Consider the following 72,089-nt stretch of genomic DNA (forward strand, 5'->3'; position numbering starts at 1 on the left):
ACATAAACAGTAAAAGGATAAAAGAGGAGAATGTAGGCCCATTAAAAGATGAACTGGGAGCCTTGATAAATGATGACAAAATAAAAGCGGATATACTGAACAAGTTTATTTCATCCTTATTCACCAGGATCAGAAGGTGATAGTAGTCCATAACGACAGTGAAGGTAAAGACTCTTGGCTAGATGCTTTTTTAAGTGAACAAGTAGCCCTGGAGAGGCTAAGCAACATAAAGATTAATAAATCACCAGGTCCAGATGGTTTTTACCCGAGAGTTATTATGGAGCTTGGGGCACAGCTAACAAAACCCTTATACTTGATTTTCTAGAGCTCAATTAGATCAGGTATGGTACTGAGGGATTGGCGTATAGCGGAAGTAGTGCCCTTATTTAAAAAGGGATCTAAAAATCATCCTGGGAACTTTAGACCAATTAGTATAACCTCTATAGTGGGTAAAATATTGGAAGGAATTTTGAGGGATAGCATACAGGATTATCTGTAGGTTAATATGTTTATTAGCAAGAGTCAGCACGGGTTTGTAAGGGACTGATCATGTCAAACTAACTTAATTAGCTTCTACGAGGAAATGAGCGATAATCTCGACCAAGGCAATGCAGTGGATGTTGTCTTTTTAGATTTTGCAAAAGCCTTCGATACAGTGCCTCACAGGAGACTGATCATCAAATTAAGGGAATTTGGCATAGGATATACTATTTGTACATGGATAGGTAATTGGATGTATAACAGAGTACAAAGAGTAGTGGTCAATGGGACGTTCTCCAGCTGGGCACCAGTAGTCAGCGGAATACCACAAGGGTCCGTACTTGGCCGGCTACTGTTCAATATATTTATTAATGATCTAGGAATAGGTCTGGGTAGCACAGTGTCAATCTTTGCAGATGATACCAAACTGTGTAAGGTAATTAATTCAGAAAGTGATGTGAGTCTCTACAAAATGACTTACTTAAACTTGAAACCTGGGCATCTAAATGGGGAATGAGGCTCAATATTGAAAAATGCAAATTTATGCACTTTGGGATTAAAAACAAACTTGCATCCTACACACTTAATGGGGAAAATATAGGTGTAGCAGTAGTGGAAAAATATTTGGGGGAGCTCATAGATAATAGGCTTAATGACAGTCAACAATGTCAAAATGCAGCAAAGAAGGCAAGTAAAGTGCTTACATGCATAAAACGGGGTATTGAAACAAGAGACGAGGATGTAATACTGCCATTGTACAAATCATTGGTTCGTCCACACCTGGAATATTGTGTTCAGTTTTGGGCACCATATTATAAAAAAGAATATCGGGGAACTCGAAAGAGGGCAAAGGCGAGCTACTAAGCTGATAACAGGGTTAGAGACATTGGAGTATGAGGAAAGGCTCACTAGGTTAAATATGTATTCCCTTGAAAAGAGGAGACTAAGAGGAGACATTATTAATATCTTCAAATATGTAAAGGGTCAATACAAAGAGTTAGCAGGGGATTTGTTTATTAATAGAAGTCTGTATAGGACACGTGGCCACTCACTGAGGCTGGAGGAGAGAAAATTCCGTACAAATCGTAGGAAGGGGTTCTTCACCGTAAGGGCAATACGGATTTGGAACTCCCTGCCGGAGAAGATAATAATGGCGGACTCTGTAAATGCATTTAAAAACAGATTGGACAGTTTTCTTGCTGAGAAAAGTATCCAAGGCTATAGCATTTGATATATTGTCATTAAGTATATGGGTGTGATACGACATATAGTTGTCAATAGGTACGAAACCATTATTTTGGCTGGTGCATTATAATGTGCACTGCTTAATACAAGAATACAGGTTGAACCCGATGGGCTTTTTGCCTCTTTTCAACCTCATTAACTATGTTACTATGTTTATTTGTCAGGTATTGGCATGGACATATGTAATATACGTAATTTACGTATGCAAGATTCAGTGGAGGGGGTCATTGAGTGGATTTTGTACTAAGGCTATGGTTTTAGGGTTATATGACCTATTTTTGGATTGTCGCGAAGATTTAGCTTTGGGTTTCATGTTATTTTAGTCAATATAAATGTGACCCTTGGCTGTTGGATTATCTGTTATAATACTGTATTTATCTATAGATGCCATTACTCAGTAGAAGCCTATGGGTTTCATTTTGCTGCCTTCTGAGAGGGATCCAATTGGATCCCTCCCTGCACCCCCTGCATCAGCACCAGGGGTGAATTTAAGGGTCAGTGCGTACCTAATCACAACAGCATTGGCTACCCCTGCCATCCAATTTTATTATTTGCTTTTTTTTATAACTTTTTATTGATTAAAGCAATAATAAAGTATAGTGTACAATCAAAGTTATCTTCTTATTTCACAAAATTTCCCAAGAAAAGGGACATAGATATATAACTTTATGTGAAACTGAACCATTGAATAATCAAGTAATCAAATAAGGGAGTAGATATGAGGACCAAACAAAGACAAACAGGGGTAGACAAGGGGACAATCATAAGTAGTACAGAGATGCATAACTAAGGGGGGGTCGAGCAGAGCATGTGCCCTGGGTGCCTTGGCTGGCCCAGCAGAGGGGTACACCGCTGGCGTCCAGGGCATCATGACCACTCGTCCCCGCTATTGCTCTGCATACCCCCGGGCCGCCCCCCATCCCGCTGCTATGTGAGGGGAGGCGAGCGCATCGCCTCTCCTGCCACTCAATGTGCTGTGTCTGGTCTCTGTTTGATTTGGTTTGTTAGCCAATCAGAGCTCACGGCCAGCTCCTCATTGGCTGCCGGTCTGCGAGCTCTGATTGGCTAATTAACCAGCACCAAGATACGCGCCGCTGGAGACTGGACTTCATGAAGCAGCATTGAGGGGCAGGAGAGGCACTGCGCCCTCCTCCCCACTTACATAGCAGAGGCAGCAGTGAGCGGGGTGGGGTGTGGTGGTAATGTGTATTTTGGGGCTTTGTGTATCATTCACTGTTTGGGGCAATGCGTATCTGTCACTGTGTGAGGCAATGTGTATTTCACTGTGTGGGGCAATGTGTATCTGACTGTCACTGTGTGGGGCGATGTGTATCTTTCACTGTGTGGGACAATATGTATCTGGCACTGTGGGTCAACGTGTATCTGGCACTGTGGGGTAATATGTATCTGGCACTGTGGGGCAATGTGTATCTGGCACTGTGGGTCAATATGTATCTGGCACTGTGGGGCAATGTGTATCTGGCACTGTGGGGAAATGTGTATATGGCACTGTGGGACAATGTGTATCTGGCACTGTGGGGCAATGTGTATCTGGCACTCTGAGGCAATGTGTATCTGGCACTCTGCAGTAATGTGTATCTGGCACTGTGGTTCAATGTGTATCTGGCACTGTGGGGCAGTGTGTATCTGCCACTGTGTCTACTGTGTAAAAAGGGGACTCTTCCTGCATATTGTGTAAAAAAGGGGACTCTGCCTGCGTACTGTGTAAATAGGGTACTTTACTGCCATAATGTGCAAAAATTGAATGAAGGTGTGCTCAGAGGTGATACAGTGGGTAGGTGATAGTCATGTTGGCATGCTCCATTTTCAGTAGCCATGCCGCTTCTAGTATGTGGCCATGCCTCTTCTGGAGCGTGGTCACGCCTATTTTTTCGGCGCGCGCACACACAGTTGATTTTATGTGGGAATTTTTTTTGGGGGGTCGGGGAGAGCGCCACTCTCCATCTTGCCCTGGGCTCCGAAAACCCTAGTTACGCCTGGTAGTACATCGTGCATGTCTACTATGAATTGTTAAATGGAACGAATTCAGACTATGGGGGACATTTACTAAGCAGTGATAAAAGTGGAGAAGTGAGCCAGTGGAGAAGTTGCCCATGGCCACCAATCAGCTGCTCTGTATACTTTTATAGTATGCAAGTTATAATTGTTACATCAATGCTGATTGAATGCCATGGGCAACCTCTCCACTGGCTCACTTCTCCACTTTTATCACTGCTTAGTAAAAGTACCCCTTAATCACGGGTCTGTATTGTCTCCCAGGGAATATAAAACTGTTAAGTCTACAGGATCACTATATATATATATATATATATATATAGTAGACTGTCCCTGACTTTCCCGGTATTCGCTTTACTTGAGAACCACTTCATGTGTTTTGAAGAGGCTGATGAAGTATATTTACAATTGGCTGTTTCAAATAGATAATATTTGTGAATTTTATTCACAATGCATTGTATACAAGGCACGGAAGCTAATTTTCATCATTGTGCTATGGCAGCTTTAGTAGATATTAGAATGTGTCCTAACAGATAATAATAATAACCGCTAAGAAGTTGCTGTGAAGAATGATGAAATAGTGCAACTACAGGGTCGGCAGGGACAGTCACTTTCAACACATCTTCTATAAGAGAAAACACCTCAGACCAGAGCAAATGTAGTACTAGACATTCCCAAAAGATATGATAGACATTCCCTACGCAACCGCAGTTCCTCCAGAAGTAGCGGGAAGTGGAGGGCCATATACTGTGTTGCTGCTCCGGTGTGAAATACACCCTCTGCCACAGTTTGTAGAACATCTCAGAGTGGCTCAAACATTTGGACATTTTAAATCAGGTGTAATATATAGAATCCGATTAATCTTCGTGAAGTGTATTAGATAAATATTTTTCCCATTTGATATGGGATGTTAATTTCCCTTTTTTTAAATTCATCACTATGTATTGATACCATTTCATTTCATTATACCTCCTCTGTGTTGAGAAGTCAGTCTAGAAAACAATAGTTTGGGAATAGGGGGATATCATGCTCCCTTCGAAGGTAGGTATTCAACCAGTGGAGCAACTGAAGGTATTTGTAAAAATCTTGTTTAGGAATATTAAATTGCATTTGAATTTGGGAAAAGGACGCAGAACTTTCTTCTGGAAAAACATTTTTTAAGCTTAAGATGCCTGCTGTATGCTACGAGTCCAAGGACCAAGGTATTTATGACAGCTTGTGGGGGGAGCAAAATTAGATCTGTAGAGTTAATGGATTCACAAAGGAACGATCTATCAGCACCCAAGGATTTGGTTCCTGTAATGCAAACCAATATTGGACCTGGCTAAGTATACAGTACAGGCTGCATAATAGCTGTCTAGATCAGGTTAGGCCACACCTACAATTGTTTTAGGTAGAACAAGTGTCTGGCTGTGTGGGGCGTAGTACCTTTCCAAACATATTAAGATAAGATCCTGTTAAATGTATTACTAAGGGATTTGGGGAGAGGTCTGGGGATAGCACGGAAGAGATACATGAGTTTTGGGAGTAGGATCATCTTGGCAGCTGCAATACACCCCAACCAAGATATCTCATGTATTAACCAATCTTTGACCAGTTACTCACAAGCGCACAACAATAGGCTATAGTTCCATTCAAATAAGTTGCTATATCTAGATAAATGAACACCCAGATATTTAATAGATTTACTTTGCACACGTACCTATATCTGTCTTTGAATAATTTAACTACCGCTTCTGGAATATTAAAAGGGAGAGCCTCAGTTGGATGTATTCAATTTGTAGAAATAAATTTTCATATACTTATCTAATACTTTGTGGAAATGCGGGAGAGATATTTTTGAATGTAGTAAACAAAAGAGAATATCATCAGCGAATAAATTCATTTTGTGGGCTAGTCCTCCTATCACAGGTTTTCTGATCTAATTTTTTCAGCCAAAGGCTCAATGGCCAGAGCAAAAATAATGGGAGACAGTGGGCATCCCTGTCTGGTGCCATTGGTAATGTCAATGTCATACCCTGAGAAGAGACATCCATTTACAAAGACCTTTGTGGAGGGAGCAGAATATAAGGCTAATAAAGAGTCTAAAATCCGTCCTTGAAAGCCAAATTGTCAATGCAGTTTATTGAACGCCTTTTCAGCATCCAGAGACAAAACAAATAAAGGTTCCTTTTTAGAATCACAGTATTCTATGATGTTAAACACTCTTCGAGTATTATCTGGACCCTGCCTACCTAGAACGAATCCAACCTGGTCTGCTGCAATCAGCGAGGGGAGAAGTGAACCAAGGCAAGAGGAAATTAGTTGAGTGAATACTTTGATGTCCATATTTAGCAGGGCTATCAATCAGTAATTTTGTACTGAAGAGGGGGTCTTACCTGTCTTTGGAATTGCTACAATTTGGGCTTCCAGCATTTCTTTAGGAAGTTTCTTGGTTTCATACGCCTCATTAAAGACTGCTAAGAATGTTGGAGCTAAACTGTTTTTATAACACTTACAAAAATTAGCTGTATAGCCATCTGAGTCCTGGGGCTTTATCAGCTGTCATAGTATCAATAGCTGCTTCTACTTCAGAAAGAGACCAGGGAGCACAGACAGCCAGGCAGGTTTCTGAGTCCAGGACAGGCAGGTTCAAATCGCTCATAAAAGCATTTACATCAGAGTCTAATGATTGGGGGAATTTGGGTCGGTACGTAGATTTTATAACTGGGAATAATACTCATCAAATGTATTTGCTATATCATACAGGTACTTTAGTACCTTTGGAATTATATACATGGTGGATCCAAGCTTTCACATAGCGGCATCTTAACTTCCTGGTAAGAAGACTGCCAGCTTTATTGCCAAATACATAAAATCACTGATTAAGTCAAGATAAATTTCATTGAACTTCTTGAAGAGAGAAAGTATTAACCTTCTCTCGTGCCAGTAGAAGTTTAAAAAGACATTTATTAGAGGGATCCACTTTATGTGCAGCTTCTGACCGAGCTGCCTCTTTTTCAGCCAGTTCAAAACTAAGTCTATGGGCTTTCTTAAGTCTGGCTGCAGTTTGAATGGCTGATCCATGCAATACTGCCTTAAGGGAACACCAGTGGGTAAAAGTATCCGTCACTCAGGGTGGTTAGATTATAGGTACAGGGATATGGATTTTTGAATGGCCTGTTGTGCCTCTGGCTGAGACAGAATAAAGGGGGTCATTCCGAGTTGTTCGCTTGTTGCCAATTTTCGCAACGGAGCAATTAAGGCGAAAATGCGCATGCGCATGGTACGCAGTGCGCATGCGCTAAGTATTTTAGCTCAAAATTTTGTAGATTTACTCACGTCCGAATGTAGAAATTTCATCGTTGAAGTGATCGTAGAGTGATTGACAGGAAGTGGGTGTTTCTGGGCGGAAACTGTCCGTTTTCTGGGAGTGTGCGGAAAAAGGCAGGCGTGCCAGGATAAAACGCGGGAGTGTCTGCAGAAATGGAGGAGTGGCTGGCCGAACGCAGGGCGTTTGTGACATCAAACCAGGAACGAAACGGGCTGAGCTGATCGCAGTGTAGGAGTAAGTGTCGAGCTACTCAGAAACTGCTAAGAATTTTCTGTTCGCAATTCTGCTAATCTTTCGTTCGCAATTCTGCTAAGCTAAGATACACTCCCAGAGGGTGGCGGCCTAGCATGTGCAATGCTGCTAAAAGCAGCTAGCGAGCGAACAACTCGGAATGACCCCCATAGTTACCAAGTCTCCATGGGCCTGGAGTGGGTCTACAGTCTCCTGATTCCCAGTTAACAAACAAGGGGGAATGATCAGACCATGTCAAGAGCAATATGTCAATATGACGTATAGATGGCAGGGTCCATCTAACCATCAGTACTAAGTCTATTCTCGAGAAGGAGCGATGAACGTGAGAATAATATATGTAATTCTGAACTGTTGGGTGTTTAGAACACCATGCATCATAAATGTCATATTCATCTAACAGATTATGGAATCCGGTGGCAGATTCCAGGGGTGTGCCAGTTTTCAAAGCAGTTGAGTGGAATCTATCCACATGGAGGTCCAAAACCATTTTAAAATCTCTGAGCATCATCATGGCCCCCCTAGCATATTTCTGAAGGACTGCGCAAAATTTGTCTGGAGTTGGAGGCATAATATGAGACTAAGGTAATGTCAGTGTCTTCAAGTCGCCCGACCAGAATGAGATATCTTTCCTTGGGATCCACATATTGAGAGACTGAAACAAAGGGGCAATGTTGTAAAATAAGGATGGCAACTCCTGACTTTTTGGCAGTCCTGTTGGCTATATAGCAGTAAGGGTATCGACCATCAAAATAATGAGGGGGGTCAGGTTTTTTAAAAGTGTGCTTCTTGGACCGCGACAGTTTGAGCTTTGATCTTGTGAAAGGAGTACAGAGATAATTTCCGCTTCTGTGTTCTGTGGGGAGTTTAGTAGCATACGTCCAATGTGTGTGGGGGAAGGGGAAGACAAGACACAATCAGAGTAACACATAAAAAAATAAACAAACAAGAGGATTCATAGTAAGGCACCAAAATGCAAATGCCCCACCCATTAAGTAAAGGGAGGGGGTAGTTGCCAACCTCCCCACACCCGTCCAGGAAACAGTAAAACCAAACTCAATCCAATTTCTGTTAAGAGCCATATATAACTAACTCTGTAGAACAGGGGCCAACATCTAATAATAGAGGTTTCAAATATACTTACCAAAACTTTATGTGATGCCAGGTTAATAGCATTCATATGGGCAGGTAGATTTTTAAAGCAAATGAAACATGACAATATTATCAATAGGTCATAACAATAGCTTGCTAAATACCATAAACAATAGGGAACTCAGAGGTCAGTATGAATGATAAGCATCAGATAGTGGAGAAGTCTATTATATTATTACCAACCGTCGTCCAGTCCTGCTGAAGGCGACAGTCCTGGGAAAAGGCACCCGAATCACTGGATAAGTTCCATCTAGCAAGGAGTTTCATAGCATCTTCCACTGTAGCAATGGATACTGTAGATCCCTCATGAGAGATCAGTAGCCTGGTCGGAAAACCCGAACTATGTTTTCCTTTGGAAGAACGGCTGCATTAGGTTGGAATCAGTGTCTTTTAATTAGTGTAGCCTGAGATCAGTCTCCAAAAAGTTCTATAGGTCCCAAGATGTCTGCAGAGTTAGATGAAGGTCTGGCAGCTTTACAGTAAGTAAGGATTCTTTAATATGAAAAAGTGTATTCTCATTAAGACGTCACGAGGGACTCCATCCAGGGCATTCTTAGCATTTGCCAATCTGTTAATACGATCTATTAGTAGATCCAATGTGGAAGCTGATGGTATCAGTTTCCTAAATAATTCAAGAGCTACCTCATGTAGACTACTATTAGATACAGTTTCAGGAACGCCCTGAAGCTTAAGATTGTTCCTACGTGATCTATCCTCCAGGTCAGCGAGTTTATCGCATAGAAATGATACTAATCTCGAGGGTTTTGTGTGAAACAATTAGGTCATTATGGAAACCCACTACTTCTCCCATGTTAGATTTTAAATGGTCAGAATGTTCACCAAGGTCAACTATGGATTCTTGGTGAACTTGTAGCGTAGTACGGAAATCTGCAGCGACTTCTTTGAGCTGATTCAGAAGGTGTTTCATGGTGCCTACTGTCAAGGCATCATTATCTCCCAACTGTAATGAAGCAGCATTACTATGGGTTGGAGATGATGTTGCTGTGGCAGTAGGGCAAAGGGGAAGGTTTTGTGCTAACGACTGATTTAGTGGTCATCTGAGTGGTAGTACATTGAGGTGAGGGTTTGAAGAAAGCCACTTGTGACACTGATTTTGAGACCTTATGTTTCTTTGGAGGCATGGTGAGTTAAAGAGATATCAGGTGTATTGAAGGAGAACTAAGAAGACGCAGTATTAAGACTCTCTCCAGGCTACTCTATTGAGTTATTTCAGAGCAAGGATGGGTGCAGGGGGGGTAAAGGGTGATCCATTAATGTAGACAGCAACATCTGGCAATGAAGAGACCTCCACAAATCCTCCTTATGATACTGCTGGTAAGCAGTTATGCCCCTTACACTGCAATTATGCCAGGTAGCAAGGTATGCAGGTGGATCTTTCTGCAAATTGCCACTAGGCTTCTAAATTGACAGAAGGGAATTGCGTAAAATTAGCACCCAGCTCTTGTATGAGGGGAGAGTCAAAGCCTGCAGAGAAGCCAAAGCCTCTCCCAGTTCAGTGGCCAGCTTCCTTCCTTTAGATAAACACCACAAGGTCTGAAAAGGGCTTGGTGATGGTGTGTATATTTAGTGGTTGTATGCAATAAATTGGTCAGGATCAGCCATAATCAAGTTCACTCACCCCCTCTTGGTCAGTTTGGTAGCCACTATGAGACCCACAGCCTTATATCTCCAATTTGGCGGACCTGCGAGGAGAAGCAGGCTTCAGGGATCATCCACTTGCCTTTGAGTGGGACCTTCAAGAAGCCTCCTCAGGTTATCAGAGTGCCGCTTTAAAAAGCTGGCCCCTTCCAGCGGCTTTTAGCAGTGCTACACTATCAGCTGTGGCAGCATCTCGGGCACTCACAGCATCAAGTCATGGCAGGGGAGGTCAGCCAGCACCAGGAGACACACCGCTGGGGCTCCAGCTGGAGTGGATCCCACTGAGCCATGCTGCAGGCTGGAGAGAAGGCCAGCTGTAAGAGGGTGTGATTAACAGGGTACTGTTTATGGGGTGGGTATCAGCCTACTCCTCCAGACACCAGACTTAAGGGACCTGCTTACAGCGCAACAGAAGGTCACAACCTGCAGAGAGGCTGCAGGCCTCTCCAGGCTCTACAACCTAAACCATCCACACTGTACAAGTGCTAGGGTTATAGGAGGGCTTTAGCTGGAAGGCTCTTGTTGGGTAGAAAGGAAATATTTTAGGGCATCAGGCAGGAGCTGAAGATCTCTGCTTCCTCTATCCTCGGCAGACAGGCCACGATCCTCCCCCCGCCCTATTTTAGTTTAGTATAATATAACCTAATAATAATAAAACAAGCCATTTTTTTTATTAAGTATACATATTTTCTAAGTAGGACAGCTGACAGGGCAGTCTGCATATGTCCTATCCATTCAAACACAACTAAAAATGGTGTACAGTAGATTAGAGTGGAATTATTTTGTAGTTATTGGTAATTTCAGATTGACAGCTATGAAATATGCGCCCAACTGCTGCCTCCTAAGAAGTGTCTCCCCTAGGCACATGCCTCAAGAGCCTAATGGGATTTTGCCACTGATTGCCACCCATAGGCATGCACACGGGGGGTGCCTGGTGTACACAGGCACCCCCTCACACATGTGGCATACCTACAGCAACAGTGTTGCTTGTCCTCCTCTCCCTCCCCTCACCCATGCACTGCAGCCGGAGCGTCTGGGTGGGAGGTCCTCTAAAGGAATGGGATGTAGTGTCGCTACGAAGGCTGGAGCTCAGCCTTCTGTTTTCCAGCTCCAGCAGTGTGTGAAGAGAAAGATGTCACAACGTCATGGCACCTCTCCCTCACTACCAAGTGCGGACGGCACTGGAGCGGGTCTCAAGTGAGTATTGTGCTGCACTGCAGAGTTGGTACTTTGACTGTGGGCATGTTTAAAGGGCTGGGGCACTATTACTATTTGGTGATTGTGTAACTGGCACTACTACTATGGGCATGTGTAACTGCCACTACCACTATGGACATGTGTAACTGGCACTACTACTATGGGCATGTGTAACTGGCACTACTATGGGGATTGTGTAACTGGCACAACTACTATGGGCATGTGTAACTGACACTACTACTATTGGGGATTGTTTTACTGGCACTACTACTATTTGGGATTGTGTAACTGACATGAGTCTGGTTGAACCTCTGTTGCATGATGATGATATTGGTTATATTCCTACACAAACAGGCATCTTCTAGACATTGTGATATCCTACATGAATAGTGATTATCGACTGAAGATGCTGTAAGCTCAAGGAGGACATTTCTTCAGAGGTTCCACGTTGTGAGAAACTACCATATAGGTAAGGTGCATATGGAATGGAAAGGAATGCTCCCAGAGTGATTAAAAAAAGTTGGCATGTCATGTTGACATGCCCCTGTTTGCAGTGGCCATGCCCCTTGTGGTATGTAATTTATATTACATTAAGTGCCAATAGGCGGTGCTAGACACGCCCAATGGGCGGTGCTAGACACGCCCAATGGGCGGTGCTAGATACGCCCAACAGACAATGCTAGACAAGCCCAGTGGGTGGTGCTAAACACCCCTCCGATGGTGCACCCCCTATTAAAATGTTCTGCACACATCTATGTCAGCACCCATCATGCAGAAGGATTCCCAGGTCCCAAACCCGGAAGTCTTTCTATCACACAGGACAGCTCTTATTGGGAGAGCTGTCCTTTACAATTTTAATTGCATTTCTAGATACATACTGCCATTATAAATGCCGATATGTAAATGGCAGTATATATCGCATTACCGATGTGTGCATAATACATCCCACCCTGTATATGATGTGTTGCTTGACAAGGTACAGTGTATATTTACATATTTTGTACTAATAACATAGTTTCTACTTAAAATTGAGTGAATCCCTTTTTAGAACGAGTTGTTTGTGTTATGATTCCAGCACTCTGGTCTGAGGAGATCTTTTTGCGAGGACCGGAGCACTGGAACGAAATGCTGGGGAAGGGAGCAGGAATGGAAAATAGCCCCTGGCGCCCTAACTCCGTTGTCTCACCCGTGCTGTCGGAAATCCCCTGCGAGACTATGGTTGCTTGAGCCCATGGCAGCCGCGTTTGAAGGGCGGATTATGTCTGCCCAACTCCGATGCCCCCCCAGGTTTTAATGAGAGACAAAGGGAAATCCGAGACAGGGTGATAACAAGGGGCCCTCTGACTAAACAACCAGGCCAGGGGCTACAAGCTAACTTAAAACTAGAATATGTGCGGAAACACCGCCAGGGAAAAGGACAACCAAAATATCCACTTGTCCACTTCTCCTACCCAGCACCACCGAGTTCCAGAGAGGACTTGTGGAAGCGGAACCCTCCGCAAATGCTCCAAAAACAGAATATATAAAGATAAAGCGGCTGAACCGCAACTCACGGAACACCACTCGATATACAAAGGTGATCAGTCAGGACAACTGGGGACCAAACGACTTCCTGGGATGAGATGACAACTCCCGAATACAGGACTTCTTAGGACAGGAATGACCGGATACAGCAGGACTGGAACAGACTCTCAGCAATCCAAAGCAGCATGCAGGAAGCTATTACCGGCGTCTGTGAGAAGTACTGGGAAGGTATTTAACAGGGAGTCCTCCAATCAGCTGCTTAGAGCCTGATTGGGAATAAATGCCGTGCAGCTGCCTTGCTGCACGGCCAGAGGACAAGTGTGTGTGCTTGTTAATTAGGCCCTGCAACGGGGAACGCGGTCCGCTCGTGGCGTCCCCGTTGCTAGGGTCCGTGCGGCTCAGTGCGCCCGGCGTCTAGCGCTGCTAGGGAGCCAGCGGCTGAACGCGCATGGTGTCCCTAGTTGCTAGGCGTCGGGCCGCGCGGACATGCGGACCCCGGCGCCTAACAGTACCCCCCCCTTGAGGAGGGGTCAAGGAACCCCTAGAGCCAGGCTTCTGAGGAAATTCCCGAAAAAATGCCCTCTTGAGCCTAGGGGCATGAAGATCCTTATCTAGGACCCAAGACCTTTCCTCCGGACCATAGCCTTTCCAGTGAACTAAAAAATAAAGCCGACCCCGGGACAATTTGGAATCAAGAACTTTCTCTACCAAGAACTCCTGTTGTCCCTGTACATCCACTGGAGATCTACCCTGAGAGATCCTCCGAGGAAATCTACTGGAAGAAACGTATTGTTTCAACAGGGAAAAATGAAACGTATTTCCAATCTTGAGAGATCTTGGTAAACGTAGCCGAAAGGCAACTGGGTTGACTCTTTTAATAATAAGAAATGGTCCAATAAATTTGGGTCCCAGTCTAGCCGAGGATTGTCGAAGCCTGATGTTGCGAGTTGACAACCACACCTTGTCTCCCACCTTAAAAGTGCAAGGACGTCGGAGCCTGTCAGAAAATTTCTTTTCTCGAAAGGCCGCTTTTCTGAGAGCAAGGAGCACTTTTTTCCAAATTGCTCTGAGATGGGAGGTCAATGCCAGCGAGGAGACTGGAGAATGATGAAAAAAAGAATTAGCTCTGGGGTGAAAACCAAAAACTGAAAAGAATGGAGACTCTTTAGTGGAGGAATGACAGGAATTATTGTAAGCAAATTCAGCCAAAGGAAGAAACTCGGACCAATCATTCTGGAGTTTGGCTGAATACAAGCGCAGATATTGTTTTAATGACTGGTTAACTCGTTCGGTTTGCCCATTGGATTGTGGGTGATAACCGGATGTTAATGACAGTTTCATCTTTAATGAAGCACAAAAACATCTCCAGAATTGTGCGATGAATTGTGGACCCCGATCAGAAACAATATCAGTTGGTAACCCATGAAGCCTAAACACATGACGGAGGAACAAAACTGCCAACCCTTGAGCAGAAGGCAATCGGGGAAGAGCAATAAAATGAGCCATTTTACTAAAACGGTCCACTACCACCCATATGACTCGGAATCCGGCTGAAAGGGGAAGGTCAACCACAAAATCCATGGAAATATGAGACCATGGCATGAGAGGGACACTTAAGGGCATAAGTTGCCCGATAGGCAAGGAGCGGGGAACCTTATGCTGTGCACAAACCTGACATGAAAAAACAAATTCCCTAACGTCTTTAGACATACTAGGCCACCATACTGAGCGAGAGACTAACTCCAATGTCTTAGTGATTCCCGGATGCCCTGAAACCTTGTTGTCATGGAATTCAGTTAAAACAGTAGCTCTCAAAAATTCAGGAACGTAAAGACGACCAGCAGGAGTAAATCTAGGAGCTTGGTGTTGAAGCTGGTTTAACTGGGTAAATAAATCCTGTGTGAGGCCTGCCCGGATGACCGAAGATGGAAGTATTGGGGTAACAACAGGATTGTTATTGTGAACTGGAAGAAAACTACGTGACAGGGCATCAGCTTTAGTATTCTTGGAACCAGGCCTGAAAGTGATTAAAAATTTGAAACGAGTAAAAAATAATGCCCAACGTGCCTGCCGGGCATTAAGCCGTTTAGCTGATTCAATGTATTGCAGGTTCTTATGGTCAGTCAATACCGAAATAGTATGCTTTGCTCCTTCCAGCCAATGCCTCCACTCCTCAAAAGCCCACTTTACCGCCAGTAACTCCCGATTACCAACGTCATAATTGGATTCAGCGGAGGAGAACTTCCTGGACATAAAGGCACAAGGATGTAAGTCCAAAGACACCGGATCCTTTTGAGAAAGGACAGCCCCCACTCCAACCTCTGAGGCATCAACCTCCACAACAAAGGGCAATTCCGGATTAGGATGTCTGAGGACTGGAGCTGAGACAAAGGCTTGTTTCAGGGCCCGGAAGGACAACTCAGCTTCATGCGACCAGTTGGTAGGATCCGCTCCTTTCTTTGTCAGAGCCACAATGGGAGCAACCAGGTCAGAAAAAGAATGAATGAACCTCCTATAATAATTCGCAAACCCTAAAAAGCGCTGAATTGCTTTTAAATTGGTGGGTTGCGCCCAATTAAGGATGGCCTGAAGCTTCTTAGGTTCCATGGAAAATCCCTGAGGGGAAATTATGTACCCTAAAAAAGATACTTTCGTGACGTGAAATTCACACTTCTCCAGCTTGGCATATAAATGATTCTCACGTAACTTTTGAAGAACCAGACGCACCTGGGTGATATGTTGTTCCATCGATTCAGAAAAAATCAAGATGTCGTCTAAATAAACGACCACGAATTTCCCTAGGAAGTCACGGAGCACATCCTTAATGAGGTCTTGAAAAACTGCTGGAGCATTAGACAGGCCGAACGGCATCACCAGGTATTCGTAGTGACCCGACTGAGTACTGAAAGCCGTCTTCCACTCATCTCCAGATTTAATTCGGATGAGGTTGTAAGCTCCTCTCAGGTCAATTTTAGAAAAAATCACAGCAGAACGTAACTGATCAAAGAGTACAGAAATCAACGGCAAAGGATAGGTGTTTTTGACTGAGATTTTATTCAAGGCTCTAAAATCTATGCATGGTCTAAGTGAGCCATCCTTTTTCTCCACAAAGAAAAAACCAGCACTTAAAGGGGATTTTGATGGTCTAATAAAACCTTTCTGTAAGCTCTCCTGAACATAGTCATTCATAGCCGAAGTTTCTGGCCCGGACAATGCATATAATCTCCCCTTTGGCAATGCGGCACCAGGGATTAGCTCAATAGCACAATCATAAGGCCGATGGGGAGGCAGAATGTCCGCATTGCCTTTGGAGAATACATCGGCAAACTCCTGGTATTCCACAGGAATGAGTTCTGGAATGATAGCTGCTACTCTAACTGGAAACGAAATACATTCCTTAGCACAAAAAGTACCCCATTGTGAAATCTCCCCGGACCGCCAATCAATGGTGGGATTATGAAAGGCCAGCCAAGGGTGACCCAGAACAACTGGAACTGCTGGGCAATGTGTTAGATAGAACTCGATCTTTTCGGAATGTAAAGCTCCTACTGTAAGTACTACGGGAGGTGTACGGTGAGTAATAACCCCGTTGGAAAGCGGACTCCCATCTAAGCCATGCATGGTGACACACCTACCCAATGGTAACTGAGGAATGCCTAAGGCCTTAGCCCAAGTTAAATCCATAAAGTTTCCTGCAGCTCCACTGTCAACAAAAGCAGACACCAAAGAACTGAGGCTGCCAAAGGAAACCTTAACTGGGACTAAAAGAGAGTTATTCGAGGAGATAAGCTGCAGACCTAGGGGAACCCCCTCACAATTCACCTGGTCAAAGCGTTTCCCGACTTGTTCGGACAGTTACGAGCAAGATGTCCCTTACCACCACAGTACAAACAAAGACCGGAATTTTGCCTTCTGGCCCTTTCCTCAGGAGACAGCCGGGAGAGACCCATCTGCATGGGCTCCTCTACGTCTTCTGGAATGGAATAAACACAAGGACTTGACCTTACAGGTGTTCCTCTTTCAGCCCTCCGCTCTCTGAGACGACGATCAATCTTAATAGAAAGCTCCATGAGTTTATCGAAAGTCTCAGGAGCGGGGTACTGGAGGAGACTGTCTTTAATAGACTCTGATAAGCCGAGGCGAAACTGACTGCGCAGGGCTGGGTCATTCCAGCCACAGTCGTTCGACCAACGGCGAAACTCAGTACAATAAACCTCTGCAGGATTTCTTCCTTGTTTGAGAGCGCACAGCTGACTTTCAGCAGATGCCTCTCTATCTGGGTCATCATACAAAAGCCCTAAAGACTTAAAGAAAGCGTCTACTGACAACAACGCAGGATCCTCTGCCCTTAAACCGAACGCCCAGGTCTGAGGATCCCCCTGGAGTAAAGAAATAATAATCCCAACCCGCTGAGATTCAGGACCAGAGGAAGTAGGTCTTAAACGGAAATAAAGTTTACAGGATTCTTTAAAACTAAAAAATTATTTTCTATCGCCAGAAAAACGGTCAGGCAAATGCACCTTTGGTTCAGGGACTACCTTTGGGGAGGCTCGCAAAAGATCTTCCTGCGACCTCACCCGAAGATAAAGATCCTGAACCATCTGAGTAAGTTCTTGAATCTGATTGACTAAGAGCTGGCCAGGGTTTGGCCCTAAACCTGTTGGATTCATGAGGCCAAAAAATTTTAACAAAAACTGAATGAGAGGAAAAAATTAAAGCCCTGTTTAATTTTAATTTTTTGGTATGGCCGGTAATAATGTTATGATTCCAGCACTCTGGTCTGAGGAGATCTTTTTGCGAGGACCGGAGCACTGGAACGAAATGCTGGGGAAGGGAGCGGGAATGGAAAATAGCCCCTTGCGCCCTAACTCCATTGTCTCACCCGTGCTGTCGGAAATCCCCTGCGAGACTATGGTTGCTTGAGCCCTTGGCAGCCGCGTTTGAAGGGCGGATTATGTCTGCCCAACTCCGATGCCCCCCCAGGTTTTAATGAGAGACAAAGGGAAATCCGAGACAGGGTGATAACAAGGGGCCCTCTGACTAAACAACCAGGCCAGGGGCTACAAGCTAACTTAAAACTAGAATATGTGCGGAAACACCGCCAGGGAAAAGGACAACCAAAATATCCACTTGTCCACTTCTCCTACCCAGCACCGCCGAGTTCCAGAGAGGACTTGTGGAAGCGGAACCCTCCGCAAATGCTCCAAAAACAGAATATATAAAGATAAAGCGGCTGAGCCGCAACACACGGCAGAGCCGCAACTCACGGAACACCACTCGATATACAAAGGTGATCAGTCAGGACAACTGGGGACCAAACGACTTCCTGGGATGAGATGACAACTCCCGAATACAGGACTTCTGAGGACAGGAATGACCGGATACAGCAGGACTGGAACAGACTCTCAGCAATCCAAAGCAGCATGCAGGAAGCTATTACCGGCGTCTGTGAGAAGTACTGGGAAGGTATTTAACAGGGAGTCCTCCAATCAGCTGCTTAGAGCCTGATTGGGAATAAATGCCGTGCAGCTGCCTTGCTGCACGGCCAGAGGACAAGTGTGTGTGCTTGTTAATTACGCCCTGCAACGGGGAACGCGGTCCGCTCGTGGCGTCCCCGTTGCTAGGGTCCGTGCGGCTCAGCGCGCCCGGCGTCTAGCGTTGCTAGGGAGCCGGCGGCTGAACGCGCACGGCGTCCCTAGTTGCTAGGCGCCGGGCCGCGCGGACATGCGGACCCCGGCGCCTAACAGTTTGAGGACAAAAAGCTTATTAATTGACCCCTAGAGAGTCATATAACAGTATTTGCAAACAGATCAACTTTGCTGCGTAATGTGAAGTACAGTGTAGGAGTCTGACATAAAAATTTACTTAGAGAATTTAAAAAAATACTGCAGTACTGTACACTATTACCAGGGAACAAACATCTTTCATCTGGAAATGAGCCCTGTTTCTAATTTCAGAAATCTTATGTTGGTTATCCAATACCTTATATCCTAATTTAAATGTTATCGTTGTTTGCAGAAAAAGCATTTTCTAATTCATTTATATTATTTTCAAATAAATGTGTCTCTTTTTTATCTACTATGTACTTTATACCTGTGACTCATTTTTAAACAAATGGTTTTATCACTTTTTGACCGGGAGGTGGACTTTAGGTCGACAAGCATTAGGTCGACATACATTGGGTTGACCACTGAAGGTCGACATGCATTAGGTCAACATGGTCACTAGGTCGACATGGTCATTAGGTTGACATGTACTAGGTCGACATGAGTTTTTCAATTTTTTTCTCATACGTCCTAGAGGATGCTGGGGACCACTTCATGACCATGGGGTATAGACGGTTCCGCAGGAGCCATGAGCACTTTAAGACTTTTCAAAGGGTGTGAACTGGCTCCTCCCTCTATGCCTCTCCTCTAGATCTCAGTTTTAGAAATGTGCCCAGGCAGACTGGATGCACTCCAGAGGAGCTCTAGTGAGTTTCTCTGAAAAGACTTATGTTAGGTTTTTTATTTTTAGGGGGAACTGCTGGCAACAGTCTCCCTGCTTCGTGGGACTGAGGGGGCAGAAGTAGGAACCTGCTTCCTAAAGAGTTTCATGGCTCTGCTTCTGGCTGACAGGACACCATTAGCTCCTGAAGGGAACTGAACGCTAGCCGTGTCTAGATGCTCACTCCACAGCACGCCGTCACCCCCCTCACAGAGCCAGAAGTCAGAAGACAGGAGAGTGTTAGAAGATGAATCTTCAATCAAGATAGTGACGGCTAAAGGTACAGCGCGGCTGGCGGGAGCGCAGTGCACCATTGCTGCCCACACATACACAGGCACGGCAGGGTGCAGGGCGCGGGGGGGGGGGGGGGCGCCCTGGGCAGCAAATAACTTTGTAAACTGGCTAAAAGGGGGCATAAGATGCCACGGCACAGCCCTACCCCCGCCAGTATAAATATTATGTGTAAAATCTCTGAGGGGAAGCCCGCAATTGCGGGGGCGGAGCTTCCTCCTTAGTCAGCCAGCACACTGCTCAGTGCCATTTTCTCTCATTCCAGACTGCAGAGAACACGTTGGTCCTCCTCCACTTCTGAACAAGTATCAGGGTGCAAAAAGCGGGGGGCTATGTGATATTCGGTGCTAAAACATACTATTCATAATATAATAGCGGTTAAAGGTTTCTGTGTACAAAGTACGCGACACAGGGATTTTGTCTCTGTGTACAAAGTGCGCGGCACAGAGATTTTTTCTTTGGCGCTAGGTTGTGAACTGGCTGCTCCTAACTGTGTCCTTCTGACAGATTTTACTGTGGGTCTGTCCCCTATAAGTCCCAGAGTGTCTGTGGTGTGTGTGTGCATGAGTGTGACATGTCTGAGGCAGGGAGTTCTTCCCCTGAGCAAACCATTTTAGGGACACAGAGTTGTAATGTGGTGGCGCTGCCAGCACACCAAGAGCCTGCATGGGTGAAAGAAATATGTGATAGTGTGCATCATATCAATAGGAGATTAGATAAGTCTGAATCTCATGCAGAATGCTGGAGAAAATCTGTGGAAGATGTGATTTTTCAAGGTTCTGTTCTCCCATCTGCAGGCGACCCCTCTGGGTCACATAAAAGACCAATTTGCAAATATTGTAAATACTGATACCGACACGGACTCTGATACCTGTGTCGACGATAGTGACTCCAGGGAAGTATATCATAAATTTGCAAAAAATATACAACATATGATTGTGGCTATAAGGGAAGTTTTGGAAGTTACAGAAGCCCCTCCTGTACCTCAGGAGAAGGCCTATTTCTATAAAGAAAAGAAATCCAAGGTTGTTTTCCCTTCTTCCCACGAGCTAAATACTCTCTTTGAAGGGGTGTGGGTGAATCCTGAAAATAAATTTTGCATTCCCAAAAGGATTCAGATGGCTTATCCTTTTCCTTTAGAGGACAGGAAAAATGGGAGTCGCCCCCGGTGTTAGACAGTGCCCTGTCTAAACTGACAAAGAAGGTGATTCTCCCTGCACCTGGGACGGCTTTGCTAAAGGAGCCGGCAGACCGCAAAATGGAGGCTACATTAAAGTCCATTTATGTTGCCAATGGTACGCTGCTCAGGCCCACAATTGCTTGCGCATGGGTGAGTCGTGCTATTGAAAAATGGTCAGACAACTTGTCATCAGAAATTGACACGATTGATAAAGATGAGATACTCCTAAAGTTAGGGAATATCAAAGACGCGGCCGCATACATGCTAGAAGCAATGAAGGATATTGGACTCTTGGGTTCAACAGCCGCTACCATGGCAGTATCGGCTCGGCGGGCGTTGTGGATTCGCCAGTGGAACGCGGATTTGGATTCCAAAAAGAATATGGAGGCTCTCCCATATAAAGGTGAGGCCTTAAGTGGTGATGGGCTGGATGCGTTAGTCTCGGCGGCTACCGCAGGTATGTCGACATTTTTGCCTTATGCTCCTGCACCGGCAAAAAAGACACATCACTCTCACATGCAGTCCATTCGGCCCAACAAATACAAAAAGGCCAAAGGTTCCCCCATCTTTGCAGGTAGGGGAAGGGGAAAAGGAAAGAAGTCCGCAGCGTCTCCAGGATCCCAGGAGCAGAAGTCAACTCCTACTTCTGCCAAATGTACAGCATGACGCTGGGGCTCCCTTGCGGGAGGCTGCTCGGGTGGAGGCATGTCTGAAACTGTTCAGTCAAGGTTGGATTCAATCTGGCCCGGACCCATGGGTTTTACAAATAGTATCCATGGGGTACAAGCTGGAGTTTCAAGACGTCCCCCCATACCGATTTTTCAAATCGACCTTGCCAGCGTCTCTTCCAGAAAGTGAGGCAGTAACAACAGCAATTCAAAAGTTATGTCAGGATCAGGTCATAGTCCTGGTACCCTTGTCACAACAAGGAGAGGGGTTTTATTCAAGCCTCTTTGTAGTTCTGAAGCCGGACAGCTCGGTCAGACCAATTTTAAACCTAAAAAATCTGAATCTCTACTTGAAAAGGTTCAATTTCAAAATGGAATCTCTGAGGGCAGTGATTTCCAGTCTGGAGGAGGGGGACTTCATGGTGTCAGTAGACATAAAGGATGCTTACCTGCATGTTCCCATTTATCCTCCTCACCAGGCTTATCTGAGATTCGCGGTACAGGACTGCCATTACCAGTTCCAGATGTTGCCTTTCGATCTCTCCACGGTGCCGAGGGTATTCACCAAGGTGATGGCAGAGATGATGGTCCTCCTTCGTAAAAAAAAGGTCAATATAATTCCTTATCTGGACGATCTCCTGATAAAGGCGAGATCCAGGGAGCAGTTGCTGCAGAACATCACACTCTCCCTGTCCATACTCCAACTACACGGTTGGATCATACATTTTCCAAGGTCTCAGTTGGAACCGACGACAAGATTGTCTTTTATCGGGATGATACTGGACACAGAAGTTCAGAGATTATTTTTCCCAGCAGAAAAGGCTCTGGAAATCCAGAGAATGGGCAAACAGATACTGAAACCAACAAGTGTGTCGATCCATCAGTGCATTCGGTTGTTGGGGAAGATGGTGGCGGCCTAAGAGGCCATACAGTTTGGCAGATTCCATGCCAGAGTATTCCAATGGGACCTGTTGGACAAGTGGTCCGGATCCCACCTACACATGCACCGGAAGATAATCCTGTTGTCAAAAGCCAGGATTTCACTCCTGTGGTGGCTACACAGTTCTCACCTATTGGAGGGACGCAGGTTCGGGATTTAGGACTGGGTCCTGGTAACCACGGATGCAAGTCTCTGAGGTTGGGGAGCTGTCACTCAGGGGGAAAGCTTCCAATGAAAATGGTCAAGTCAGGAAGCCTGCCTTCACATAAACGTTCTGGAATTGAGAGCCATTTACAACGGCCTTCTACAAGCAGTACATCTTCTTCAAGATCATCCCGTGCAGATCCAGTCGAACAATGTAACAACAGTCGAATACATAAACAGGCAAGATGGAACGAAAAGCAGAGCAGCAATGGCAGAGGTGACAAAGATTCTCCTCTGATCAGAAAGGCATGTAAGAGCTCTGTCTGCAATTTTCATTCCGGGAGTGGACAACTGGGAAGCAGACTTCCTCAGCAGACACGATCTCCATCCAGGAGAGTGGGCCTCCACCAAGAAGTCTTCACAGAGGTGACAAATCTCTGGGGCGTTCCTCAAGTAGACATGAAGGCATCTCATCTCAACAAGAAGCTTCAGAGATATTGTTCCAGGTCGAGAGACCCTCAAGCAATAGCAGTTGATGCACTGGTGGCCCAGTGGATATTCCGGCCAGTGTATGTCTTCCCTCCACTTCTGCTGATACCAAAAGTTCTCAGGATAATAAGAAGAGTTCGAGCAATCTTCATTGCCCCAATCTGGCCAAGGAGGGCTTGGTACCCAGATCTTCAGGAGTTACTCATAGAAGATCCTCGGCCTCTTCCTCCTCGCGAGGACCTGCTACAGCAGGGGCCGTGCGTGTATCAAGACTTACCGCGACTACGTTTGACGGCATGGCTGTTGAGCGCTGGATCCTAGCCCGAAAGGGTATTCCCAAGGAAGTAATTCCCACTCTTATTCAGACCTGGAAAGGAGTAACGTCTAAACATTACCACCGTATTTGGAGAAAATATATATCTTAGTGTGAATCCAAGAAGGCTCCTACAGAAGAGTTTGAGTTGGGACGTTTTCTCCATTTTCTGTAGGCTGGTGTGGATGCAGGCCTTAGATTGGGGTCAATCAAGGTCCAGATTTTGGCCTTATCAGTTTTCTTTCAAAGACAATTGGCTTCTCTTCCAGAAGTTCAGACCTTCGTGAAAGGGGTACTGCACATCCAGCCTCCATTTGTGCCTCCAGTGGCACCATGGGACCTTAATGTGGTGTTGCAGTTCCTTCAATCGAGTTGGTTTGAACCTCTCCAAGAGATAGAGTTGAAGTTTCTCACTTGGAAAGTGGTGATGCTTTTGGCCTTGGCATCTGCAAGGCGGGTGTCTGAGTTGGGGGCCTTGTCTCACAAGAGCCCTTACCTGATCTTCCATGAAGATAAGGCGGAGTTGAGAACTCGCCAACATTTTCTTCCAAAGGTGGTTTCATCTTTCCACATAAACCAACCAATTGTGGTGCCAGTGGCTACTGACATGTTCACTGAGTCAGTCTCTAGATGTGGTTAGGGCTTTGAAGATCTATGTCACTAGAACAGCTCAAATATGGAAAACAGAGGCTCTGTTTGTCCTGTATGCTCCCAACAAGATTGGGTGTCCTGCTTCCAAGCAGACTATTGCGCGCTGGATCAGAGGTACGATTCAGCACGCTCATTCTACGGCTGAATAGCCGTTACCGACGTCGGTGAAAGCCCATTCTACTAGGAAGGTGGGCTCGTCCTGGGTGGCTGCCCGGGGGGTCTCTGCATTACAACTCTGCCGAGCAGCTACTTGGTCAGGGTCAAACACTTTTGCAAAAATTTATAAGTTTGACACTTTGGCCGATGAGGACCTCAAGTTTGGTCAATCGGTGCTGCAGGGTCATCCGCACTCTCCCGCCCGTACAGGAGCTTTAGTCATGAAGTGGACCCCAGTATCCTCTAGGACGTATGAGAAAATGGGATTTTAATACCTACCGGTAAATCCTTTTCTCCTAGTCCGTAGAGGATGCTGGGCGCCCGACCCAGTGCGTACTTTACCTGCAGTTTTGTTTATTAGAGTTACACAAGTTGTGTTATATTAGTTTTCAACATGTTGCTGTAATTGGTTCATTCCTGTTGGCGTGTGTTATGTTGAATGCCATGTTGTGCGGCATGGTTGAGGTGTGATCTGGTATGAATCTCACCATTAGTATTAAAGTAAATCCTTTCCTCGAAATGTCCGTCTCCCTGGGCACAGTTCCTATAACTGAGGTCTGGAGGAGGGGCATAGAGGGAGGAGCCAGTTCACACCATTTGAAAAGTCTTAAAGTGCCCATGGCTCCTGCGGAACTGTCTATACCCCATGGTAATGAAGTGGACCCCAGCATCCTCTACGGACTAGGAGAAAAGGATCTACCGGTAGGTATTAAAATCCTGTTTTTTTTCCCATTTTTCACCTTATTCATACTTAAAGATCCACGTGTACTACAATTGGGAATGGTATCCTTGCCCGCAGTTCGCTCGCCATGCGAGGGGACACGGTGCACTAATTGAGGTTCCCAATCACCTTGCGAAGAAAACACCAAAAACAGTCCTAAAACTAATTTCTACCTTTTTCCGTGTCGACCTTGTACATGTCAACCTAATGACCATGTCGACCTAATAACCATGTCAACCTAATGCATGTTGACCTTCAGTGGTCGACCCAATGCATGTCGACCTAATGAACCACACCCCTTTTACCAAGCTTTTATCTAGCCTGGTAAAGGTAGAAGGCTTCAGCCATTATTCTTTGCACTTGCATTTTGATCCTCTTGCTGTAACCTTACATGTGACTGAGATTTTCAGACTTACTAAGGTTAGCTGTCAAGAATGCAAATCATCCCTTTTTCCTGATGATATGTTACTCTTTCTTTCCAGACCAGAAATGTCTTTAATGGAGAGTCTAGATATAATATGCAATATATTTATTTTTTTATGTTAGAAAAGTAATTTTCAGAAATCTGAATCGCTGCCTACTACAGCTCCTGAATTTTTTGCCAGATAATTTCTTGTAATGTCTGTCTTTTAAGTAGCTCCTAACAAAGTTAAATATTTTGGAATTTATGCATCTTCACATATAAATGGTTTGAATATATACAGTTACACCACACAATTTCAGAATATTTGCAAATCACTTAAACATTTAAGATTGTTACATCTACTATTATTAGGGTCACAACACAATAGTTAAATTGATTTATTTTCCAAAAGTAGCTTATCCTCTTTAGAGGGCACTAATTTACAGTATTTAAAGGTGTATAACACATTATTTTACTAATGTTGCCCAAATATATTTTTTTTAAATGTTTTTTTAATAATCTTCAGGGCTTATTAAAACACAGAAAAGTTTTAGTTTTTTGTAAACTATAAAACTAATGAGATATACACATTTCCACTTGTGTGGACATCATGCATCTGTGGCATTTAATATTGCAATATCATCATGGAACAGTATTTTAACCGTGAAAGCTTTTCTTTTTGCAAAAATGTAAGGTAAAATAAAAAAAATGTCTGGTATGGTTTCAATTTGTTCTTATCATATTGCTTACTCCATAATCAAAAAAATCCTTCATATTGAAAACAATATATGTGTAATTCCTATTTATGTATATGCAGTATATTTATCCAGAAACAAAAATGTACTCAAAGTTTGTAACGCAAATATTTATGTTTGCGTCTGAGTTTGCTTCATTCCTAGAAGTTATCCTTTTTCGCAAACTGAATTTGACTGATTTTAATGCTTGTTGTAAAAGTTGGAGAAGCAACCTGGACACAAAGCTCAAGACATTGCATGTAGATATACTTTTTTTTTGTGTGTACAAGCTGCATCATGGCACCAGTTAGCAGTGGCAGCTCCTACCTTTGAGGAGGAGGGTTACATCCCGCGAGAGGATAGCCACTGCTGCTGCTGCTGCCGCCAGCCATATCTCAGGGCTTGCAGTCAAGTGGCAGCTTACAGTCAAGTGGCAGCTTGATTGCACATGCACAAACCCCTGGCTTCTATGGACTGTATCGACTGCAGTCAATGGAAGACGATGTTTGCACATGTGCAATCATGCCGCCTCTTGACTGATCATGGGCTGATCTCTCCCAGGGGATCACAGCATGGTCTGGCAGTCCCAGAGGGAGGAAACCCATCCCAATGGGACTGCATGTACTGGGGTTAGCTGACAGGTAGGACTTCTAATAGAAGTCATCACTGTCAGTCACTGTGTAGCCAGCGCAGTCACAGACTGAAACTGTATCATTCCCTGCAGTGGCGGATTTTACTCAGGGAGCTCCAGTCCTGCAGCCCATAGGTCAAATCTGCCACTGCCTGTTAGCATGTTTTGCATCCATAAGCTTTGGTCAGTGATTTGCCACACTGAACCTAATTTCATGAGGTGCCTCTGACACAGCCCTGCGCTTCAATAGAGGTGGTGGTTTACTTCGTCTTCCTCTTCAAAGTTGCTCCATAGAGCCAGCCCTGATCAATGCTCAAGCAATGAATGCTTTGCAAACAACTGAGGGCTTCATTCAGATTTTGACCTTGTGTATATGTTTATATTTTGTTTAACCTTGATTACTTTTTTTTGCGGAGAATAAAAAGTTGTGAATTCAGTCAGTGTTCTCCTGTTCCTGAGGTGAAATTACATTCCTTACATCCACCGTGGTCATGAGCCGACCAAGAAAGGTAACCTACAGTGTCTATCTACCAGATTCCATCCAGCTCCTTAGCCCTCGCACCAGGTGCAACAATAGCACAACCATAAGAATGCCGCTGTGCAATTCTAAACAAATAATATACAGCAGGAGGCATCTGTAGGAGACAGACACCTCCAGCATGAATCTGCAAGATTGTAGAGCACTGTCAGTCAGTGTAAGCTGAAGCTTTCTCAGACTGGCCTTGGGAACCAGACAACTGGGTCCATAAAGTCTGCATCTGATGATGCACCCTGAACCCGACCTGCGTATAAAACGTAGTGACCTCTATGCATGAAAGGGTTAGGTTATAAGCAAATACAGCTAGTATTTATTGAATTCCTGGTTTAAAGTAGCTACACATTGGAAAATAACTTTACTTGAATGGGAATTTGTTCATACTCCCCAGCTACTCTGCTTTATACAGGAATTATTGTTCTAGGGTTTAGATTTGTAAGGAAAAAGGAAATTAAAATATTTTCTTCTAAGAATATTTACAGATGTGCCAAGCTACAGGACTACATAATCAACATTTTTATTCAGTGGAATCTAAAGGTATCTCAACCATTTCAGAACTCTTTGAACCATTTATAGTTTTGACCATTAGTTCTAATTCCCATTCCTTTATCTTAAGATAGGTACTATATCATGGAAATGTTTTTCTAGTTTAAGATATATTTATTGGTCCCTAAAGCTTTAGAAAAGCAACACATTGCGCAAAGTCAAATAAATTAAGAATTCAATTAATTTACATTATAATTGCATGGAGCATGTGAAGAATAAATGGTCTCAATATTAAGCTTAAATGTTTCAAAATGTCTCAAGATATCTCTATGCCTAAAGCCAACAAGTACTGTATAAAGTTAAAAATGAGGATCCGAAAAAGAAAGTCAGTTTCTTACTCTGTGGGTCAAGGATTTTGAGTCTCTACTTAATGATTTATCCAGACAGGAGGTCTGGGCAGACAAATGGAAAATGAGGTTCAATATAGAAAAATTTAAAGTTATGCACTTTAGGACTAAGAACAATCTGACAGCCTATAAATGAAATGGCAAAACTGTAGGGATAATGGTAGTTGAAAAGAATTTGGATGTGCTCATCGATAATAGACTTAGTAGCAGTATGCAATGTCAAAATGCAGCAACAAAAGCAAATAAGGTGTTAGCATGCATAAAATGGGGAATGGAGACAAGGGATGAGAATGTAATCCTGCCACTGTATAAATCATTGGTACGGCTGCACCTGGAATTTTGTGTACAGTTCTGAGCACCACACTATAAAAAAAGACATCTTAGAGCTAGAAAGGGTTCAGAGGCAAGCCACCAAACTGGTTAAGGGGTTAGAGGCACTGAATTATGAGGAAAGACTTAAAAGGTTAGATATGTTTACACTGGAAAAGAGGCAGCTGAGGGGGGGACATTATTAATATTTATAAATACATTAAGGGACAATACAAGGACTTTACAGATGATCTGTTTAACAAAATAACGCTACACAGGATACGAGGACATCCCCTGAGGTTAGAAGAATAAAAATTAATGCACAACAGAGGAAAGGGTTCTTCACAGTAAGAGCAGTAAGGATTTGGAATTCTCTACCAGCAGAGGTAGTAATTGTGGACTCCCTAAATAAGTTTAAAAATGGATTAGATAAATTCCTAACTGATAGAAATGGCAGGCGGTTGTCAGGTCGACATACATTGGGTCGACCACTGAAGGTCGACATGCATTAGGTCGACATGGTCACTAGATCTACATGGTCATTAGGTCGACATGCAAAAAGATCGACATGAGTTTTTCACAATTTTTTCCATTTTTTTCACCTTTTTTCATGCTTAATGATCCACGTGGACTACAATTGGGAACAGTAACCTTTGCCGAGCACAGCGGTAGCTAAGCGAGGCACCTTGCCTGAAGCATGGTGAGCAAAGCGAGCCATGCAAGTTGACACGGGGCACTAATTGAGGTTCCCTGTCACTTTACGAAGAAAATAACACCAAAATCAGTCAAAAAACTTGTGTCGACCTTTTCCATGTCGACATTGTACATGTCGACCCAATGACCATGTCAACCTAATGTATGTCGACCATCAGTGGTCGACCCAATGTATGTCGAACTAATGCATGTCGACCTAATAAACCGCACCCAATAGAAATATCCAAGGTTACAGCATAAAAATGATATATATATATATATATATATATATATATATATTTTTTGTATATTCTGTTTTTATTGAAAACAATATAAAAGACATACCAGTACATAATCAGAAGGAATTCAATGAACCGGAGATCAAGAACGAAAGTGACATTACAAAAGTAGTCATTGTAAACACATACAATAAATCCAGCAGATCACTTATGATTATTTATTTTTTAAATCTATTAAGTCCATTGTAGAAAGGAAGCTGAAAAAAAAAAAATAGATTTCAAATCCGTTGAAAGCTGTATGTATTTCAATTTAGGGTAAGAAAAATAAAAGAAAAAAGATGAGTTAGGGAAAGGGAAAGGTGGTCAACAGATTAGGAGGGGAAGGAAGAAGAAGAAGAAAGAGTGGACCAATTTCGAGGCGTCCCAATTATAACATATCTAGGTACTTGCGGAGAAAAGGAGTGGGTAGCCTCAACTACTCGCTAGAAATAGATAATCTTTATAGGAAGTTGAAGTTTCATATTCCAACCAAGGGAGCCACGTGGCGATAAATTCACCTACTTTATCTCTAGAGGCCAAAAGTGTGTCGTCCATGTTCATAAAATAGTCTATTCTGGAAAACCAAGCTTTACGTGTTGGAGGGTTAGTGGATCTCCACAAAACAGGTATCGTGGATCTAGCCGTGTTGCTCAGATGTCGTCTTAATGATGTTTTATAGTCTGACAGAGCCATAGAAGAGTGGTTTAACAGTCAAAAAATCGGGTTAGAGGGAAGAGTAGTATTAAGAATATCCTGGGAAATAGCTATGACATCATCCCAATAAGGTCTTATTAGGGGGCAGTTCCACCAAATATGTAGCAAGAAGCCCAAAGCATTATGACATCTCCAGCAAGTTGCTGAAATTGTAGTGTAAATGGCATGTAGGAGGGTAGGATGCCTGTAGCATCTCGTTAGAAGTTTATATTTCGTTTCTCTAACTTGGATGCAGATGGAGCTGCTATGAGTCTTGAGAAATATAGCCTCCCATTCTCTGTCTGAAAGCGATATATTCAAGTCTCTTTCCCATGTTAAAGTAAAGGAGGGAAGAGTGCGAAGTTCAGGTGTATATAATAGTTTGTATAGGGTGGAAACAGTGTGTTTGGGGTCGTTAGGGGCAACACATAGCCTCTCAAATTGCGTTAACTCTCTAGATGTCTGCAGGAGTCTGGTACCAGAGTTCAGGAAGTGCCTGACCGGTAGGTATTTCCAGAAATCAGTTTGAGGAATAGCCCATTTAGCTCGAATATCTACAAATTGTTTAACCCTTGATAATTGTACAAGTTGACCTACCCTAAAAACTCCCTCCACTGCTCACTGCCGAAAGTGAGAGAGGGAGATACCTGACAAAAAATCAGGGTTACCCAGGAAAGAGGTCAAGGGGACAAATTCTGAGGAAATATACGTACGGCGGCGAATAATCTTCCAGAAAGAAAGAGTGGGGGAAATAGTTGGATTAGATATAGTAAGTTTAGAAATGGAAGAAAGCCATGGAAGGATTTCAGGGTATTTGTTGTGTATATAAGTCTTCTAATCCCACCCACTGATTAGTTTCCCAACTCCTGGTCCAGTCCAAAATCCTATTGAGCAGAGTTGCATTATAATAATTCTTTTTATCAGGGAGTTGAAATCCGCTACGCCTAGTTGGTCGTGTCATGATGGATTTATTTATTCTAGGTCTCCTACGGGACCATATAAATTGTTGAATGAGGGACTGTATGGACCGGAACCATGAGTCTGGAATTTGTATTGGCAGTGTTTGAAGAAAATACAGCAGTTTAGGCAAAGTGTTCATTTTAACAATGTTTACCCTGCCCAGCCAAGAAAGGTGTCGTAGATGCCATCTACTATAATCATTCCTTACTGTTTGGAGAAGTGGTTGGAAATTCAAGGACATTAAACGTGATAAGTCCTGGGGTATCTGAACCCCTAAAATAGGTGATATGTGAAGATTTCCAAATAAACGGGAAGGAACATTTCAGTGTAGTCACCGTAGAGGGAGATGCTGAAATATTAAGGGCGCTCGATTTAGATGTATTCACCTTAAAGTTGGAGAGGGCACTAAAACTATCTAGTTCGCTCATAAGATGTGGAAGAGAGTGGGTGGGGTGCTTATCTATTGTCAATAAGTCATCAGCGAATATTGCTAATTTATATTCTTTATAAGCAACTTGCAAAACAGAGATATGGGTGTTGGCCCTAATAGCTCTAGCTAATGCTTCTATACAGAGAACAAAAATTATAGGGGACAAAGGACATCCTTGTCTCGACCCATTGCTTATGGAGAAAGAATCAGAAAGGGAGCCATTAATACGAACTCGTGCCATTGTTGATGTGTAGAGAGCCATGATTCTGCTCAGTGCCCACGGACCCAGACCGATATGTTCCAGCACCGACCTCATAAAACTCCAACTAACCCTATCAAATGCCTTTTCGGCATCCATTGACAGTATAACGGTGGGGATCCACACACGAGAGGCCAAATGTATCAAATTCAGATTTTTGATCATGTTGTCCTTAGCTTTGCTGCCTGGGACAAACCCCACCTGATCACTGTGTATAAGGGAAGGGAGAAACTTGTGAATTCTTCTAGATGTTCTCAATCAGCTGTCCGTCTATGTTTTAAATCCTCAGACAATCCTCAGTTGATATGTGTAAACAAAAATATAAAACAAAAAAACCAATGTGTAGTAAAGTTATTGAAATGTCTTAATAAAGGTGTCCAGAAAATGAAACCCTTGTGAATGAGGGGCTTGATAGTAGAAAGGATAGATTCTCGCCACCACCAATATTCTCAGGGTTCAGGACGTACCGAAACTCACATAATGTATAGTGAAAATAAACATATAATGGTATCTTTGTATGATTTCAGGTACAGCGTACCTCACTCACCGGTGCATGCTGAGCGTGGATTTACACTTTTAAACAGGTTTTTTTGACCATCGTAAGGTATTTCTTTGGGGGTTTTTGCATACAGAGGGGATTCCGGACTACCTTCTAGTATTTGGAGATTTCTTTCAATCTTATCTCCCGATACCCCCAGCCTTTTGCCCGACGAATAAGGTCAAATTGTAATTACCTGTATTTTTAACCTTTTTGACTCATGTCAAATAAAAACCTTTTTTTTCTTATAAAAATTTACCGTTTTGGACCATTATTAAAGACCGCTAAAGATACCTTTATATGTGGAGAACACCTGCTGGACATGTGAGTGAGGTACGCTGTACCTGAAATCATACAAAGATACCATTATATGTTTATTTTCACTATACATTATGTGAGTTTCGGTACGTCCTGAACCCTGAGAATATTGGTGGTGGCGAGAATCTATCCTTTCTACTATCAAGCCCCTCATTCACAAGGGTTTCATTTTCTGGACACCTTTATTAAGACATTTCAATAACTTTACTACACATTGGTTTTTTTGTTTTATATTTTTGTTTTCACATATCAACTGAGGATTGTCTGAGGATTTAAAACATAGACGGACAGCTGATTGAGAACATCTAGAAGAATTCACAAGTATTGTTGCATCCACCATTTTATTTTATTTTATGTAACATTTATTGTTTATTGTTTATGACCTACATTCTGACCAAACTTTCCTCCTAAATTTTGGGCGCCTTTGATCACATTCCCTCACCCCTTTTCTCCCAATTGTATTTTCACCTGTGTTGTGGGCAGGTATAGGGATGTGATTGGGCTGACCAATCCCATTGCGCCAGAGTTCACTCTTTTTTCTTTTTTCGAAGGGAGAAACTTGTTAAGTCTGTTTGCCATCAATTTTGCAAATAATTTTACATCTACATTCAGCAGAGATATGGGCCGGTAACTGGAGCATACCGAGGGATCTTTCCCTTGTTTGGGGATTACTGTTATTTGGGCTTCAAGAGATTGTTTGGAAAAATGGGTATCTGCAGAAATGGAATTAAAAGCTTGAAGAAGTTTAGAAGCTAGCGTGTCTTTAAGTGGAGGAAAATCCATCCGGGCCCGGACTTTTACCCGAGGGCGTAGAGGTTATAGCGAGTTCCACCTCCTGCAAAGTGAAGGGCCTCTCCAATGACGCTATCTCAAAAAATGTTAATGTAGGTAAAGCAACTTTTTCAAAATAAGATTTGGATCAGAGAATGTCAGAAAAAGGGTCTGAGCCTGGTGAGGGTTTATCTAAGTTGTATAAACTTGAGCAATAGGTTTTAAAACAAGCTGCTATTTCGGGAGTCTTCAAACAGAGAGAATCTCTATCATTTTTCATATTATTAATGAACAGAGATGTTCGCTGGGCCCTAAGTGCCTGGGCCAAAAGGCGTCCCGGCTTGTTGCCCCAATGGTTATATTTATTATTACATTTACGTATGGAGAATTGAATACTGTCATTGAGAATTTTATTTAATTGTGTCTGAGCTTCAGTTAATTCAACAAACTCCACCTGGGACAGGGAGGATTTATGTAAAGTCTCCAGTGCGCTAATTTTTTGTAATAGTTTGGTTATTTGAGCTGATTTTTGTTTTTTCATAAAGGAACCGAGCTGTATAAGTTTGCCTCGCAGGACGCACTTATGTGCTTCCCAAATACTTACTTTTGAGACCTCTGTGGTATCGTTTATCATAAAATATTCGGTTAGTGCTTTGTCAATCTCACCTTTGCAATAGTTATCATGTAGTAGAGTTTCATTAAGACGCCAGGTCCATTGGCCCACAGATTGGAATGGCGTTGTCATGAAAACTGGAGCATTTTCTGACCAAGTTATCGAGCCTATAGATTACTCAACTAAAAGGGGGAGGTGTCGATGGCCTATAAATAGTCTAGATGAGAATAAACTTGATGTGGGTTGGAGTAAAATGAGTAATCTTGGCAATGTTTATGTCTACAGAAATTAGGAGTATTGGAGGAGGTGTCAAGGGGCGGGTCCATAGTCCAATTCAAATCCCCCCAAGATCACAATACCTATGATGAAGGTGGTCATTCCGAGTTGTTCGCTCGCAAGCTGCTTTTAGCAGCTTTGCACACGCTAAGCCGCCGCCTACTGGGAGTGAATCTTAGCTTATCAAAATTGCAAACGAAAGATTAGCAGAATTGCGAATAGACACTTCTAGCAGTTTCTGAGTAGCTTCAGACTTACTCGGCATCTGCGATCAGTTCAGTGCTTGTCGTTCCTGGTTTGACGTCACAAACACACCCAGCGTTCGCCCAGACACTCCTCCGTTTCTCCAGCCACTCCCGCGTTTTTCCCAGAAACGGTAGCGTTTTTTCACACACACCCATAAAATGGCCAGTTTCCGCCCAGAAACACCCACTTCCTGTCAATCACACTCCGATCAGCAGAACGAAGAAAAAACCTTGTAATGCTGTGAGTAAAATACCTAACTGCATAGCAAATTTACTTGGCGCAGTCGCACTGCGGACATTGCGCATGCGCATTAGCGACTAATCGCTCCGTTGCGAGAAAAAAATAATGAGCGATCAACTCGGAATGACCCCCGAAAGTATCTAGATGTAGAAGGTGTGATTGGAAAAAAGACGTTTGACCTTGATTGGGAGCATATAGCGCTATAAAGGTGTAGGCTTGAGTAAAAATTTTACAATTTACAACTAGCAGTTGCAGTTTACCTCTGACCGGTTTATGTACAGAAATTTCTGTAACTTGTAGTTTTTTAGAAAATAGGATTGGTACACCCTTTGATTTGCCATCCGGGTTATAACAATAGTATGCTAAGGGGAATCGTTGGTTAACCAACAAAGGGCTGCGGGCAGAGATGTTAAAATGTGTCTCTTGTATTAAAGCAACATCAACTCTGTCAAACCGCAAAGATCTAAGTAGATTGGATCTCTTTTCTGGAATATTAAGGCCCCTGGCATTAATCGATACATTCTTAGCTTACCTGGTACTGTCATAGATATTTAGAAGTAGGAGGAGGAGCTGGAACTCTCAGATTGGTCAAGGGAAATTAAGAAAAAGAGGGGAACAGGCATGAAAAGGAAGGAATGGGAAAACAAAACATAGGTAACAATAACAGCAACAATATATGAAAACCTGCCATGGGATAACTGGTGAGTAAAAAAACCCACAGAAATCCAAGAGACACAACGGCCGTTTGCGGGTGAGGGACATGGGAGTCACCGCTAGGGGTTCAATGAGAACAAACTATGTAAAATTATTGTAAACTAAGCTTGCGTAAATTGTTAAGGTAATGCAAACACACTATGAATATAGCTAATACATGGTGTAGAGAACAACAACAAAGAAAAAACATTCAACATCGAGAACAATTTTAAGTTTAAACTGAAAAGGCAAACATGAATGTGGAGGTATAGTATTGACTTGTATCGAGTCAAAGTAAATCCCTCCGAAGGCATGGAGGAAATCAAGTTACGATTATAAGAATGAAAAGGAAAAGTCACCGACTCATAGGGCAAAGTCAATCAGGTGATAATTGCATCTTGACTCGCTGCATAAGTGATAGGGCTCTTCTTCTGGGAGCGATGTACCTCTTGCCATGGGGTGCTGTTCCCAAGTGTCTGCAGTGGATGTAGGTCAGGCGTAGTAAATTCCCAGTTCAGGATATTTAGTTTCGATATGCCAAGTCCAGAACAGAACAGAGAAAGGTCAGAATGAGTGGTCAGGGTATGGATCTTCCCAGAAGAAGAAACCTGAAGGCAAAAGGGAAAGCCCCAGCGGTATTTCAGTTGACATTTTCGGAGTTCATCTGTAAGAGTTTTAAGAGATCTCCTTTGTTGGAGGGTATGCCAGGACAAGTCTTGATAAATATGGATCGTCGTACCATTGAAATCTATAGCCTCTAATCGCCGTACTTTGCGCATGATGTCGTATTTTTGGGAGTAGTAGTGTAGATGGCAGATGACATCGCGCGGTTGGTCTGCGGAGAGGCCTCTTGGTTTAAGAGCATGATGGGCTCTATCAAATGTTATTGTGTTAGTAGGGTCAGTTTCCAATACCTCATTAAATATCTTTGTGAGGGCATCTATCAAACCTGTTTGGGGTACATCCTCCGGCAAACCCCTAACCCGTATGTAATTTCTTCTTCCTCTGTTGTCCAGATCTAACATCCGTGATCTGAGTGAGCGAATCTCGTCTGATTGGGTTGATGTAGTGTCCGTAAGAGACCTCATGAAAATATCAGCTGAGTCCTGACGACCCTCCAAGGTGGACATTCAGTCAGCTAACTGCGAAATGTCATGTCTGACAGTTGCTAATTCTCTTCATATGGTGCTTGTTTCGTAGGAAGGTTTTCATGAACTTAAGAATATCTTGAAGATCAGTGTCACCTATCGGTTTGGGTGAGGAAGATCCACTACGGAAGATAACTTTGGAGAAGTTGGAAGGGTAGAGGAGGGGCTAGAGGAAGAAAGGTCATCAGTGGGTCTGGAGGTAGTGGTACGTAGAAATGGTCTCATATCTTTCTGCAACCTGGTTTTGTTAAGGTAATGGGCGGTTCCTTTTTGAGATTTCTTACGCCTGACCATAATGTAGTCAAGAAAAAACAGAAAAAGGTCTCATAGGGTGGAGCGTATATCAGCTGGGTGTTTGCATAATGCTTCAAGAAGCGCCCCTAGCACAGTCACTCCCGTTGGATTGGCATTAACGACTCATTAGATAATTATTAGTTTCATGTGCAGTGCAGAGGTATTATCCATTAAACCCATCTGGATGAAATGTGGACACCAAGAGGGTTAGGGACATGGTGAACCTCCACTGCAAATTTCCTTTATAAGGAGAAAGAGAAGTATCTGAGTTATGGCCCTCATTCCGAGTTGTTCGCTCGCTAGCCGCTTTTCACAGCAGTGCACACCCTAAGCCGCCGCCCTCTGGGAGTAAATCTTAGCTTAGCAGAATTGCGAACGAAGTATTCGCAATATTGCGAAAATATTTTTCTTTGCAGTTTCTGAGTAGCTCGAGACTTACTCTTCCAGTGCGATCAGTTCAGTGCTTGTCGTTCCTGGTTTGACGTCACAAACACACCCAGCGTTCGCCCAGACACTCCCCCGTTTCTCCAGCCACTCCCGCGTTTTTCCCAGAAACGGCAGCGTTTTTCACACACTCCCATAAAACGGCCAGTTTCCGCCCAGAAACACCCACTTCCTGTCAATCACACTACGATGGGGGGGGGGGAGAGGGCAATCAGAATATGGCCTCACCTCACTCACAAGCCCCTTCAATGAAACTAGAGTGGTGGAGTGTCACTGGGACTCAGGGTGGTGGGAGACTAACTGACCATATGAGGTGCGTCCTCTCAGTCAGCCCACGGCACCCTCACGCTGGAGCGCCTCACCTACTCCTCAATGGAAGATGGCCACCGCCAGCTGCAGCACCAGCAAGGCACTGTCTCCATGGCTCCGGTGCACCGCGCTGCACCCGGCGGTCTTAAGGAGAGCGCACAGACGCCGTCAAGTCTCCGGAAAGCGCCACCAGGTGAGAGGAACTCTGCCGCCGTCTTCAGCACCTCCGGCGCCACTGGGTGAGGGTATAATATGTAGGTGCTCCGGGAGGCTGAAATAGCAGGGAATAGGCTAAATGATAAAGTCCGGCAGGAGCCCCTGCACAAGCACGTCCACTCAGGTCACCAACCAAGCCACGCCCGATATTTAATTTTATAATACAGGTTGAACTCCATGGACAATTTGTCTTTTTTCAACCTCACCAACTATGTAACTATGTAAAAGGAAAACAAGTTAAGTCCCAGGGTCTCAGAGTGATAAATCAGTAATTTCTTAATATTTCAGTATAAGATCCAAATCAGGCTGATAAGGTTTTTTTTGTTTACTAATCCAACAATCTTCTCATATACTTGCAATCGCAAAGGTAAACAGTGAAAGAGCAGTAGTGCAACACCGTTGGAATAAAATATAACAATTTATTCACATATCACATTCATATTTTAGTAAAAGATAAAGGCATATAAAAACCACATGTGTGGCCTCCCCATAGGTACAGCTTGTCTCACAATGCATACCGCCCAACAATCCATGGTAATTGGAAGTGAGTTCACAATGGTCCCAGTTATTAGCAATCAGATATGGGTATAGGGTGGCACAGGTCCAACAATCCATCCAATCAGGGGTCTTTCATCGCCAACTTAGCATGTCTTGGACAGCAGGGTCCTTCATCAGAAGTATAGTGATGATTGTTCCAGAACCTCCTTACATACCCCTATTGATTGCTTCATTACCTCCCCTTCAATTAGCGCCACTTCCTCAGCATTTTCTGCAGTTCTGCAGACTGGAAGTGCATCATGGACAAAGCTGGAACAAGTTGGCCACCAGACTTCCCCAATGCTCATTAAATTATGCATTCCACTGCCCGTATATGCATTCAGAATGCATTCCAGACAATGTTTATAGAGGAAGAAAGTTCATTTAACAGCTACAAGTCTACTTTGTGAAATGAATAGTTTTGATGGTTCAGGGGGGAATTGTCCACAGGGTATATATTGTCACTTGATTCATAGTCCATAAAACAGCGTCCATAAGTTTGTCCATATCTTTAATGGTGCCGTGTCCCATTTATAATAAACACATAAAAACATTACATGTATTAGCAGCAATATATATTTAAAAAGTATATAAATAAAATCTATACAGAATATACAGATGTGTCCTCTTACAGCTAGCCTCCCTGCGCGTTAAACAGCACTTCTTGTCACGTTATGCCGTGGCCTTACTCGGTAGCACAGAACGTATATACAGGTACATGTGACTTTTTCTATTAAAATGTGTCTTATTCACAAAATGATGGATACAGAATGCACAAGCAGCTTAATTTTATATTCGGCATGCCTATATTATGTGGTTGACCGTGGCTGTATTTCATACAAAATTGTACACTACAGTGTTTTCCATATGCAAAGCAGCCACAGACACACACAGGGTTTGATTCAGGTTTGTTAGCAAGGCAAAAAAGCACATAACCGATAAAAATCATGTTGCACAGCAGGTGGGGCAGATGTAAAAGGTACAGAGATTTAGATATGGGTGGGGTGTGTTCAAACCGAAATCTAAATTACAGTGTTAAAATAAAGCAGCCAGTATTTACCATGGCCCTCATTCCGAGTTGTTCGCTCGGTATTTTTCATCGCATCGCAATGAAAATCCGCTTAGTACGCATGCGCAATGTTCGCACTGCGACTGCGCCAAGTAACTTTGCTATGTAGAAAGTAATTTTACTCACGGCTTTTTCATCGCTCCGGCGATCGTAATGTGATTGACAGGAAATGGGTGTTACTGGGCGGAAACACAGCGTTTCAGGGGCGTGTGGCTGAAAACGCTACCGTTTCCGGAAAAAACGCAGGAGTGGCCGGAGAAACGGTGGGAGTGCCTGGGCGAACGCTGGGTGTGTTTGTGACGTCAACCAGGAACGACAAGCACTGAACTGATCGCACAGGCAGAGTAAGTCTGAAGCTACTCCAAAACTGCTACGAGGTTTGTGATCGCAATTTTGCGATTACTTCGGTCGCACTTTTAAGAAGCTAAGATACACTCCCAGTAGGCGGCGGCTTAGCGTGTGTAACTCTGCTAAATTCGCATTGCGACCGATCAACTCGGAATGACGGCCCATGTGTAGAAACAATACAACACACCCAAATCTAAATCTCACTGCACATGTTACATCATCCCCATCTGCAGGGCAACATGTTTTTTTCTCAGTAGTTGGCTTTTTTGCTTTGCTAACAAACCTGAATCAGGTCTAAAGAATATAGGCATGCCACATATCATTTTAATCAGCAGAGTCTGATTGTGCATCCTATTCACATAGCAAATCAAATAAAACACATCTTCTGCAAAAAAAGATGCCAAATGCTAACAGAGTTGCACGGGACCTGTCAGCTCACTTATGCCAGGCATCAGCCGCTGCTTGGCATATTGAAACAAGGTTTATGGGGACACATTTGTATATATATATATATATATATATATATATTAAAACATTTATTAGAATCAAATCTCTTATATAAACAAATAGAGGGATGTCATAAAAAGCATTTAATCTTGAAATCCGCATTAAGGCTATAAGGAACTAGAGTATTTAATTTAAAAATCAATTGCAGTTCAGTTTGTTATAATACCCAAGATGGGGTAACCAATTGTATACCCCAAAATGATTTAACACAGTACAACACTACTTTGAGTTTCGTTTTAAAGTGGGATCAGACTTTATGTGTGTCTTTAATCCCTTCCTTATATTATTAGAGATGAGCGGGTTCGGTTCGCAAAGAACCGAACCCCTCCGAACCTAGGGGATCCGGGACCATCCTAGCCACAGCTGGGATTTCCCTGCCTGCCCCGGATCCCCAATCGAGGCAAAACCTCAGGATTCCACTGTCGGATCCTGAGGTTTTGCCTCGGATGTCGGATCCTGAGGTTTTGCCTCGGACGCTAGTCTCCATAGTAACCTATGGAAGGCCACTGATTGGCTGAGAGAGCTGTCTGTCACGGCTCTCAGCCAATCAGTGTTTCCCCATAGGCTACAATGGCCCCAAGATAGATGCCCCCACAGCGCTAATAGCGCAGCCGCCCGCACTGCCAACACCACCACCCACACTGCCAACACTGCTGCCCTCACTGCCGACCCCACTGCCCACACTGCCGACACTCCTGCACTGCTGACACTGCCGGCACCCCTGCAATGAGGACACTTCCAGCACTCCCATACTGGTGAAACTGCCAGCACCCCTGAACTCCTGCACTGAGGACACTTCCAGCACTCCCGCATTGCCGACACTGCCGGCACCCCTGCACTGAGGACACTTCCGCCACTCCCACACTGCTGACACTGCCGCATCCCTGAACTCCTGCACTGAGGATACCTCCAGCACTCCCGCATTGCTGACACTGCCGGCACCCCTGCACTGAGGACACTTCCACCACTCCCACACTGCCGACACTGCCACACCCCTGAACACCTGCACTGAGGACACCTCCAGCACTCCCGCATTGCCAACACTGCCGGATCCTCTGCACTGAGGACTCCTCCAGCACTCATGCACTGAGGACACTTCCAGTACTCCCGCATTGCCAACACTGCTGGCACCCCTGCACTGAGGACACTGCCAGCACTCCCACACTGCCAACACTGCTGGCACCCTGCACTGGTGACACTGCCAGCACTCCTGCACTGAGGACACCTCCCACACTGCCAACACTGCAGGCACCCCTGCACAGAGGACACTTCCGGCACTCCCACACTGCCGGCACCCCTGAATCCCTGCACTGAGGACACCTCCAGCACTCCCGCATTGCCAACACTGCTGGCACACCTGCACTGAGGACTCTGCCAGCACTCCTGCACTGAGGACACCTCCAGCACTCCCGCATTGCCAACACTGCTGGCACACCTGCAGTGAGGACTCTGCCAGCACTCCTGCACTGAGGACAACTCCGGCACTCCCGCATTGCCAACACTGCCGGCACCCCTGTACTGAGGACACTGCCGGCACTCCTGCACTGAGGACACCTCCAGCACTCCCACAATTGCTGACACTGCAGGCATTCCTGCAGTGCTGACACTGCTGGCACCACCACACTAAAAACACAGCTGACAACCCCGCACTGATGACCCTCTGTCATAGTAAGTGCACTATTGGTGTATCTAACCTGCACTGTATCTGACCTGCACTGTAACCCATGCTATATCTGACCAACACTGTATCCGACCCACATTGTATTTGACCTGCACTGAAACCCACAGCTTACAACCCCACACTGAGGACCCTCTGTCACAGTAAGTGCACTATTGGTGTATCTAACCTGTACTGTATCTGACCTGCACTGTAACCCATGCAGTATCTGACCTACACTGCACCCGACCCGCATTGTATTCGACCCGCACTGTATCCAACCAACACTGTATTTGACCTGCGCTGTATCCAACCCACACTGTATTCCACCTGCGCTGTATCCAACCCACACTGAGTCTGACCTGCGCTATATCCAACCCACACTGTATTTGATCCGCACTGTAACCTGCACTTTATCCGGCCCACGCTGTATCTGACCCACAATATATACAACTCACAATGTATGCGACCCATACTGTATCTGACCTGCACTTTATCTCGCACTGTATTTGACGCACACTGTATCTGACCTTGCACTGTAGCCAACCCTCACTGTATGCAACACACACTGTATCCAACCTGCACTGTAGCCTACACTGTATCCAACCCACACACTGTATCCAACCCACACTCTGACCTGGACTGTAGCCAACCTGTACTGTATCTTGCACTTTATCTGACATTGCGCTGTAGCCAACGTGCACTATATCCAACCCGCACTCCGACCTGCACTGTATCCAACTTGCATTGTGTGCGATCTGCACTATATACAACCCGCAATGAAGTCCATCTACACTGTATCCGACCTGTCTTGTATCCACCTGCACTGTATCTGACCCACACTGTAACCTGCATTCTACCCGACCCATTTTGTATCCAACCTGCACTGTAACCTACACTGTATCTGACCCGCACTATATCCGACCAGCACTGTAACCTGGTCAATATTTAACTGTGTCCCAAAGTATTCTGCACTGTCCTACGCAGGTACGGAATGCTGTTTTTTGTGATTAGGGAGAATTTGGGGAGCTGCTCGACAAAATGGCTGATTGGGGCTTTACATGGGCACAGGGTGCCAGTCATCAGTGACCCAGAGCCCCCAGGAGGGAGGTACAGACTGGGCAATGAGAATAGGCATGTGCACTTGGGTAGGGGGCATCAATGTCCACTGTTGCTATTTTATTTGCTGTTTGGTAATTACTTCAGAGCAATGATATTGTACACACGATTCTGACGGAATTTCTGTGTTGGATTGTTTTCTATTGGTTTGATTGGTTATTGCTAATACAGTACTAATTTGTAAAACATTTTTAAACAGAAATAACTGCCGTGTGTTTGTGCCGCTGCTCTGTTGCTTAGTTTAGCCAGCCAGGCTTTGGCCTATCTTGGTGAACAATATTGTGAGGTGTAAGGTGGTCAAAATTGACTGGAAATTAGTGGAGATTAATGTTATTGAGGTTAATAATACTGTAGGATCAAAATGACCCCCAAATTCTGTGATTTTAGCTGTTTTTATGTTTTGTTTAAAAATCATCCAGATCCAAAACCAAAACACGAAAGGGTGATTTTGGCAAAACCAACCCAAAACCAGAACACGAGCGGGGAATTAAAACCAAAACCAAAACACAAAACACGAAAAGTGCCAGCCGCACATCTCTATATATTGGGGGTAATTCCAAGTTGATCGCAGCAGGAATTTTGTTAGCAGTTGGGCAAAACCATGTGCACTGCAGGGGAGGCAGATATAACATGTGTAGAAAGAGTTAGATTTGGGTGGGTTATTTTGTTTCTGTGCAGGGTAAATACTGTCTGCTTAATTTTTACACTGCAAATTAGATTGCAGATTGAACACACCACACCCAAATCTAACTCTCTCTGCACATGTTAAATCTGCCTCCCCTGTAGTGCACATGGTTTTGCCTAACTGCTAACAAAATTCCTGCTGCGATCAACTTGGAATTACCCCCATTATACAGTACATCTGCTAGGTGAACTTTAAGGTTCCTACTGGCCTTACCTACATAAATCAATCAATCAATCAATCAATCAATCAATCCACATTTACACTCAAGGGTATAGATCACATTTTGTTAATTGCATATTATGTAAGTTGGTGTTTGTGACCTTTCACTTTCATTTCCTGTATTTTACTTTCACCGTCTTACACATCAAGCATAGACCACAATGGTGAAAGCCCTGAAAACGGCTGCAAGCCCTTTTTGTGTCTTCCACACTGCTCTTTACTATAGGCTATATTTTAAATGAGTGTGCTTTTTTATGTATACATTTTGGAAGATCTAGTAATTTGCTTCCTATTACAGGGTATTTTTCTTCTAAACACTGATGCAATTTCTTTAAAGTGAGAGTTAAATTGACAGATAAAAGCCATTTGAAATGTATTATCCCCTTGTGTGGGCTCTATTCGCTGATCCTTACTTTAGAGAAGCTCAGTCCGTTAAATTTTCTCCACTCTTTTACATACAATATCTATAGTGTTTGAATCATATCTCTTTTTCAAAACATAAGTTGCCATTTCGGTTATTTGGGAGTCACATATTTCTTTCACATATTACCTTCCAGCCAGATCCGATGGCGTTGACACGTCCTCTCAATGTATCCATTAGCGTCAGTGGGTTTTCTATGATATTTGGAATGTATCTCTCCCTCTTTTATATAGATACACAAATATAAAAATTCAATTTCTGATTTACTGGATAGAAAAGATAAAACAATGTTAAAATCATTTTGATTCAACCCCCTGATAAATATTAAACCTTTACCAGGATACCAGGTCCATCCCCAATGGTGTGGCAAATATTTTGTACCTGTGTGTGGACAGTCAGGCCACTCACAGCCAATCAGCGGCCTGTTCCCCTGGTAGCTGCTGCTGATTATCTGGCGGCTTTGCAAGTGACAGAATTCATGTATGTTCCGCCACTTGCGGTAGCCGTGCTGTATGTACAGCATGTACACTTTATGCCTCTCAAAGTTTTTATACAACTCCCCTAAAATGAGGACCAGCATCAAACAGGCAGTGCCTTACTCCTCAAGGATGTTGTTTCTTTTACAACATTACATAAGAACAGCTAAGAGTGCTGCTGAACCAACCTCAGATGTAGCAGCAAGGGAAATTAATGTGAGATGTGTTAATACTTATTACACAGTTGCAGTTAAACTTGATCTACATACTGTATGAAAGTGTCAGATATCGAGATTCAAGATTATGTCCATCCTCTATGAATCAGGGACGTGCAGTCAGGGGAGGCAGTGCCTCCCCTGTCATTAATGATTAAAATAATACAAAGCAGATACATAAAACACATACAGTATTCTGTGTCAAATGTATCCACTTTATATTATTATAATCATTGTAGGCCATGTAATACGTTTGGGAGGCACTGACAGCTAGTGCCTCCTGTAGCCAGTGGGACGGGACAAAGCTGGGGGCGGGGCCATGCGCTGGGCTGTAAAAGCCCATTACAAAAGGAGGGGAATGCGGCACTTATACAAGTGCCTCGCAGGCAGGGAAAGCACACCCCTGCTAGCGAGGCACGAGTGATTGGACAGCGGATCCAGTGCTGGATCCACTGGTCCAATCACACAGACGTGGGCGGGAGAAGGCGGCGGGACCCGTCAGGTACTGCTGCGGTGGTGCCGGGACGCCGGGATGCGGCGCTGACTTGATTAAGAGCGGCTCCCCCCTCCCTGCCTCCTTACTCACGGTACAGCACTGTCCTTGCTGCCGCTGGCGGTCCGGCGCCTGTCACACCCAGGCAGAGCTGGAAGACACAGTGCAGCAGCAGTACATGGAGGAGGGGGGAGAGTGGAAGACAGGAGCGCAGAAGCAGCGGTACAGGGAGGAGGGGGGAGAGCAGAACGGCAGATCTGTCTACTGTGTCCTCCCCCTCCCCCTACTAACTAAAGTGTATGCCATGTTCCCCCCCTAAATAAAGTGTGTGCCATGTCACCCCTCCCCCTCATAACTAAAGTGTGTGCCATGTCGCCCCTCCCCCTCCTAACTAAAGTGTGTGCCATGTCCCCCCTCCCCCTGCTAACTAAAGTGTGTGCTGTGTCCCCCCTCTAACTAAAGTGTGTGCCATGTGCCCCCCTCCCCCTCCTTGCTAAAGTGTGTGCTGTGTCCTCCCCTCTCCCTCCTAGCTAAAGTGTGTGCCGTGTCCCCCCTCTCACCCTACTAAATAAAGTGTGTGCCATGTCCCCCCCTCCTAACTAAAGTGTGTGCCGTGTCCCCCCTCTCACCCTACTAACTAAAGTGTGTGCCATGTCCCCCATCCCCCTCCTTGCTAAAGTGTGTGCCGTGTCCTCCCCTCCCCCTCCTAGCTAAAGTGTGTGCCGTGTCCCCCCTCCTAGCTAAAATGTGTGCCGTGTCCCCCCCTCCCCCTCCTAGCTAAAGTGTGTGCCATGTCCCCCCTACCCCTCCTAGATAAAGTGTGTGCCGTGTCCCCCCTCCACCTCCTTGCTAAAGTGTGTGCCGTGTCCTCCCCTCTAACTAAAATCTGTGCCATGTCCCCCCCTCCCCCTACTAACTAAAGTTTGTGCCGTGTCCCCCTCTAACTAAAGTGTGTGCCATGTCCCCCCTCCCCCTACTAGCTAAAGTGTGTGCCATGCCCCCCCTCCGAACTAAAGTGTGTGCCATGTCCCCCCTCCCCCTCCTAGCTAAAATGTGTGCCGTGTCCTCCCCTCCCCCTCCTAGCTAAAGTGTGTGCCGTGTCCCCCCTCCCCCTCCTTGCTAAAGTGTGTGCCATGTCTCCCCCCTAAACCTCCAAGCTAAAGTGTCTGTGTCTCCTCTTGTACCGTCCCAGGCCCCAGTATGTGTCACTATGTCCCTTTCAGGCCTCTGTGTGTATATCACCATGTCCCCCCAAGACGGTGACAGCTCGACGGCCTTTTGAATGGAGTGGCGGGACACAGGACTGATCTGGAAGGAGATGCCCAGGCACATAAAGATGGGATCCAGACCCAGCCCACAGTCAAGAGCTTTGCCGGTGGTGAGCGGAAACCACACTATCAGCTCCGAGTCCTGTCCCGGACAATCACTGGTAGAGACTCCCTGTCAGCGTCCCTACCCTCACCCTTCCTCTAACACCCAGTCAGCGTCCATGCACTTACTCTCCCTATAACACCCCATGAGCGTCCATGCCCGCACCCTCCCTGTAACTCCCTCTCAGCATCCCTACCCTCACTTTCCCTCTCCCCGTCAGCATCCCTGCCTCACCCTCCCCATCAGCTTTCCAGCCCTCACCTCACCCTCCCTGTATCTCCCCCTCAGCGTCCCTGCCCTCACCCTCCCCGTCAGCTTTCCTGCCCTCACCCTCCCTGTATCTCCCCCTCAGCGTCCCTGCCTTCACACTCCCCGTCAGCTTTCCTGCCCTCACCCTCCTTGTATCTCTCCCTCAGCGTCCCTGCCTTCACACTCCCCGTCAGCTTTCCTGCCCTCACCCTCCCTGTATCTCTCCCTCAGCGTCCCTGCCCTCCCCCTCCCCCTCAGCACCCCTGCCCTCACCCTCCCTGTATCTCCCCCTCAGCGTCCCTGCCCTCACCCCCCCCCCCCCTCAGCATCCCTGTATCTCCCCCTCAGCATCCCTACCCTCACCCTCCCTGTATCTCCCCCTCAGCGTCCCTGCCCTCACCCTCACCCTCCCTGTGACTCTCAAAGTAGTGGGAGTAAGAAAGTGAAAGAGGGGAGGGAAATAGATGGGGAAAAGGGGAGCTGAGAGAGAAGAGTAAAAAAAGAGAAGAAAACATATCCTCAGGCAGTGCTGGGGATAATAGCTTAAAAAAATAAACAAAGTATAAGGGACACTACTAAGTTGTGTAATATTAATCATGGGGACTACATACAGTGTAATGTGAATAAGATTGTGCTACAGTGTTTCGTAATTTGAATTGGAGGTACTATTCTCAGGTGCTATTGTGTCCACACCCCTCTTTTGTGATGCACGCTGTCCCTTTATGAGTTAAGGGAGGGAGGACGCAATTTTATAGTTTGCAGGAGGGCACCGAACACCCTTGCACCGGCCCTGAGCCTCGCCTACACTCTGGCCTGCACACACATCTCAAGTGAGAGAGGAGGCAGATGGAGATATATATGTGCGTCCCCAGCCAAAGACCTCACCGCCCGTCACTGCTGTGAACAGAGAAGCAAGGTGAGTGTCAGCTCTTGTAATAATAAGCAAAGTTTCACTCATAAGCTTGCAGAGAGGTGGGATGTTAAAGGAAGATTATGTACTGAAGGGAATGTCATTTATTAATGTATGTTTGAGACTGAGCATATAGAGTCAAGTGAGAGCAAATATTGTGGACAGATAATTTGTAAACTTATGTTGCAATTAAAAGAATAATGCTCATACCCGTATTTACTTTCAGATGATGACCCGGTGCCAATAAATTCCACCAACCGCGTTTGTGTATCACTTCACATGCCTAATCTGTATTACACTCATTTCATCTTTATCTTACCTTACAGTACCATTCCCCCATATGCAGGAACTTACAGTATGTTCACTATGGGACTACTGTAATTCATGTTTATGAAGCGATGGTACTGGAATGAACACAGATGACCACTGCAGTCATCGCAAACTCAATCGTAATTGCGTACACATTTGCAGTCCTTATGAGGAACATTGAGGTTAAGGACTGATCTATGCAGTCTGGTGATGCAGACTGGACACAGCAGTAGCAACACAGAAGCCATGTACAGTATTTATATGTGCAACATCGCAGCTGACGGCAGGTACACATCCCGAAAGTGGCATGACACTCCTGTGTTTTCTCACCCACTCCTCGTAAACTCCCTGTTAACGCTTCCAAAACGGTCTCTTCCTGACAATCACCTTTTCATGAAATCCACATTGCAAGTAGGAGCACAGCGGCAGGGGCGTATCTACCCATTGGCCGGGATGGCACTCGCCAGGGGCGCCAGCCAAGGAGGGGCGCCGCCCAGCTGTTCCATCCGCGGCCATTGGGTAGATTCACTGTGCAGAGGCTGCGTGATCACCTGCCTGCTGCCGCTGCGCCCCCCCCACCCCCTCCCTCCCCTTCCGCTCTCCATCCTCTCCTCACCCGCAGTGAAGTAAGTGACCACGGCAGCAGCAGCCACTGTTCTTGATGCTGGTGTCCGTCACTTGCACCGCACTACAATCAAGAATATGTGTAGAAACGACAGTTCCCAGCAGCAGCCCTTATTGCTGAGAGCTCCCGGCCGCAAAGGCTGCTGGGAGCTGTAGTTTTTGCAGAGTTTTTTGATTGTAGTGCGGTGCAGTGTTGGACGGACACCGGCATCAGGAACAGTGGATGCCGCCGCCGCTGCTGATGAGCAACTGCCTGGAGGGGGATAAGACAGGAGAAAAAATAATAAAAAAAATAATAATAAAAAAACAACAAATATATATATATGTATATATTATATATGTATACATATGTAGATATATATATGTATACATTATGTATATATATATTATATATATATATATTATATATGTATGTATATATATATATATATAAACAGTGGTCGAAGTGGTGCGGTATACCGCCACTTCTTCCACTGACCCGGAAATTAAAGTGCAGCAGGAGGCTAGGTAAGTGGCCATCCTGCTGCACATGGTACTCCCGTCCCTGCTCGGTGGCTGTGTAGAGCGCTGTACTAGCTCACAGCCGCTCACCGGTGCCAGCCGCTCACCACTGCCCACCGCTCACCGCCGCCAGCCACCTGCCGCCACCTGCAACAAATGATGGTCAGAGGGACTTCACAGCCGCTGCCCATGGGTGCCTCCGTCGACCACAGTCAGGTAATGGTCCCCTGCTGTCACCCTCTCTCCCTGTCCCCACTGTCACTCTCGCTCTCCCTGCTGTCACTGTCGTCACTCTCTCTCTCCCTGCTGTCACTCTCGTCACTCTCTCCCTGCTGTCACTGTCCTCACTCTCTCTCTCCCTGTCATCACTCTCTCTCCCTATCGTCACTCTCTCTCCCTGTCCCTGCTGTCACTCTGGCTATCCCTGCTGTCACAATTTCGGATCATTCAGTGTGCTACAATGTGAATTTCGTCTCATTCAGTGTGCTACAATGTGCATTTCGGCTCATTCAGTGTGCTACAATGTTAATTTCGGCTCACTCAGTGTGCTACAATGTGAATGTCGGCTTATTCAGTGTGCTACAATGTGAATGTCGGCTTATTCAGTGTGCTACAATGTGAATGTCGGCTCATTCAGTGTGCTACAATGTGAATTTCGGCTCATTCAGTGTGTCACAATGTGAGTTTTGGCTCATTCAGTGTGCTACAATGTGAGTTTCGGCTCATTCACTGTGCTACAATGTGAATTTTGGCTCATTCAGTGTGCTATAATGTGAATTTTGGCTCATTCAGTGTGCTACAATGTGAATTTCGGCTCATTCAGTGTGCAACAATGTGAATTTCAGCTCATTCAGTGTGCTATAATGTGAATTTCGTCTCATTCAGTGTGCTATAATGTGCATTTCGGCTCATTCAGTGTGCTACAATGTGAATTTCGTCTCATTCAGTGTGCTATAATGTGCATTTCGTCTCATTCAGTGTGCTATAATGTGCATTTCGGCTCATTCAGTGTGCTACAATGTGAATTTCGGCTCACTCAGTGTGCTACAATGTGAATGTCGGCTTATTCAGTGTGCTACAATGTGAATGTCGGCTTATTCAGTGTGCTACAATGTGAATGTCGGCTCATTCAGTGTGCTACAATGTGAATTTCGGCTCATTCAGTGTGCCACAATGTGAGTTTTGGCTCATTCAGTGTGCTACAATGTGAGTTTCGGCTCATTCACTGTGCTACAATGTGAATTTTGGCTCATTCAGTGTGCTATAATGTGAATTTCAGCTCATTCAGTGTGCTACAATGTGCATTTCGGCTCATTCAGTGTGCTACAATGTGAATTTCGGCTCACTCAGTGTGCTACAATGTGAATGTCGGCTTATTCAGTGTGCTACAATGTGAATTTCGGCTCATTCAGTGTTCTACAATGTGAATTTCGGCTCATTCAGTGTGCTACAATGTGAGTTTCGGCTCATTCAGTGTGCCACAATGTGAGTTTTGGCTCATTCAGTGTGCTACAATGTGATTTTCGGCTCATTCACTGTGCTACAATGTGAATTTTGGCTCATTCAGTGTGCTATAATGTGAATTTCAGCTCATTCAGTGTGCTACAATGTGCATTTCGTCTCATTCAGTGTGCTATAATGTGCATTTCGGCTCATTCAGTGTGCTACAATGTGAATTTCGGCTCATTCAGTGTGCTACAATGTGAATGTCGGCTCATTCAGTGTGCTACAATGTGAATGTCTGCTTATTCAGTGTGCTACAATTTGAATGTCGGCTCATTCAGTGTGCTACAATGTGAATTTCGGCTCATTCAGTGTGCCACAATGTGAGTTTTGGCTCATTCAGTGTGCTACAATGTGAGTTTCGGCTCATTCACTGTGCTACAATGTGAATTTTGGCTCATTCAGTGTGCTATAATGTGAATTTTGGCTCATTCAGTGTGCTACAATGTGAATTTCGGCTCATTCAGTGTGCTACAATGTGAGTTTCGGCTCATTCAGTGTGCTACAATGTGAGTTTCGGCTCATTCAGTGTGCTACAATGTGAATTTTGGCTCATTCAGTGTGCTACAATGTGAGTTTCGGCTCATTCAGTGTGCCATAATGTGAATTTCAGCTCGTACCGTGTGCTATAAGGCGAAAGGGGCACCAGTACTAGATAGTATAAGAGGTTCTACTACACTGGACACGCCCCCTTTTGGGTGATACGTCCTTGACTTTTCCATACCCCCACTTCAAAATTTCCACTTCGACCACTGTACATATATATATATATATATATATATATATATATAAAACGAGCAGTTACCGGCACTCCACCTATTCACATGATGCCTCCGGTGCCATCCAGCTGATATAGCATATAATACTAATACTAATGCTATAATGCTAATACTGTTGGCCTGTCATGAAATATTGTAATATTACTTTTATAATAATAAAAATAATCTCCACTATGAGCGCATTCTCCTTTCATCTTTGTCTTTAGAAATATATATCTGACAGTAAGTATTACGTGGCTACGCCCCTATTTAAAAAATGTGTGTGTGTGTGTGGGGGGGGGGGGGCGCCAGTGCCCTACTTTGCCAGGGGTGCTCAGACCCCTAGATACACCCCTGCACAGCGGCACCTTTGCACGTGCGCATTGCAGTCGTAGAACGTGGGCAGTCTACCGTTAATCGCTCCACTGTGGGATAATTAGCCTTTGCGTACAAACATAAATTAGGCCCTACGTTCACTGTTTTTTTTTCTTTGTGCTGTAATGCAAACAAAAGCACAATGCTGTAGTATTATTATTATTATTATTACTAGCATGGCTGGACTACCCAAAACATTTTTCTTTATATAGACTGATATTACAATTGCATTTTAAGTTCTAGAATCGAGCTTGCTCATAATCTATGTGCTGCAAAATACATAGGAAAGTGCTAAAATATTATTATTATTAATAATAATAATAATAATAATAATAAATGTATTGCACATAGGTGTATTGAAATATATTTGTATTGTTTTAAATAGACTATGTAATAATACTTTTGGTTCTGATCTAATCTATTTTCATATGTTCGGACAGTACGGATGGTATAATGGTTAGCATTGCTGCCTCACAGCACTGAGGTCATGGGTTCCATTCCCACCATGGCTCTATCTGTGCAGAGTTTGTATATTCTCCCCGTACTTGCGTGGGTTTCCTCCGGGTACTCCGGTTTCCTCCCACAATCCAAAAATATATTGGTAGGTTAATTGGCTCCCAACAAAAATTATCCCTAGCGTGAATGTGTGTGTGTGTGTGCATGTGGTAGGGAATATAGATTGTAAGCTCCACTGGGGCAGGGACTGATGTGAATGGGCAAATATTCTCTGTACAGTGCTGCGGAATATGTGTGTGCTATATAAATAACTGGTAATAAATAAATAAATAAATTAATTAATATGTGATATATCAACTTTGAAACTAATTAAACAAAAGGAACAATTTATTTTCCCTTTATTGGTAATATTGGAAATACATTATTAGGCTGACCTGATAAATTCCTCTGTAACAAACCAATAGAATTTAACGTACACAGTATAATCCCTGACAACATTTGTAGGTTATTATGAGGTAAATGGCCACTGGTTACGTACTAAGACCATTTGTACTGTAGGTCATCACATATTTCCTGTACAATGCACTGATTGAAGAGTTTACTTTAAAGCCAACTTAATTTTGTTGGCTTGAAAGATTGTAGTACAGAAAGGAAATGAAATAATCGTAGTTTAAAATACCTAAGGCACTCGACAAGTCTGTAGATATTGAGATTCATCTCTCAGCAAATGTCAAGCTTTCAATTTCCATAGCAACACCTGAAAAGGTCATCCTTATGGTATAGGTGTTCACGCATCAGCTCAGATATGAAAACGCATTATAATAACCGAAAATCATTAGCATGTAAAATGTTACAACCATGCTTTTATATTACCATATCCTTTGCTTGTAACAGTTATAGAAAGTATTTCTCTCTCTCTCTCTCTCTCTCTCTCTCTCTCTTTCTCTCTCTCTCTCTTTCTCTCTCTCTCTCTCTCTCTCTCTCTCTATATATATATACTTATATAAATTATATAAGCCCCTGTCATTGATGTAACTCAGCCATGGTTACACTAGGAGTAGTGTATTGTGTTTTGCATATTCTCTGCAATCAAATAGTATACAGTGCATCCAGGAAAGTTTTCACAGCACATCACTGTTTCCACATTTTGTTATGTTACAGCCTTATTCCAAAATGGAATAAATTCCTTTTTTGCCCTAAAAATTCTACACACAATACCCCATAATGACATCATGAAAAAAGAGTTTTTGATATTTTTGCAATTTTTAAAAAAAAAATAGGAAATCACATGTACATACAGTAAGTATTCACAGCCTTTGCCATGAAGCTCAAAATTGAGCTCAGGTGCATCCTGTTTCCACTGATCATCCTTGACATGTTGCTACAGCTTAATTGGAGTCCACCTGTTGTAAATTCAGTTGATTGGACATGATTTGGAAAGACACCCTCGGAATCCGACCCGCCCGAACTTCACCTTTTTTTTACACGGGTCCGAGCGACTCGGATCCTCCCGCCTTGCTCGGTTAACCCGAGCGCGCCCGAACGTCATCATCCCGCTGTCGGATTCTCGCGAGATTCGGATTCTATATAAGGAGCCGCGCGTCGCCGCCATTTTCACACGTGCATTGAGATTGATAGGGAGAGGACGTGGCTGGCGTCCTCTTCGTTATAGTAGAAAAAGACTGAGTATAAAGACTGAGTGACTTACTTATAATTGTGGGGAGGATTGGGGACGGGGAGCAGCTGTTAGGGAGTACAGTGCAGGGTTTTGATTATACCACCAGTGAGTTTAATCCTTTGTTTGTTTCTCTGCCTGAAAAAAAAACGCTCCACCATATCTGTGCTCACTCAGTGTGCTGCACTGCTGCATGATATATCTGTGCTGAGTGCACTGCTCTGCTCACACTGCCTAATTGTGGGGACTGGGGAGCAGTTATAGCAGGAGTAGAGTGCACAGTTTTGCTGACAGTGACCACCAGTCCAGTATACGTTTGTCTGCCTGAAAAACACTCCTGTGTTTTTTTTTTCTTCATACTAGTTTAGCAGTCTGCTGACAGTGTCCACCAGGTCCGTTATATAGTTTATTATATATATAAGCAGCAGTACGGTAGGCCGCGGCTGTACCTACCTCTGTGTCGTCAGTGCACTCGTCGTCCATAAGTAATATAATACTATACTACCCATCCATCTACATTGTATACCTGTGTTGTTGTTTTTTTCTTCATACTAGTTTAGCAGTCTGCTGACAGTGTCCACCAGGTCCGTTATACAGTATATTATATATATAAGCAGCAGTACGGTAGGGAACGGCTGTACCTACCTCTGTGTCGTCAGTGCACTCGTCGTCTATAAGTAATATAATACTATACTATCCATCCATCTACATTGTATACCTGTGTTGTTGTTTTTTTTTTCATACTAGTTTAGCAGTCTGCTGACAGTGTCCACCAGGTCCGTTATACAGTATATTATATATATAAGCAGCAGTACGGTAGGCCACGGCTGTACCTACCTCTGTGTCGTCACTCGTCGTCCATAAGTAATATAATACTATACTATCCATCCATCTACGAATTCCGAGCCCACCCGCTGGCGGTGATGCAGGGCAGTCTGGAGCGACTGCTGATGCTGACATCTGGTCCGGACTGAAGGACCTGCCAACGATTACTGACAAGTCGTCTACTGTCACTGCATATGATTCTCTCACCATTGAAAGAATGGTGGAGGATTATATGAGTGACCGCATCCAAGTAGGCACGTCAGACAGTCCGTACGTATACTGGCAGGAAAAAGAGGCAATTTGGAGGCCCTTGCACAAACTGGCTTTATTCTACCTAAGTTGCCCTCCCTCCAGTGTGTACTCCGAAAGAGTGTTTAGTGCCGCCGCTCACCTTGTCAGCAATCGGCGTACGAGGTTACTTCCAGAAACTGTGGAGAAGATGATGTTCATTAAAATGAATTATAATCAATTCCTCCATGGAGACATTCACCAGCAGCAATTGCCTCCAGAAAGTACACGGGGACCTGAGATGGTGGATTCCAGTGGGGACGAATTAATAATCTGTGAGGAGGGGGATGTACACAGTGAAAGGGGTGATGAATCGGACGATGATGATGAGGTGGACATCTTGCCTCCGTAGAGCCAGTTTGTGCAAGGAGAGATTGATTGCTTCTTTTTTGGTGGGGGCCCAAACCAACCAGTCATTTCAGTCACAGTCGTGTGGCAGACCCTGTCGCTGAAATGATGGGTTCGTTAAAGTGTGCATGTCCTGTTTTTACAACATAAGGGTGGGTGGGAGGACCCAAGGACAATTCCATCTTGCACCTCTTTTTTCTTTCATTTTTCTTTGCGTCATGTGCTGTTTGTGGAGTATTTTTTGAAGGGCCATCCTGCGTGACACTGCAGTGCCACTCCTAGATGGGCCAGGTGTTTGTGTCGGCCACTAGGGTCGCTTAGCTTAGTCACACAGCTACCTCATTGCGCCTCTTTTTTTCTTTGCGTCATGTGCTGTTTGGGGAGTATTTTTTTGAAGGGCCATCCTGCGTGACACTGCAGTGCCACTCCTAGATGGGCCAGGTGTTTGTGTCGGCCACTAGGGTCGCTTAGCTTAGCCATCCAGCTACCTCGGTTCAAATTTTAGGACTAAAAATAATATTGTGAGGTGTGAGGTGTTCAGAATAGACTGAAAATTAGTGGAAATTATGGTTATTGAGGTTAATAATACTATGGGATCAAAATGACCCCCAAATTCTATGATTTAAGCTGTTTTTTAGGGTTTTTTGAAAAAAACACCCGAATCAAAAAAAAAAAAAAATTCGGTGAGGTTTTGCCAAAACGCGTCCGAACCCAAAACATGGCCACGGAACCGAACCCAAAACCAAAACACAAAACCCGAAAAATTTCAGGTGCACATCACTAGTATATATAAGGTCCCACACTTGACAGTGCATGTTTGAGCACAAACCAAGCATGAAGTCAAATGAATTGTCTGTAGACCGCCGAGACAGGATTGTTTCAAGTCACAAATCTGGGGAAGGGTTCAGAAAATTATCTGCTGCTTTGAAGGTCCCACAAGCACAGTGGCCTCCATCATCCGTAAATGGAAGAAGTTTGGAATCCCCAGGATTCTTCTTAGAGCTCGCTGGTCATCTAATCTGAGCGATCGGGGGAGAAGGGCCCTAGTCAGGGAGGTGACCATGAACCCAATGGTCACTCTGTCAGAGCTACAGCATTCCTCTGTGGAGAGAGGAGAACCTTCCAGGAGTACAACCATCCCTGCAGCAATATACCAGTCAGGCCTCTATGGTAGAGTGGCCAGATGGAAGTCACTCCTTAGTAAAAAGCACATGGCAGCCCGCCTGGAGTTTGCCAAAATGCACCTGAAGTACTCTCGGACCATGAGAAACAAAATTATCAGGTCTTATGAGACAAAGATGGAACTCTTTGGCGTGAATGCTAGGCATCATGTTTGGAGGAAACCAGGCACTGCTCATAACCAGGCCAATACCATCCCTACAATGAAGCATGGTGGTGGTGGGGATTTTTTTTCAGCGGCTAGAACTGGGAGACTAGTCAGGATAGAGGGAAAGATGAATGTAGCAAAGTACAGAGACATCCTGGATGAAAATCTGCTCCAGAGCGCTCTTGACCTCAGACTGGGACGACGGTTCATCTTTCAGCAGGACAATGACCCTTAAGGCCAGTACTGATGGGAGAGATGTGTGCTGAGCGATCTTAACACAGACCGCTCAGCACACATCTCTCCCCCTGCTCAGCACAGCGCAATGTGTGCTGAGCAGGGGGGGCGCTCACTTCACTTAATCTAGCACCGGTGATAGCGATGCATGGGGCCGTGCATCACTATCACTGGGAGGCATACACACGACAGATCCGTGCTTAAAATCTAAGCAATCTAGTCTGATTGCTTAGATTTTAAACATGGATCTCTCCATGTGTACCCCCTTAAGCACACAGCCATAATATCAAAGGAGTGGCTTCAGGACAACTCTGTGAATGTCCTTGAGTGGCCCAGCCAGATCCCAGACTTGAATCCAATTGAACATCTCTGGAGAGATTTGAAAATGGCTGTTCACTGACGCTTCCCATCCAACCTGATGGAGCTTGAGAGGTGCTGCAAAGAGGAATGGATGAAACTGCCCAAAGATAGGTGTGCCAAGCTTGTGGCATCATATTCAAAAAGACTTGTTGCTGTAATTGCTGCCAAAGGTGCATCCACAAAGTATTGAGCAAAGGCTATGAATACTTATGTACATATGATTTCTTAGTTTGTTTTTGTTTTTTTATAAATTTGCAAAAATCTCTAAAAATATTTTTTCATCTTGTCATCATGTAGAATTTTGAGGGGAAAAAATGAATTTATTCCATTTTGGAATAAGGCTGTAACATAACAAAATGTGGAAAAAAGTGAAGCGCTGTGAATACTTTTCAGAAGCGCTGTGAATACTTTTCAGATTTAATGTTAAAATGGGTTAGCAGAATGCAGTGCATAGACGTTTTGGTAAAGCTAGTGATACAAATGGAGTAGGTATGATTGGTCGACCGTTATTATGTCAGCATAAAATATGTCTACATGGATGATATATTGGCATGATGAATAGTTGACAAATGGTCAATGGGGGAATAGCAGTGTTTACCTTGTATTGATGTCTACAACAGCACCAGGATCTCCTTCTAGATACCAGTGGTTACATACAGTAAGCTGCTGTTCAGACTGAAGTGACATTAATGTCATGTAAAATTATCTTTTATTAGAGGTCAATAAAAATAATAAAATACTTTATGGTAAGCCTCACCAAAATAATGGGTGTAGTATGTTATGACGGTACTTGGGATCCCGGCGCCCAGCATATAGGTGCCGGGATCCAGACAGGCAGCGGGGTGAGCGCAAAAGAGCCACTTGCGGGCACGGTGGTGCGCTACACGCACCACACGTGCCACGCTATTTATTCTCCCTCCAGGGATATCATGGACACCCAAAGAGGGAGAATAGTTGCTGGTATACTGGATGTTAGGATCCCAGCATCGGTATGGTGAGCTCCGGGATCCCGACAGCCAGCATATCAAGTGCATCCCCAAAATAATAATTAATAATAATAGTAATTAATTTATTTATTAGGTTGGTTGAACATCTGCTAAAGCTACTCTAAGCGATATGATATATTCTACATGCCTCCTCAATTGTTAGGTCATTCAAACAGTGGTGATAGAGTAATGGAGATTCATACCCAATTTAACATTTGACTGTTTTTGGATTTTGTAGCAATAGATGATAGTATGAAAAATCTTTCATACTCAAGCCATTCCAAACTACCTATCCACTAAAGTGTTAAAAAAATATTATACAATAACTGGAACTCTTTCTTCCACCCCACGCAGGAAGTTCACCATCACTTCTTGAAAATTATTTTTGGATTGTGGGAGAAAACAGGAGTACCCAGATGAAAGCCACACAAGCACAGGGAAAATAGACAAACTCTGAACACTTAGGGCCACGGTGAGAAATGAATCTGTGACCTCAGTGCTGTAAGGTAGTAATGCTAACCATTACACAATCCTTACTTCCTTTGGAAAGGCCTCTGTGAATATACAGTCCTACCATTGCCTTGCAGGGAGGTTTGACAACAAGCCCAGGAATTCTGACGCAGACCCCATGGAGACTCCATGGCCATTTAAACTGCATTTACCTGATAATGGACACTGGGATATATTTACCAAAGGTAAATTTTCAGTTTCAGTCCATTTTGAAGTGATTTAGTGGTACATTTGATAATCAGGATTTTAATAAAGGCAAAACCAACTCAAAATCAACAGAAATTTTAATTTACACTCAAATTGAACTTCAAATGGACCATCAGTACTTGCATATACACTTTAATAGGATTACTAACAGTTGACTTAAAAAAAAAAAACTCAATAGAACTAAGAAATTTACTCAAAATCATCATTTTATATAGAACCATCAGAAACAGTTCTATTTGATTTTATATCATGTGAAATTGTTTGAAATCTCAATATGATGGAAAAAAACATGGGATGTGGATATGCAAATTAGCACAGGATTGAAGATATGTGTGGGTAATACAGTGCATGTGACCGAATTTGGCCACTAGAAATGCTTTTGTATAATTTTTTCGATTTTGGGTTTATTTATGGTGAATAGAACACCTTTAGAACTTCAAATAGAACTCTTCTCACCCAGCTATTTTAAAATAGATCTCAAAATTGACTTTTAGTAAATGAACTATTTGGAATAAAAACATTGTAATCAATTTTGTGGGGATGCTGGTTCTATTCTGGTCAATTTCAAATAGACCCAAAATAAACCTATAGTAAAAATACCCAATATGTCCGCATACTTGCTTACTTACTTCTTTATACTTTCTTCATATGGTTTCTTTTTTTATAATAAATTATCCTGTATTTCTATAGCTGAGTTTACAGTGTTTCTGGCCACTACTGTATGAGACTATTTCAAGTGGAACTTGGTGCTCTGCTTTGCAATTAATTCACCAACCCCTCCCTTTTGATTATTCTGCTTCCCATACAGCATCTCCCCTTAGACCCTTGTCTAGACACAGTTGTATTTTTATTTACATTTCTACTATGTCTCTGTATTGTAAGAGTGTTCAGGCAACTATAATTTGCTATATGTTTTTTCTATACTTATTAGCATTTCCTTAGGAGTCTTGTTCATTAGTACATTTACAAACTATTCCATTGTATTCTTGTCATCAATGAACCATAAGATCTCAGCACACAATGATATTCTTTGCACACAGAGATGTCAGGGTCACTGGTTCAAAACTCAGGTTCAACCAGTGGTTATAGCAATGGTAATTGATATTGGTAGCAGTGGTGGCTCAGGTAGTACCTTGGGTAATTCTTCCATATGGCAAAGGCTACCCTAGACTTGTGGATGATGGTTGGATGTTGCACTGTGTTTGTTATTATTATTGCCTTTTTTAAAGTGCAATATCAACAATAAATACACAGAATATACTTTGAGAAAAGTCTCTCTGCTTCACATAAACATGGGCTTTCTCCGTAGCCTAGTGGGTAAGTTCTCTGCATACAGTGATGTTTCTTACACACAGAAATGTCAGGTCCACTGGTTTGAATACCTGTGATTATAGTATTGGTCATTTTCTGCTGGTTATTGATATTGGTAGCAATAGTGGCTCAGTGAGTACATTGAGAATGCTTTCACGTGGCATAGAATACCCTGCACACAACAATGTCAGGGTTACTGGTTCAAATCCAGGGTATGACCTGTGTTTATCGAATAAAGGAAGATATTGCACTGTTTGTTTTTATTATTTTTACTTTTATTAAAGTGCATCATTAATAATAAATACACAAAATACACTTTGAGAAAAGTCTTTCTGTTGTGCAAACACATGGGCAGGCTCCGTAGCCTAGTGGGTAGGTTCTCTGCACAGAGTTATGTTCCTAGCACACACAGATATTCGGGTCACTGGTTCTAATCTTGGGCTAGACCTGTGTTTATCGTATTGGTCATTCTCTGCTGGTTATTGATAGTGGTGGCTCAGGGACCACATTGAGAATGCTTCCACATGGCATAGAGTACTCTGGGCTTGTGGATGTTGTTTGTATCCTCAGTTGGATTTCGCACTGTTTATTGGGGGTCATTCCGAGTTGTTCGCTCGTTGCCGATTTTCACTATACTGCGATTAGTCGCTTACTGCACATGCGCAAGGTTCGCATGCACTTAGTTATTTTACACAAAAGTTAGGTATTTTACTCACGGCATAACGAAGCTTTTTCATCGCTCTGCTGATCGTAGTGTGATTGATAGGTAGTGTGATTGATAGGAAGTGGGTGTTTCTGGGTGGAAACTGGCCGTTTTATGGGAGTGTGCGGAAAAACGCAGGCGTTCAAGTTGCAAAATGCAGGAGTGGCTGGAGAAACGGGGGAGTGGTTGTGCAAACGCTGGGTGTGTTTGTGACGTCAAACCAGGTGTTATGAGCCACGGCTGTGGCTCATTCCTGTTTTGCATGTCAGTTAGGTATTTTATGTTATTCTTCTGTTCATGTTCCCCGTGGGTGTCATGGGGTGCTCGGAACTCACCCTTAAGGACGGGATACTGTTATGAACCACAGGTAGTGGTTCATTCCTATTTTATGTTTATAAGTTGTTTCGCAGGCCAGGATTTCCCGTTGCTCTGTTTTAGAGTACTCTTGGTTGCTGCCGCTGGTGAGTCTGTGTAATTGCAGCTTGTTCCCATGTGTTCAGCCTCACCTGGCTGCTAATTGCATCTTGTCAGTTTGGAGTCATGCAACAGGGCAGCTGCATGAGATTATTAATTAGGCCTCTCTGTTATATGCTGGCTCAGTGCTATTCACAGACGCTGGTGATATTTCTTGGTTTCCAGTCTGCTTGAGTTCTGAGCTTGTTCCTGCCAATTCCTGAGCTCCTATGTAGCAGTGTCTGTCGAACTGCTTCCTGTGTCGATTCCTGTGTCAGTCCCTGTGTCGATTCCTGTGTCTGATCCCGTGTCCTGCCGTGAAGTGTTCCTGTACTGAGGTCCAGTGCCTTTGCCTGTGCCTGGTCAAGTTTCTGGCTTCTTGGTGTCCACCGGTCTGTCGTTTGGGATTCTGCCTGTCCTCCAGTTCTGAGAGTCTGTGTCGGCAGCATTGGGGGTTCCTGTCCATTTGCCAGTATTCGTACCGGTTCCGTGAGTAGCGGCTCTGCCGCGTCCGTCGGCCTAGGCCGCTGTATTCCGTTATTATTTCTGTCACTGGTGTTTTGCAGAGGGTTCTGCTTATGCTGTCACCGCCGGTACACAAAAGTATTGTGTCGGCGTGTGGTCAGCATTTCCTTTGTTGTTCTTTTCCTTTGGCGGCAAGCCGCACATACTTTGGTTTTAGGTTTGTTAGTAGCCCCTGGCCTTGTTGTTTAGTCAGAGGGCCCCTTGTTATCACCCTGTCTCGGTTCACTCTTTGTCTCTCATTAAGACCTGAGGGGGCATCGAAGTTGGGCAGACGTAATCCGCCCTTCAAACGCGGCTGCCATGGGCTCAAGCAACCATAGTCTCGCAAGAGTGTACTGACAGCACGGGCGAGACAACGGAGATAGGGCGCCAGGGGCTATTCCCTTTCCATTCCCCTTTCCCAGCATTACGTCCTGGTGCTCTGGACTCGCTTCATAACATCTCCCTTGTTCTGAGCACTAGGAACCTAACATTATCACCAGCCCAACCACAAAAAAGAAATAAAACTTTTTTCTTTTTTGGCCCAGTCCAGTGTCTAGTCTAGAATCCAGTCCTGTCTAGAATTCAATGTGCAGAATCCAATCCGGTGTTTAGAATCCAGTCCTGTCTAGAACTCAGTGTGCGGAATCCAGTCCGGTATTTAAAAAAAAAAAAAACAGTCTTGTTTTGTCTAGTTTAAAAATGTAGTCTTGTCTTGTCTAGTCTTGCCTTGTCTTGTCTTGTCTAGTTTTAAATCCTCCTATGTCTACTATGCAAGCCCTGCAGGCATCTCTCGCAGCCCTGAACTCTGCTATCAGTGCTTTGAGACCAGAGCGACTAGAAGTTTTGCAGCAATCCCTAAAGCAACTGCAAAACCTTCTGACTAAAATCTTGCTCATCTTGCCAGAAGTCGTTGAGAGTACATCTACAGATGTAGTCACCTTTATCTTGACTGTTTCTCCGCCGAGACGGGCGTTTAGTCACGCTAAGGCGATAGCTGAGTTTAATCACAGGTAGGCGCGTTGAGGCGATCTAGATACTCATCATGCATTACACATCTCCACCACTGTGTGGCTAATGCTCCACTAATCCAGTACTTTCGATCGTACAGTATAGCGGCGGATTGATCTACAGCTCTGGCAATACTGTAGGCGTAACGGGAGGCGGTGGAAAAAGTATGGAGTACTGTATGTGTATGGAGACGCAACTACAGTAATTGTGTAAAAGGAAGAATGTACAGGACAATGTATAAACACCGTGCTTTTAAAATACATGAGCGTCTGGGAATGGAGGGCTACAGTAGCTAGCAGGAGGCGGTGGAAAATACTGTGCTTTACAAATGCGAGCGTCCGAGTCCTCTAAGGCATAAACCAACACCAATGGGGTGGGGGCCGGGCGCTGTTTGCAGTACTTTCACACATGAAATTGGGAGTCTCTCATGAGGCGTCGTGGGCTAGGGGTGAAGGCTCCCACCTCCCACGCTGGGGGTCCTGGGTTCGAGACGTGATGTGCCTTCTTTTTTTTTTTATTGTAATAATACACTGTATTATTTTATCTACATTGTAAGACAGTCAATGGAAAGGTGCACACAAGTTACATATAAATCAGAGTACATCTGCAGGAGCGATTCTTTACGCTAAATGCAACTAAATAGCGGGAATGAAATGAGGGTATTCTGACGCTACTAACTGAGCAAAACAGTACTGTAGATCTTCAGCGTTTGTGTATTGCACATGACCTGAATTCCCTCCCTGTGCAGGCTCCCAGGGGGGAAGGGCGATGGGGGTAGGGGGAGACGATGGGAAATACTGTACTGTGCCTTTGAAATGCAATTACATGAGCGTCCGAGTCCACTACGGCATACTGTAAACCAACACCAATGGGAAGGAAATGCCAACCATTTTTTGTGTTCCCGTGACATTCACTTAAAAAAAAAAATTTTTCTCTCTAATACATCCAATGGAAGGATGCACACAGGTTTCACATAAATCAAAGTACATCTGCAGGAGCGATTCTTTACGCTAAATGCAACTGCACAACGGCAATGAGTAGAAATGAGTGTATTCTGACGCTACTAAGTGAGCAAAACAGTACTATACAGTAGATATTCGGCGTTTGTGTATTGCACATGACCTGAATTCACTCCCTGTCTACTGCATGATCTGTGCAGGCTCCCAGGGGGGAAGGGCAATAGGCTAGCAGGAGGCGGTGGAAAATACCGTGCTTTACAAATGCGAGCGTCCGAGTCCTCTAAGGCATAAACCAACACCAATGGGGTGGGGGCCAGGCGCTGTTTGCAGTACTTTCACACATGAAATTGGGAGTCTCTCATGAGGCGTCGTGGGCTAGGGGTGAAGGCTCCCACCTCCCACGCTGGGGGTGCAGGGTTCGAGACGTGATGTGCCTTCTTTTTTTTTTTATTGTAATAATACACTGTATTATTTATCTACATTGTAAGACAGTCAATGGAAAGGTGCACACTAGTTACATATAAATCAGAGTACATCTGCAGGAGCGATTCTTTACGCTAAATGCATTTAAACAGCGGGAATGAGTAGAAATGAGTGTATTCTGACGCTACTGTGAGCAAAACAGTACTATACAGTAGATATTCGGCGTTTGAGTATTGCACATGACCTGAATTCCCTCCCTGTCTACTGCATGATCTGTGCAGGCTCCCAGGGGGGAAGGGCAATAGGCTAGCAGGAGGCTACTGGGGACTCAGACTCATACAGTACTTGCATTTCAAAAGCACAGTATTTTCCACCGCCTCCCGCTTGCCCATCGCCCTTCCCCCCTGGGATCCTGCACAGGTCATGCAGTAGACAGGGAGGGAGTTATTCACGTAAAGTAGGGCAAAGCTGCAGGAGCAGTTGTACTGTTTAGGGTCTATGCACCATATGGTATACATACAATTCTATAGCAGGGCAGACTCAATTGAAATGGCTACCGCCTGTGTCTCCTCGCCCAATGGAGGCCCTCGGCTATGGAGCAAGTAACAGCACAGATTTGGTAGGTCACGGGGCAATGCTGAAGGAGCGTCAGAATCCCCTAGCTAAAATACACAGGGGTGATAGGGATAAGTGAGGTCTTTGCGCATAACGATACACCGCAAAGTTCCCCATGGTTTTGATTATGCCTTTTCTTTGAACACTGTATTTTCCACTGCCTCACCCTACCCCCATCCCACTTTCCCCTTCCCCCCCTGGGAGCCTGCAAAGTACATGCAGTAGACAGGGAGGGAGTTCCGATCAGGTTACAAGACATGTGCAACAGTATACTACTGTATGTAGGAAAATCCACCGCCCACTCTGATTTATGTGAAACCTGTGTGCACCCTTCCATTGAATGTATAACAAAGAAAAATAATAATAATAAAGTGAATGTTACAGGAACACATTAAAAAAAGGTTGGCACTTCCTTCCCATTGGTGTTGGTTTATGCCTTAGGGGACTCGGACGTTAATACTTGTATTTCAAAAGCACAGTGTTTTCCACCGCCTCTCCCTACCCCCATCGCCCTTCCCCCCTGGGAGCCTGCACAGGTCATGCAGTGGACAGGGAGGGAGTTCAGATCAGGTACAATACACAAATGCTGACGATCTACAGTACTGTGTTGCTCAGTTAGTTGCGTTGCAATACACTAATTTATACTCATTACCGCTGTGTATTTGTATATAGCGGAATGAATCGCTGCTGCAGATTTACTTTGATTTATGTGAAACCTGTGTGCACCCTTTCATTGAATATACAACAAAGAAAAAAAATAATAAAGTGAATGTCACGGGAACATAGAAAAAAAAAGGTTGGCACTTTGTGACTCTCAGCATGGGAGGTGGGAGCCTTCATCACTAGGTTGGTATGGAAGGGGAGACAATTAGCTACCGGAGGGTACCAACCCCAAGTTTCTGTGACCCCCACAAGGCTCATGGCAAGCGTCGGAACCTATGGTGGGTCTGAATTAACGGTCCCATTATAGTCTATGGGAAAATGGGTCCACTTTGCGTACTGATATCTCTGGTTCTGGGTGTCCCAGAGACTCACGACTGGTACCATACAAAAGAGGAGACTCTTGGCTTTCGGGGCAGACCAACCACTAGTTTATGTGACACTGGAAAAGGAAACGGGAAGCAACCGTGTTTCGGGTCCCCTCCAGTTGTCCGCCTAGCTTGCACAGGATACAGGGTTTCTGGCTAGATAGGAAATACTGTACAGAAATGCTAAGCATGGTAATTTGACATCCAGGAACATAGGGAGGAGTTTTTATCTCACTCCATTATACTTAGAAAAATTACACTTGCCACTGTACGTTACAAGCTGTTTGTGCTAATTAGTACACTAGTAGAACATACTGTACAGAGATACTAAGGATAGTGATTTGGCATCCACGAACTTAGGGAGGAGCTTTTATCTCTCTCCATTGTAATCTTTCTAAGTATAATGGAGAGAGATAAAAGCTCCTCCCTAAATTCCTGGGTGCCAAATAACCGTCTTTAGTATCTCTGTATAGTATTTTCAATTAGGGTACTAATTAGCACGGACAGCTTGTAAAGTACAGCGGAAAGTTTAATCTTTCTATGTAAAATGGAGAGAGATAAAAGCTCCTCTGGAAGTTCCCAGATGCCAAATCACCATTCTTAGTATCTCTGTACAGTATGTTCTACTAGTATACTAATTAGCATGAACAGCTTTTAACTGGATGCCAAATCACCATACTTCGTATCTCTGTATAGTATGTTCTATTAGGGTACTAATTAGCACGAACAGCTTGTAACGTACAGCGGCAAGTTTAATCTTTCTATGTAAAATGGAGAGAGATAAAAGCTCCTCTGGAAGTTCCCAGATGCCAAATCACCATTCTTAGTATCTCTGTACAGTATGTTCTACTAGTATACTAATTAGCACGAACAGCTTTTAACTGGATGCCAAATCACCATACTTCGTATCTCTGTACAGTATGTTCTATTAGGGTACTAATTAGCACGAACAGCTTGTAACGTACAGCGGCAAGTTTATTCTTTCTATGTATAATGGAGAGAGATAAAAGCTCCTCAATAAGTTCCTGGATACAAAATCACCATACTTTGTATCTCTGTACAGTATGTTCTATTAGGGTACCAATTAGCTGTTTGTGCTAATTAGTACCCTAATAGAAAATACTATGCAGAGATACTAAGGATGGTGATTTGGCAACCAGGAACTTAGGGAGGAGCTTTTATCTCTCTATATTATACATAGTAAGATTAAAATTGCCACTGTACGTTACAAGCTGTTCGTGCTAATTAGTACCCTAATAGAAAATACTATGCAAAGATACTAAGGATGGTGATTTGGCAACCAGGAACTTAGGGAGGAGCTTTTATCTCTCTATATTATACATAGAAAGATTAAAATTGCCACTGTACGTTACAAGCTGTTCGTGCTAATTAGTACACTAGTAAGATAAAAGCTCCTCAATAAGTTCCTGGATACAAAATCACCATACTTTGTATCTCTGTACAGTATGTTCTATTAGGGTACCAATTAGCTGTTTGTGCTAATTAGTACCCTAATAGAAAATACTATGCAGAGATACTAAGGATGGTGATTTGGCATCCACGAACTTAGGGAGGAGCTTTAATCTCTCCATTGTAATCTATCTAAGTATAATGGAGAGAGATAAAAGCTCCTCCCTAAATTCCTGGATGCCAAATTGCTGTCCAGAGTATCGCTGTACTCTGTGTACTAAATAGCACGAACAGCTTGTAACGTACAGTGGCAAGATTAATCTTTCTATGTATAATGGAGAGAGATAAAAGCTCCTCAGTAAGTTCCTGGATGCCACATCACTGTACTTAGTATCTCTGTAAAGTATTTTCTATTAGGGTACTAATTAGCTGTTCGTGCTAATTAGTACCCTAATAGAAAATACTATACAGAGATACTAAGGACGGCGATTTGGCAACCAGGAACCTAGGGAGGAGCTTTTATCTCTCTATATTATACATAGAAAGATTAAAATTGCCACTGTACGTTACAAGCTGTTCGTGCTAATTAGTACACTAGTAGAACATACTGTACAGAGATACTAAGTACAGTGATTTGGCATCCACGAACTTAGGGAGGAGCTTTAATCTCTCCATTGTAATCTATCTAAGTATAATGGAGAGAGATAAAAGCTCCTCCCTAAATTCCTGGATGCCAAATTGCTGTCCAGAGTATCGCTGTACTCTATGTTCTACTAGTGTACTAAATAGCACGAACAGCTTGTAACGTACAGTGGCAAGATTAATCTTTCTATGTATAATGGAGAGAGATAAAAGCTCCTCAGTAAGTTCCTGGATGCCACATCACTATACTTAGTATCTCTGTACAGTATTTTCTATTAGGGTACTAATTAGCTGTTCGTGCTAATTAGTACCCTAATAGAAAATACTATACAGAGATACTAAGGACGGTGATTTGGCAACCAGGAACCTAGGGAGGAGCTTTTATCTCTCTATATTATACATAGAAAGATTAAACTTGCCACTGTACGTTACAAGCTGTTCGTGCTAATTAGTACACTAGTAGAACATACTGTACAGAGATACTAAGTACAGTGATTTGGCATCCACGAACTTAGTGAGGAGCTTTATTCTCTCTCCATTGTAATCTTTCTAAGCATAATGGAGAGAGATAAAAGCTCCTCCCTAAGGTTCCTGGATGCCAAATCACTGTATGTAGTATCTCTGTACATACAGCTAATTAGTACCCTAACAGAAAATACTGTACAGAGATACTAAGTACAGTGATGTGGCATCCAGGAACTTACTGGGGAGATTTTATCTCTCTCCATTATACATAGAAATATTAAACTTGCCACTGTATGTTACAAGCTGTTCGTGCTAATTAGTACACTAGTAGAACATAGAGTACAGCGATACTCTGGATGGCAATTTAACATCCAGGAATTTAGGGAGGAGCTTTTATCTCTCTCCATTATGCTTAGAAAGATTACAATGGAGAGAGATTAAAGCTCCTCCCTAAGTTTGTGGATGCCAAATCACTGTACTTAGTATCTCTGTACAGTATGTTCTACTATTGTACTAATTAGCACGAACAGCTTGTAACGTACAGTGGCAAGTGTAATTTTTCTAAGTATAATGGAGAGAGATAAACTCCTCCCTATGTTCCTGGATGTCAAATTACCATGCTTAGCATTTCTGTACAGTATTTCCTAGCTAGCCAGAAACCCTGCATCCTGTGCAAGCTAGGCGGACAACTGGAGGGGACCCGATATACGGTTGCTTACTGTTTCCCTTTCCAGTGTCACATAAACTAGTCGTTGGTCTGCCCTGAAAGCAAAGAGTCTCCTCTTTTAAATGGTACCAGTCCCGAGTCTCTGGGACACCCAGAACCAGAGATATCAGTGCGCAAAGTGGACTCATTTTCCCATAGACTATAATGGGACCGTTAATTCAGACCCACCATGGGTTCCGACGCTTGCCATGAGCCTTGTGGGGGTCACATAAACTTGGAGTTGGTACCCTCTGGTAGCTAATTGTCTCCTCTTCCATACCAACCTAGCGATGAAGGCTCTTACATCCCACACTGAGAGTCCCAGCTTTGAGTCCCAAAGTGCCAACCTTTTTTTTTTTATATGTTCCCGTGACATTCACTTTATTATTGTTTTTCTTTGTTATACATTCAATGAAAGGGTGCACACAGGTTTCACATAAATCAAAGTAAATCTGCAGCAGCGATTCATTCCGCTATATACAAATACACAGCGGTAATGAGTATAAACTAGTGTATTCCGACGCAACTAACTGAGCAACACAGTACTGTAGATTGTCGGCATTTGTGTATTGTACCTGACCTGAACTCCCTCCCTGTCCACTGCATGACCTGTGCAGGCTCCCAGGGGGGAAGGGCAATGGGGGTAGGGAGAGGCAGTGGAAAATACGTGCTTTTCAAATACAAGTATTTGCGTCCGAGTCCCCTAAGGCATAAACCAACACCAATGGGAAGGAAGTGCCAACCTTTTTTTAATGTGTTCCTGTAACATTCACTTTATTATTATTTTTTCTTTGTTATACATTCAATGGAAGGGTGCACACAGGTTTCACATAAATCAGAGTGGGTGGGGGATTTTCCTACATACAGTAGTATACTGTTGCACGTCTTGTAACCTGATCGGAACTCCCTCCCTGTCTACTGCATGTACATTGCAGGCTCCCAGGGGGGAAGGGGAAAGTGGGATGGGTGTAGGGCGAGGCAGTCGAAAATACTGTGTTCAAAGAAAAGGCATCATTAAAACCATGGGGAACTTTGCAGTGTATCGTTATGTGCATATACCTCGCTTAGTCCTATCGCCCCTGTGTATTTTAGCTAGGGGATTGTGAAGCTCCTTTAGCATTGACCCATAGCCTGCACAATCTGGACTGTTACTTGCTCCGTAGCCTAGGGCCTCCGTGGAGCAAGGAGTCATAGGTGGTAGCCATTTCAATTGAGTCTGCCCTGCTACAGAATTGTATGTGTACTGTACGGTGCATAGAACCTTAACAGAACCGCTCCTGCAGCTTTGCCCTGGTTTATGTGAATAAAAAAATAATAAAGTGTCTGGAAAAAACTAACATGCATTCGTACTTTAGAAATCTAACTCGGGACTCTGAGTATAGGAAGCGGAACACTTCACCACTTCGCAGCAGACAGATGAATAAATCCATTGGTTTTGATTATGCTGTAATGGCTATGGGATTAGGACGCTAACATACTGTACAAAATTCCTAATCTCAAGAGGCAATAGTGAACTTCTAACACGTCCATTTGCGACAATGTAAACTACTGGTTTTATGTTGTTTTGTCTGCGGGACTTGGACGCTCACATATTCATAAAGTACTGTAGATGGATCATATACTGTATGCTGTACTATTTGCGTCTGTACCGTATATACTGTATTAAATAATGCAGCATAATGAGTATTTACTGTATTAAATAATGCAGCGTAATGAGTATTTACTGTATGCAGCGTAATGAGACGCTTAGTAAAGTAGTCCTTATTATATATTTCAGTATTGTATTTTAAGGGAGACCACACGCATGCGCAGTGGTGATTGTAAAAGGCGACATCTGGTGGATGATCGCAGGTATTACACGTAAAGGTAACGCCAAACGTTCTGTCTGCCTCCGTGCGATTAGGTACGCTTCTCTGTGACTAGGCGCGCCTCCCTACGCTGCGTATGCTCGATCGGGACAAACGCCTCAGCCAGTCAAGATAAAGGTGGCTACATCTGTATCTCTAAAGAGACTCTTGTTCACAGTATGGTGACAAGAGAATCCTCTGGTTTAATTGAAGAGAAAAGGTTTAAAAGTTTTCTGCGGCCCAGGCTCTCAGAAGAGGAGCGTCTGCGTCGCAGAAACTTAAACTTATGCCTATATTGTGGGGGTTTAGGCCACTATCTGCAAACCTGTGAGTTGCGCAAGCCAAAGTGTGGTGACGAGTCTTGCCCTCTGGCCAAGTTGAGTCAGGTTACAAGACCTACTCCTGTCTCTACTGTGGCAGAGGTACTTGTCACACAACCCACACAAAAAAGCTCTCTGTCCTATAATTGGGGTCCTTGGGCAAGGGAGCCCCATTATAGATTCAGGAATCAAAAGAAAATGTTTCTCTCCTCTCTTGAGGTTCCTGTTGAAGCAGCGTTGCAAGCCCCTGGAGTGGTGCCCGTTGCCCAGGGTCCTGGAGTGGTGCCCGTTGCCCAGGGTCCTGGAGTGGTGCCCGTTGCCCAGGGTCCTGG

The sequence above is a fragment of the Pseudophryne corroboree genome, chromosome 5 (genome assembly GCF_028390025.1).
Source record: "Pseudophryne corroboree isolate aPseCor3 chromosome 5, aPseCor3.hap2, whole genome shotgun sequence".
NCBI classification, from domain to species: domain Eukaryota; kingdom Metazoa; phylum Chordata; class Amphibia; order Anura; family Myobatrachidae; genus Pseudophryne; species Pseudophryne corroboree.